This window comes from Hemitrygon akajei, chromosome 10 (genome assembly GCF_048418815.1).
Source record: "Hemitrygon akajei chromosome 10, sHemAka1.3, whole genome shotgun sequence".
NCBI lineage: Eukaryota > Metazoa > Chordata > Chondrichthyes > Myliobatiformes > Dasyatidae > Hemitrygon > Hemitrygon akajei.
This window is the reverse complement of record NC_133133.1, coordinates 55,626,897-55,687,844: the sequence shown is the minus strand read 5'-3', so window position 1 is coordinate 55,687,844 and position 60,948 is coordinate 55,626,897. Positions and strand designations below refer to the sequence as shown.

The 60,948-nt window shown below is 43.2% G+C and overlaps 1 long non-coding RNA gene across 1 annotated transcript; it reads left to right on the top strand.

The window, feature by feature from the left end:
• Positions 1-1,176: 1,176 nt before the first annotated feature.
• On the top strand, positions 1,177-56,781 carry LOC140734416 (uncharacterized). The gene is made up of 3 exons (XR_012100539.1): positions 1,177-1,320; positions 43,979-44,193; positions 51,723-56,781. It is a non-coding gene; the product is annotated as an uncharacterized lncRNA (long non-coding RNA).
• Positions 56,782-60,948: the final 4,167 nt, after the last annotated feature.

Genomic DNA, 60,948 nt, shown 5'->3' with positions numbered 1-60,948 from the left:
TTGGTAAGTGCATTTAACTGTCATGTGATGGAAAAGTATAGTGATTATACTCAGGTCTATACAGATGGTGCTAAGGAACCTGAGACAGGAGTGATAGGGTTTGGGGTGGCTATACCAGCAAAATCAATTGAAATCAGCAGAAGAACATCTGATAAGTTAGCGGTGTATACAGTGGAGATGATGGCAGTGTTGGTTGCGTTGCGTTGGGTGGAGAAAACTAAACTAGTCAAAGTGTTGATATGCTCAGATTCATCTTCAGTACTAGCAAGTTTAAGGTCTTCTCACTCAAACAGCCAGCAAGATGTACTTCATGAAGTCCTTCAGTCAGTCACAAGAGTTGCAAATCAGGGAGGTCAGGTTAAATTTCTATGGGTTCCAGCTCATGTAGGGGTGAAGGGCAATGAAAGGGTGGATGAGTTGGCAAAGAGGGCAATAAAGAAAGAAAATATAGAAATGCACATTAGTATCAGTAAAGCAGAGGTTAAGTGTGTAATCTGGGGAAAAATTAACCAAATGTGGCAAGAAAGATGGGACAGGGAGGGGAAAGGGAGGCATTTATATCAAATACAAAAAAGTGTTGCAGGTACTAGGGTAGGAAGTAGATACAGAAGAGAGGAAATTGTGTGGACTAGGTTAAGGCTGGGGCACTGTGCACTAAACCAAACATTGAAATTGATAGGGAAACACCAGACAGGATTGTGTGTGGAATGTCAGGAAGAGGAGTCAGTAGAACATGTAGTTCTGAGTTGCAGGAAGTATGGGATACAGAGAGAGATGATGAGAATTAATCTAAGGGAATTGGGGGTGCAGGAATTCACATTAAAAGGGCTGCTGGGCATGGGTGAGAGAACACAGGTCAGGGTATTTTTAGCTTTCTTAAGGGGTACAGGGGTTTTTTATAGGATATGATGGATAAACAGAAATAGGGTACTAGGATGGGGAGGATAAAGTGTAGGTTAGGGTATGTGTATGTGTGCGATTGGGTGAAGGGATTTAGAATGTGAGTCCATTGCATACTCCGGAGCAGAAGGAGGCGGTAATGGAACATTAAACTGGGTGCCAACCGCCGTAAAACAAGAGGGGGAGGGGGAGGGGGGAGGGGGAGGGGGAGGGGGAGGGGGAGGGGATACGTTGATTGTGACGTCATGACGCCAGCACGTGACGCGCGCGCGCCCGAGCGGTTGGAAGGCGGGTTTTTTCCCTCGCGGTTCGGTCAAATCTCAATTCAACGCTGCGGCGGAATGGAAAAGGGACTGTGAGGAGTGGAAAACAACTAGAAAATGTTAATAATAATAATAGAGAACTACGTTCGGCTCGAAGGTAGGCGATAAAGGAGTTTAAAATAATATTTGAACGAGGGAGTGAGGTTACCGGCACTGACCAACAATCTCAAGGAGGTAATAGAAGTATGGCAAAGGTTCTCCGTGAGGGAGCACTGTCGGTTGTTTGTGAAACCGTGGTGGGGAGAAAGAAAGGAAGGAAATCGGGTGTTTTACGTGGAGTATTGAAGGAAAGCAGAAAGGACAGGAATTAGTAATAAGGCAGCGAGTGCCTTCCTGGGATGACTCCGTGGCTGTGTGAAGCAATACAGGTAGCTCTTAAGTTATCCAAAAGAAGACAAGAAAATGGAGAAATGATTTAAAATCAAGATATAATTGAATCTTATGTAAATAACCTCTTATGGGGTGTCCAGGGAGGGGTGGCACCTCTGGTGAAGGGGCTTGTGTCCATTTTGGGGCAGCTCACTCACCTTTGGTCCCCACTGGACACTCAGCTCTCACCTGTGGCTCCAAGTAGCTGTTTGCATGTGACAGCGGCCACACCCCGGTACACCGCTTCGACAGGCGGACCAAACCAGGTGAGGGTAACCGGTGGCCTCATACCCCGGTGAGACAGGGACATTCCACTGTCCTAGCATGCGAAGTTATCCCCAGTGAACTGGATGGATGAGATCTACAGTTAGGAAAGCGATACTGCAATGCTCCATGGAGAGCGAAGGGCCTGACAAGGCATGGAAGATGTCATGGTTGTCCACTACAGCCAAGGAAGACCCCAGTTTGTGATGCTTGTTTGTGCCACTGGACCCGGACCCAGACCTCTGAGGACAAGAGTGGAACAGCTTTTCCACTTCAAAAAAATTCTCCCCTGGAGCTTTCCTATCATCATCAGACATGATGAAAAGCCACCATGGATATTGAAAAATAAACAGATGCTTCAAAAATGGTAGTGGAGTATGAGTAGGATTCGTAGCGCTTGATTTTGAGGATAAATCAGGTGAAACGAGATCTGTATAATTAGCTTTGCAGTGGGTGGAGGAAGTGAGACCAGTGAGAATTCTAAACCTGTCTGATTCAAGTATAACAATCAGGAGAATAAAAGATTTATGTTCAGAGGCAAGACCAGACATAATGTGTTCGACAATACAAACCTTTTTTAGACTTAAAATGATGGGAACTGAAAGGTGTCTTTGTAATTTCCTGAAGGCAGTGGGATGGTCAAGGAATGCAGTAAAGTGCAGATGGAAGGAGCTGATGATATCGAGATTGACTATTGGGCAGACAGGGTTAAATACATTATTTCTAATGAAGAAACATGATAGGAGGTTGTGGGTATTGTCAAAAAGAAATGATTGAGCATGAACTGGTGAGGTGAGATCAAATTGACAGAATGGCTGATTTTAAAGTTGTCACGTAATAAAATACAATTCAAATTTCACAATATAGTGCAGAAAGGATCACAGGTTTATGGCTTCAAATATATTTAAAGACTCAAAGCATGTTTAGTATCAATGAATGTATAAATTATACACCTTGAAATTTGTCTGCTTATAGGCAGCCACAACGCAAGAAACTGGAACAACCCAATTTTGAAAAAAGACCAAAAACCACTGCACAGAGAAAGAGAGGAAAAAAACCATTATGCAAACAACAGAAGCAAGCCAACAGCATTCTGAGCTAGTCCCAAATCCACTCCAGGAGCAGCCGGAGTAGGCCCAGGCCCCGGTCCCCAGTACATGACGCTGGCGTGGCAGAAACCTGCAGCAGCCAGATCAGTTCACAGCTTCGGTGCTGAAGGAATAAACATTTGTGGGAGGGCGAGCGAAATCAGTCTGACCCTCGCCTCTGTACCCAACATTTGGGCCAAAGTTTAAATTGTCCAAGCACTGAGTAATATGACATTCTAGGACTTGATCTCGGGGCCGTAGTATACTTGGGCTATCCAGCCCGAAGCCATTCCTGATCTGACCAAATTGGCTCGGTGATTCAACCTCACCCGGATTAGGTGAACCAGCAGCCAAACTTTTCGGCATTGATTCCTCTCCATTATCACTTAGTCCATCTATGGTGGCGATACAAACTCTGTCTGCATCACCTGCTTCTCGAACACATTGCATCTTGCAATGCCCCAGCATGGCTCATCCCGTGAACCAGCCTCGTCTCCGCCTGCCTCCTCACTCTGTGGCGATATGCTTCAGAAAAGATGTTATAAGTAATGTTTTTAGTCAGTTCTCTTGCCTTATGATTTACCAGTAAACCAGGGGTCACCAACCATTTTTGCACCATGGACTGGTTTAATATTGACAATATTCTTGTGGACCGCCCAAACGGGGGGGGGGGGGGGGGGGCGGGTGTTAATCACAACCGGAATACAGGTGATAAGTCACTTATAAGTGACTAATAAACTCAAAAAAAGTTTGGCTGGAGGGATGACTTTAAGTAGATCTCAGCGAGATAGCTACTCTGCTACTTATGAAACCCTGAGCCTGAACGAGGTCGTCTGCAAATATTTAGCACCGGATTCCCCGCGAACATTCGGTGTGCTAAACAGGTTTAGAGGCGGTGCCCATTTGTCTGTGATCCAGGACAGTAGTAATGGCACTTCTCGCCGGCTGCCCCAGGCCACCAGTGATCCCTGGTGCTAAGGCGACTGATGACCTTGCGTGCATTCAAGTTCAACAGTGGGTGTGACAGGGAATGAGGAAAGGTGCAGCTGACTCATATCTTTTCATATCACCAAATCATATCGTTTCCCCTTGGCCCGGTGGCACATGCTTTACGGCCTGGTGGTTGGGGACCACTGCAGTAAACTGTCACACATCTTCGGTAGCTCAGTCTTAAAGTGGAAATGTCTTTTGTTTAAAATATATGAGCTGTTCCTTAAGAATACAGGACATTTGTATAGAACTTGAAGCTATTACTGTATAATTCAGTTCAGACCTGAAATCCAGTGAGTGGCTGTTAGGTGGGCAAAAACGCCTTGTTATTGATAGAGATTAGTGCAGAAAGGCTCTTCTGGTTCAACCTGACAGAAAGGTGTAGTAACTAAAATAATCACACATTACAAAAGTGGTGTGCAGAACAGCATCTCTGAACGTAGAATACATTAATTGAAGTGGTTGGGATATCAGCAGAAGACCACGAACATGGACTGATTGCCCACTTTCGGGTACAGGAGGCCACTGGGCGTATTCTTTATAAAATATTTGATATAGCAATCTCTCAGTTTGTGTCACACACACAATTAATTTATACTACCATTTTTTTTTCCTTCATCCACTTCACAAGAATTGGAATTCCAACCTGTGTTTTGCAAGCTCAAGGGACTCCTTTTTCAAATGTCTTGATTTCACTACCCTATATTCGGGCACCGGTTTCCTAAGTGGAAAGCTTTGTCGCCTCTATGTCACTCCCTTCCACTTCTCTGCCGGACTCTTGGCTTTTCAAGTTCCTCCTGGCTGTACCCTTTTGTGACTTGACCTCCCCCTCCTTGGTTGCTTCCTATCCCTAGCTGACCTCACCGCCACCGATTCCATTCTCACATTCAGTTGCATCTTTCGCTCACCGACTTGCACATTGGTGTATCACCTGACCCACCTCCCAGTCTCTTCATCTCAGCCCTTGCTCTTCTCGGACCATTCCATTTTTTCTTCACGCTTTTCACACTGTCATTGCCAGGCTCAGGCCTTCCAACTGCCAGTTCAGGAGGTTTGATTCCCTGTTCCTTTCCTCTATCACCTGGCCTCATAATAGCCTCTAAAATCTGGCTCCCAGATTCCTTGCTCTTAGCACTGAGTAACTTGCCCTCAGATCCAGTCTACCTTCACCAGATGCAGGTTCCATACTTCCTGATCTGGTTCCCTCTCCCGGATCCGGGCTTGCAGCATTTTCATGTCCAGTAATCCAGTTCATGCTCTCCAATCTCCCAGCTTTGCACCCTCAGCTGTGGGCTCTGTTCCCCAATCTTCCAGCTGGGCCATGCCAGTTTTGGGCCTGGTTGCCCAGTATTGGGGCCCTTCCTGATGAACATCTGGTGGGCCCAACAACCAAAGATAATGGCAGCCCTGTCTGTTGACTGTCCAAGGATTACCAATGAGTAGACAAATCCATCGGTCAAGTGTGAGGCTGCTTGCCTGTTCCATGTGAATATGGTAGTGCTGTAAATGATATTCCAGAGACAAAGTAATAAGATATTGCTTCTTCTGGTAAAGGGAAGCAGAGATCTGAGGAAGGGGCTGTTTTAGGGACAGCTGTTTTGCGGTTGTCTGCAATGCTGCAGTTATCAGCATTGATCAGTTCTGTAGTACAATCAGATGGTCTCATGACTTCACAACCTGCTTTATTATGATCTTGCACGTGACTACAAGAAAATGTGTGGATACAGCTTGGCATGTCACAGAGGTCAACCTCGCATTTCTACTTCTACAGTTGTCACAGCCTCAGTGAAGTAGCCAGCAGAATCAAAGGCCTCCTCCCACACCCCACATTCTTCCTAATCCTCTTATGCATTATCGCTGTTTTGCAGTTTAGCCATAGCAGGAGGGTGGTTCTGTTGGGTTTCACTGACCTGTACTTTTAAAACGACATAAAGGCTGCAGTTTTCTGTAGTGGGGTCATCTCTCAGAAATAGCTAAACTGCAGAGAGGCGAGAACGTGTGAAATTTACTATCTACTTATACTATCGCTATCTACTACAACTTTCATTAAGTCTCCGATACAGTACTTGTATTTTGAAAGGAAGTTCAATTCACTTTTCTTGGCAACTACATGCTTTCTATTGCCACACAGAATTTGCATTTGTAATAGCCTTTTTAAAAAAAATGTGATGTGTATCTTAAGAACGGCCTAAAAAGCTAGTTTTTTTTACATGCATATTCAATACTAATACTTTTTTCATGTGAGATTTTGCCAGTGTGGGATTTTTTTTTACCCAAAAGCCCAAGGTGAAACTGTATTTGAAAAAGTCTAGGGCTATTTCTTGGAAAAAAATATTCTGTTGGAGAATATAATGGCTTGGGTAACTGGTGGAGCTGCTTGGATGGTATGAAGATGCAGGATTCATTGCTCAAAAAAAAAAAATTCTTTGCCTGATGCTTTTTGCTTGCACTGTGTCTTCCACAATCAGTATTTGGTTGCAAAATATTGAGATTTACATGACACCCTTGCATTTGTAATTATAGCTGTCAACTTCATCAAATCAAAAGAGTTTTTTGACAACTTTGAGGAAAAAGTAAGAAATTTTTGAACAGCAAATAATGATACAGGGATGTGATATTTATCCAAAGATAATTGTATTTGTTGTGTTGTTGTACTTTGGGATAGTATTCAAGCATTTCTATGTGATGAACAACTTGGATAGCAAATTATCACTGCATGCCTTGGCCCAGAGACCTACTGAAGATGCATATACCAAATTGGGTGGTGGAACCATTTAGAGTGAATGTGAAATAATGACACCAAACTGTAAGAACGTCTTATTGAGCTGCAGAGTGATTTAACAGCTCAAACAAAATTCAAATGCAGCAAGCAAAATTTCTGGATAACCATTGACATTCACAATAAGTTTCCTCAGCTCTAGGAGAAAACAAAATTGTTTTAATTGAATTTCCTATCTTTACAATTTTAATTGAATTTCCCAGTCCTGCCAAAGGGTTTCGGCCAGAAACGTGGACTACTCTTTATCTAGTTTGTGTTGCTCGGATTTCAAGCATCTACGGATTTTCTCGTTTGTGATTGGATTCTCACCTTTTGTCTAGTTGAATGTCATTTTAGTCAAGCTCTTCACCTGGTATCAAAACCCTGTAACCGTCTTGATGTTGTGAAAAGAGATTTTCAATTATCTTTAACCAAGTTGCAACCAGATATTCAAAAATTCACTAGTTTGCATCAGCACAAGGAGATCACTAAATATACAAAGTACCGGTAACAATATTAAGCACTTCTTTGTTGCTTGGAAAAATATTACATAGACAGTATTATAAATAAGGTATACTATTAGAGCTTTGAAATAGTTTTATTTTTCACATACAGCTGTAACATTATATTTAACAAACTGTTAAAAACAATTATTGATTGTAGATTACAATATTTGGTACGGTTGACAAAAAGCTTCAGCAACTAATGCAGATTGGGTAGGATGAGGGTCACAGACATAAGTTAAATTCACAAGTGGGCCTCAAGCCGAGAAAGGTTGACAACCACAGCCTTATGGTCTTATGTCAGGAAACGTGACTTGGAGGAGAAGTGATTCCCATGTCCCTGTTGCTTTTGACCTCCTACATGGCATGGAGGCCATGGTCGGAGATGACAATGGGCGATGTAGCACCCTTAGTCCCTGGCTTAACCCTCTCGCCCACTCCGCAAACGAGACCTGTCCAAGCGCTCTGTCTTATTTAAGCTGGAGTTTCTCTTCTTGAGTTTGGGGAGACCATAGATCCAGTTCCAGGTCTCATTGACATCACTGGCCTCCAGGTTCACTTTCTTCCTCAATTTAAAAGCAGTGGTGAAGCTGCATCAGTGGGCATCTCTATGGCATTCCACTGCAGGGGATCAGTTTGGGGAGAGAGTAAAACAGCAGAGGTCAGAACGAGATTCTGCTGCTGCTGGAAATCCAAAGTAACACAGAATTATTTATTGTTGCTTAAATGGAAGGATGCCACTCTGCCTACTCATAGGTTACATGATGTTAAGTCTTGCTTAAATTTAGAGAAGATTCGCTGTTCAATTTCTGAACCTGGACAAGATTTTTTAACATTGTGGGGACCTTTTTTGAATTACTTTCAAAATCTTTGATTTGCTATTAAGCACAGATGTTGGCTAATATGTTTTGCTATATGTTAAGGATGTTTTCTTTTTTAAAACCGGACAGCTGTTTTTTTGTTTCTGGTAGTGGGTTTAAATTTTTTGTATAGTAAAATTATTTCTTTTCAATTTTATGTTTAAATGTAATCTATAGGGATATGGGGTAATTACACCTCTTCTGTAATTTCAATATATTGTAATCGATATATATCTTACTATACTCTGTACTCTTTTATGTAAGAAATTAATAAAAATATTGAAAAAGAAAGAAATACAGTGCGTAACAGGTCCTTCCAGACCAATACGCCTCACTACCCAGCAGCCTGCCTACCTAATAATAGCCTAACCACGGGACAATTTACAATAATCAATTAACCAACTTACTGATACATCTTTGGACTGTGAGAGGAAACCCATGCAGTAACAGAGGGAAAATATAAACTCCTTACCAGAATTGAACTCAATACTCTGATGCCCCAAGCTGCAAAAGCGTTGTGCTAACTGATCTGCTGCCATAGAAACATAGAAAACATACAGCACAATACAGGCCCTTTGGCCCACAATTTTTTCTATTTTTTCTAAGCTCCATGTACCTATCCAGGAGTACAGATTTACTATTTAAAAGGTGGGTCTCATCACAGCTGCAAGAATTATATTGCAAAGCTGGAAAAAACCCAGATATCCCGCTGTGAGGAAATGGTTAAGATTTCATCATAGGAACACATGTTGGGAAGTATTAACAGTGAGGGAAAAGTGCAAGATGCGTGGGATCAATTTTGGTTGTATGTTAATTTAAACTTAAATTAGATATTTTTTCTGTTTCTTAGTTTTATATGTTTTCCTGTCGTGGGATGGCTGTGTAAATATGCTGTACCCTGTATCTGCTCCATGATATGCTGTGCTGTTCTGTAAAATAAGAAATAATAATAAAAATTTGAATTACGAAAGAAAGACCCTATCATACCTGCCTCCAACTCCATTACCAGCAGTTCATTGCACACACACTCAAAAAAAAATTAACCCTGACATTTCCTCTGTACCTACTATCAGGCACCTTAAAACTGTGCCCTCTCGTGTTGGCCATTTCAGCCCTGGGAGAAAGCCTCTGACTATCCATACGATCAATGCCTCTCATCATATTATACACCTCTATCAGGTCACCTCTCTCATCCTCCGCTGCTCCAAGGGGAAAAGGCTGAGTTCACTCAACCTATTCTCATGAGTCATGCTCCCCAATCTAGGAAATATCCTTGTAAATCTCTGCACCCTTTCTATAGTTTCCACATCATTCCTGTAGTGAGGTGACCAGAATTCAGCACCCTACTCCACGTGGGGTCTGAACAGGGTCCTTTATAGCTGTAACATTACCTCTTGGCTCTTAATCTCAATGTCACGGTTGATGAAGGCCAATGCACTGTATGCCTACTTAACCACAGAGTCAACCTGTGCAGCAGCTTTGAGTATCCGATGGAATCAGATCCTCTATATTGCCAAGAGTCTTATTACTACTATATTCCGCCATCATATTTCACCTACCAAAATGAACCACGTCACACTTATCTGGGTTGAACTCCATCTGCCACTTCTCAGACTAGTTTTGCATCCTATCGATGTTCTGCTATAACCTCTGTCAGCCCTCCACACTATCCATAACACCCCCAACCTTTGTGTCATCAGCAAATTTACTAACCCTTTGCTCCACTACCTCATCCAGGTCATTTATAAAAAATCATGACAAGAAGGGGTCTCAGAACAGATCCCTGAGGCACACCACTGGTCACCAACCTCCATGCAGAATATGACCCATCTACAACCACTCTTTGCCTCTGTGAGCAAGCCAATTCTAGATCCACAAAACAAGGTCCCCTTGGATCCCATGCCTCCTTTCTCAATAAGCCTTGCATGGGGTCCTTATCAAATGCCTTGCAGACATCCATTTACACTACATCTAGTGCTGTACCTTCATCAATGTGTTTAGTCACATCCTCAAAAATATTCAATCAGGCTTGTGAGGCACGACCTGCCTTTGATTCAGCATGCTGACTATTCCTAATCATTCTAACCTATTCCTATTCCTACCTGTACAAAAAGGACCGGTTGCACTTGAATCCCGAGGGGACCAATATCCTGGTGGGCAGGTTTGATAGAGCTGTTGGGGAGGGTTTAAACTAGTTTGGCAGGGGGGTGGGAATCAGAATGTGAGTGCAGGGATTAAGGTAGAAGGACAAGGGCATGATGCTAAGAGTTCGGAGTTGATGAGGAAGGACAGGCAAGGGACAGGACATAATTGTAGCCAGTTAAAGGGGTTGAAATGAGTCTATTTCAATGCTAGGAGTATTAGGAACAAGGAGGATGAACTTAGAGAATGGATTAGTACATGGAACTATGATGTTGTGGCCGTTACTGAAACTTGGTTGGAGGAAGGGCTGGATTGGATGATGCAGGTCCCGGGGTTCAGGTGTTTTAAAAGGTATAGGATGGAAGGTAGAAAAGGTGGGGGGAGTGACATTGCTGGTCAGGGATAGTATCACGGCTATAGAAAGGGAAGACGCTGCAGAAGGAGTGTCCACGGAGTCAGTCTGGGTGGAAGTCAGAAATAGGGAGGGATCAATCACTGTGCTGGGAGTAGCCTATAGGCCCTCGAGACACCAAGGACAGATAAGCAGGCAGATTTTAGAATGGAGCAGGAAATAGAGGGTAGTAGTTATGGGTGATTTCAACTTCCCTCATATTGACTGGCACCTCCTGAGTGTAAGGGGGATAGATGGGGCTGAATTTGTCAGGTGTGTTCACGAAGGATTCCTGACACAGTATGTGGACCGGCCAACCAGAGGAGAGGCTATACTGGATCTAGTTCTGGGTAATGAACCTGGTCAGGTGACAGACCTCTTAGTGGGGGAGCGTATTGATGAGAGTGACCACAACTCCCTTAGCTTCAGTATAGTTATGGAAAGGGATAAAATCAGATGAAATGGTAAAGTGCTTAACTGGGGAAGGGCTAACTTTGAAGGGATGAGGCAGGAACTAACGAGAGTAAATTGGAAACAGATGTTCAAAGGGGAAAGCACAGAAGTAATGTGGGAGAAGTTTAGGGACCACTTGAGCTGGGTTCAGGATAGGTTTGTCCCACTGAGGCAAGGAAAAAATGGTAGGAAAAGGGAACCGTGGCTGACGAAACATGTGAGGCAACTCGTCAAGAGGAAAAAGGAAGCATATGTTAGATATAAGAAGCAGGAAATAGGAGGGGCTTATGAGAAATATAGGGTAGCCAGGAAGGAGCTAAAGAAAGGACTTAGGAGAGCTCGAAGGGGGCATGAGAAGGCCTTGGCATGTAGGATTAAGGAGAACCCCAAGGTGTACTATGCGTATGTGAAGAATAGGAGGATGAGAACGAAGGTGGGACCGCTAAAGGATAAAGAGGGCAACATGTGCCTGGAGGCGGAGGAGGTTGGAGAGGTCCTAAATGAATACTTAGCATCAGTATTCACAAGTAAAAAGGATCTTGATCAGGATGAGGTCGAAGTAGAGCGGGCCTGTGTGCTGGACAATGTGGAGATTAAGGAAGAAGAAATGCTGGATCTTCTTAAAAACATTAAGATTGATAAATCCCCAGGGCCGGATATGATACACCCCAGGCTGTTGTGGGAATTGAGAGAAGAGATCGCAGGAGCATTAGCCATGATCTTTGAATCCTCTTTGGCTGCAGGGGGTGCTGGAGGACTGGCAAATGTAATTCCCTTGTTTAAAAAAGGTAATAGGGAGAAACCTGGGAACTATAGACCAGTGAGTCTTACGTCAGTGGTATGCAAACTACTGGAAAGGATTCTTAAGGATAGAATCTATGAGCATTTGGAGAAGTACAGTCTACTCATGGATAGTCAACATGGCTTTGTGAAGGGAAGATCGTGCCTCACAAGCCTGATTGAGTTTTTTGAAGAAGTAACAAAATAAATTGATGAGGGTAGGGCAGTGGATGTGGTCTACATGGACTTTAGCAAAGCATTTGACAAGGTCCCTCATGAGATACTCATCCAGAAAGTCATGAGGCATGGGATAAGTGGAACTCTGGTTGTTTGGATAAAAAATTGGCTTAAAGGAAGAAAGCAGAGGGTAGTTGTGGAAGGAAAGTATTCTGCCTGGAGGTCGGTAACTAGTGGGAGTGCCGCAGGGATCTGACCTAGGACCCCTGCTATTTGTGATTTTTATAAATGACCTGGATGTAGAGGCGGAATGATGGGTGAGTAAGTTTGCGGATGACACAGAGATTGAAGGAGTTGTGGATGAAGCTAGGTGGTCGAAGGTTACAAGAGGATGTAGACAGGCTGCAGAGTTGGGCAGAAAAATGGCAGATGGAGTTCAATCCAGACAAGTGTGAGGTGATGCATTTTGGAAGGACAAACCAGAAGACTGAGTACAAGATTAATGGTCAGTTACTTAAGAGTGTGGATGAACAAAGGGACCTTGGGGTTCAAATCCATACATCCCTCAAGGTTGCTGCACAGGTTGATAGGGTAGTTAAGAAGGCTTATGGGATGCTAGGCTTCATTAACAGGGGGACTGAGTTCAAGAGTAGAGAGGTTAAGTTGCAACTCTACAAATCTCTGGTGAGACAGCACTTAGAGTATTGTGTTCAATTCTGGTCACCTCATTATAGGAAGGATGTGGAAGCTATGGAGAGGGTGCAGAGGAGATTTACCAGGATGTTGCCTGGATTGAAGAACAAGTCATATGAAGCAAGGTTAGCAGAGCTGGGACTTTTCTCTTTGGAGCGTAGAAGAATGAGAGGAGACTTGATAGAGGTCTACAAGATTATGAGAGGCATAGATAGGGTGGATAGTCAGTACCTGTTCCCCAGGGCACCGATAGCAAACACCAGAGGGCATATGTACAAAATTAAGGGAGGGAAGTTTAGGGGAGATATCAGGGTAGGTTTTTTACACAGAGGGTTGTGAGTGCCTGGAATGACTTACCAGGGATGGTGGTGGAGGCTAAAACATTAGGGGTATTTAAGAGCCTCTTGGATAGGCACATAGATGAAAGAAAAATGGAGGGTTATGGGTTTAGTACCTTTTAAGGATTATATGGGTCAGCACAACATGGAGGGCTGAAGGGCCTGTACTGTGCTGTAGTGTTCTATGGTTCTATATTATGCCTCTCCAAATATTCATAAATCCTGCCTCTCAGGACCTTTTTCCATCAACTTAACAACCACTGAAGTAAGACTCATTGGTGTATAATTTCCTGGGCTACCTCTACTCCCTTTCTTGAATAAGGGAACAATATCCGCAACCCTCCAATCTTCTGGAACCTCTCCCATCCCCATTGATGATGCAAAGATCATTGCCAGAGGCTCAGCAGTCTCCTCCCTTGCCTCCCACAGTAGCCTGGGGTACATCTTATCCGGTCCCAGAGACTTATCCAACTTGATGCTTTCTAAAAGCTCCAGTACATCCTCTTTCTTAATGTCTATATGCTCAAGCTTTTCAATCCATTGTAAGTCATCCCTACAATTGCTAAGATCCTTTTCCATAGTGAATACAGAAGCAAAGTATTCATTAAGTATCTCTACTATCTCCTCCGGTTCCATACACATTTTTCCACTGTCACACTTGATTGATCCTATTCTCTCACATCTTATCCTCTTACTCTTCACATACTTGTAGAATGCCTTGGGGTTTTCCTTAATCCTGCTCGCCAAGGCCTTTTCATAGCCCCTTCTGGCTCTCCTAATTTCATTCTTAAATTCCTTCCTACTAGCCTTATAATCTTCTAGATCTCTATCATTACCAAGTTTTTTGAACTTTTCATAAGCTCTTCTTCTTGACTAGATTTACAACAGCCTTTGTACACCAGGGTTCCTGTACCCTACTGCCCTTCTCCTGCCTCATTGGAATGCCACACAAATAACCCCTGAATATTTGCCACATTTCTACCATAAATTTCCCTGAGACCATCTGTTCCCAATTTATGCTTCCAAGTTCCTGCCTGATAGCTTCATATTTCTCCTTACTCCAATTAAACGCTTTCCTAACTTATCTGTTCCAATACCTCTCCAATGCTATGTTGAAGGAGATAGAATTGTGATCACTATCTCCAAAATTCTCTCCCACTGAGAGATCTGACACCTGACCAGGTTCATTTTCCAATACCAGATTAAGTACAGCCTCTCCTCTTGTAGGCTTATCTACATATTGTGTCAGGAAACCTTCCTGAACACACCTAACAAACTCCACCCCACCTAAACCCCTTGCTCTAGTGAGATGCCAATCAATATTGGGGAAATTAAAATGTCCCACATGTCAACCTTGTTGTTATTACACCTTTTCAGAATCTGTCTCCCTATCTGCTCCTCGATGTCCCGGTTACTATTGGGTGGTATATAAAAAACACCCAGAAGAGTTATTGACCCCCTTCCTGTTTCTAACTTCTATCCACAGACACTCAGTAGACAATTCCTACTTCCACCTGCAGACTCAGTAGATAATACTGTGATGCTCTTAAGTGCTGGAGGAACTCAGCAGGTCAGGCAGCAGCTCTGGAGAAAAATAAAGTGTCAGTATTTTGGGATGAGACCCTTCATCAGGAAATAGCTAATACAGGGGAGCATTATTTTAAAATGATTGGGGAAAGGTGTTGCTGGGAGGGGTGCAGCGGATGGCAGAGATAAGTTCTTTACACAGTGAATGATCAATGGGTATATGGAAACATCCTGTCAGGTTTTGTGGAAAAAATGGGAGTTAAAGGCTTTTAAGAAACTCAGACAGGAACATGGATGATTAAAAAAATGGGAGTCTATGTGCGATGGAAGGGTCAGCACAACAAAGTGCCTGTACTGTGCTGTAATGTGTTATGTTCTATATTACAGAGCTCTTGAATGGAGCTTGTACCATAGAGATGAAGTCTTGATCACACAATCTAATTTTTCGTGACCCTGCACCTTATTTTCTATAGTCACTGCACTTTGTCTGTTAACATATTCTACATTCTGCTATTGCTTTTCCCTTTGTACTGCCTGGAAATAATTATGTTCTCAAATGATCAAGTTCAAGTTCTAATTTATTGTCATTCAACTGTACACACTTATACAGCTAAACAAAACAACATTCCTCTGGGACCAAAATGCAAAACACAGTACAAATTACAACAAGATATAAATAAGTGAAGAGAAAGTAAAAATATTGAAGCAGTGTTCCTGAGTTCAGAGATGTATAGAAATCAGATGGAGGGGGAAGAAACTGTTCCTAAAGTGTTAAATGTGTGTCTTCAGGCTCCTGCAGCTCCTTCATGATAATAGAAATGAGAAAAGGGCACACCCTGGGAGATGGGTTTGCTTAACCTTCCTTTTAAAGGCAGTGCATTTTGAAGATGTCCTCTGTGATGGGAAGGTTAGTATCCATGATGAAGCTGGCTCCGTTTACAACACTAAAGTATTTTCTGATTCTGTCTAGTGGCCCATCCATAATGAGGTGGTAATACAGCCAGTTAGAATGCTCTCCATAAGATGTAGGGGGAGAATTAGGCCATTTGCCCATTAAGTCTACTCCACATTCTATTTGGAATTTGGGAGGTTGGAAAAATCATTTAGAAGGCATGCAGGTAAGATGTGAAGGGGTTCTTATGGAGCACAAATTGTAGCACGGATCAATGGGTTGAATGGACTGCTTCAATGCTATAACTTCCATGACACGTTATTGAATGCACTGAGAAAATATTCAACCCTTTATCAGGACCCTTACCATTTAGAAGCAAATTATTTTACGTCCTCAAAGTCTTCTCCACAACGCTGCAGGTAGGTTCAATATCTTAGCTCTTCCGGCAAATCTGAGCGGTTAAGCTCTTCCATAGTGACCTGTCCTGTGCACACAATATAGATGCAATCATAAGGAAAACACACTTGTGTTTTATACTTAGGAGGTTTGGCTTGTCACCAAAAAGTCTTTTACAGATGTACTAATGAATATCTGGACTTGTGCCATCATGGATTGGTATAGCAATTTGAATGCACAAGAATGTAAGAAGCTGCAGAGTGTAAACTTCAGTCAAGGCACCACGAGTGCATTCTTCCCCACCATTGGTAGTATCTACAGGATGCACTCTCTCAAAAAGGCAAATTCCATCATTAAAGCACCCTGTGACGCCATGCAAGTACGAATATCACTGTACCTGACTGATCACATGACTTGTGCCGATGACAATAAAATTGATCTTGGCACTCAAAATGCTCTTACTTTCTCCTGAAAGACCAGAAGGCTCTGATCCAGATGTTGGCTCTGCTTCACTATTCGATCATGGCTGATTTATTATCTCTGTCAACCTCATTCTGCATTCTCCCTGTAACCTTTGATGCCCTTACTAATCAAGAACCTGTCAACCTCCACTTTGAAATATACGCAATGACCCTCTCAAATGCCTGTATGACCTTTATTAGATAAAGGCCCCCAAAACTCACAATACTCCAAGTTTAGTCTGACTAATGTCTTATGTAGAGTCACAGCAATTTAACAAAGTGTGGGGCTGGTGCACAGTCAGGCACTGGGAAACGCCGTACTCATTTCAAAAGATTATATGACAATTCTGGTGAATGCTGATGCCCTGGGACAGCCAGATCAAATACTCAAGCCAAGTTGTAAGTAAGTTGTTTAGCAAAACTGCTTTGTAATAATATGATATGAATGATACCAAGGTGAATAATTTTAAGATAATATGGGGTGGATTTCAGAGGTATTTTTTTTACACAGAGTTGTCAGTGCATGGAATGCATTGCCAGGAGTGTGGTAGAAGCAGATAAATTAGGGACATTTAAGAGATCTCTTCCGTCAATCACCAGCAAACTTCCTACTTCATTGCCTTCCCGCATCCATCCTCCTCACCTATTTTACCTATCACCTGTCAGCCTGTACTCCTCTCAGCCACTCCTCATCTTCTTATTCTGCCTTCCGACCCCTTTCTTTGCCATCCTGATGAAGGGACTTAGCCTGAAACTTTAACTGTTTATTCCTCTTCATCAACATCGCCTGACCTGCTGACTTCCTCCGGTATTTTGTGTGTTACTCTCCACAGATTCACCTCAACCTTTTGTTGGAGGAGCAACACCTCATATACCGTCTGGGTAGTCTCCAGCCCCTTGGTATGAACATCGAATTCTCCAACTTCCGGTAAATCCCTCCCTCTCCCTTGCCCCATCCCACTTTCACTCTCTCTTCTAACTGCCTATCACCTCTCTCATGATTCTGCTTTCTTCTACTACCCATAATGCTTTCCCCTTAGATTCCTTCTTCACCTCTCCTGCCTATCCCCTCCCTGCTTCCCCTCCCCCACCCCTTGATCTTTCCTCTGATTGGTTTTCCACCCTTCCCCCACCTTCATTATAGGGCCCCTGCCCCCTCCTTCTTCAGTCCTGATGAAGGGTCTCAGCCCGAAATGTTGACTGCTCATTTCAACGGATGCTGCCCGACCTGCTGAGTTCATCCAGCTTGTTTGTACATGTTGATTTGACCACAGCATCTGCAGTGTACTTTGTGTTTACTATGGGATTTCTCCTGGTGCTCTGGTTTCGAACCACATTTCAAATGTGTATGGGTTCCAGTTATTGAATGGTGGGCATATTATGTTGGTGCCAGAAGCCGCCCCCCCCCCCCCCCACCCCCCAGCACGTCCTCAGACTGTGTTGGATGTTGATACAAAACAATGCATTTCACTGAAGTTTCAGTGTAATTAAAGCTAATCTTTAAAAGGCTGGCCTAAATTACTTCTCAGAGAGAGGTAAAAAAAGAGAAGGAGGGTGAGAGAGAGATAGAAGGAGGGCAAGAGACAGAGAAGACGAATTCAGCAATATCCAGGACCAGGCAAGTCAGCGTCAGTATTGGAGTCTGAGTCCTTTCTCCTTCTTAGTACTGCCTGAATCTTACAGAACTGGAAATACACTCAGTGGCCACTTTATTAGGGCCATCTGTACAACTAGTCATTAATGCAAATATCTAATCAGCCAATCATGTGACAGCAACTGAATGAATAAAAGCATGCAGATGTGGTCAAGAGGTTCAGTTGTTCAGAGCAAACATCAGAATGGGGAAGAAATGTCACCTCAGTGACTTTGACTGTGGAATGATTATTGGTGCCAGATGATGTGGTTTGTGTATCTCAAAAACTGCCAATTTCTTGGGATTTTCATGTACAACAGTCCCTAGAGATTATAGAACTCTGCGATAAACAACAAAAAAATCCAGTGCGTAGCAGCTGTGTGGGAAAAAATGCTTTTTTAATGAAAGTAGTCAGAGGAGAATGGCCAGAATTGTTCAGGCTGATAGGAAAGCGCCAGTAACTCAAAACCTGTTGCAACAGTGGTGGGCACAATACGTCAAACCGTGAAGTGGATGGGCCACAGGAGCAGAAGGCCACAAACATACACTCAGTGGCCACTTTATTAGGTACAGAAGGACACAGTGTATTTTTTGTAAGAAAAAAGCTTTGGTACAGCAATTGTGCCTATGCATTTAATCTCTCAAACCCTGTCTCACACACACATAGGCAGATCTATTTATACTCCCTTTTCTACTTAATAAAAATTGGGATTCCAGCCTTCTGTGCTTTTTTATGAGATTAAAGGACTCCTCTTTCTAATTTCATGATTTCCCTGTCCTATCTTTGGCAACCAATTTCCTAACTTTGGAAACCCTTCTGTTGCCTCTGCATTACCTGTCCACTTCTCTGGCCATCTCTGCTGACTTTTCGACCTCCTAGTGGCTGTCCTCTTTGGCATCCTGACCTTCCCCTCCTCGGCTGCTTCCTTGCCCCAGATGACATCTCCACCACGGAACTCCTTCACTCACTTCCTGGCCTCTCACACACCGATTACATTCTCCCATTCAGCCATGACTTTCTCGCGCCCATCTTCACATTTCCACTGTCACCTGGCCCATCCCCCGGCCTCCCTTCATTGTTCATCTCCTGCTTATCTATGACCATACCTTTCATCTCACTTCTGCTTTTCACACTTTCATCTCCAGGATCCCAGTTCTCTTCCACTGGGTTCATCTTTGGGCACTCTACTTCCAGACAGAAATGCCCAACAGCCAGCTCGATACTCACTCTTCCAACTGCTAGTTTCTGAGGCTTGACTCCCTCACTTTTCCTCCATATGCAGGTTCCATATTCCCAGCCTCTAAATTCTTGCTTCCACTGCAGATCCAGATTCCCTGACACCAGCTCTGAGTAACTTGCCCTCAGATCCAGTCTACCCTCAAAAAGATGCAGGTTCCCTTCTTCCTAATCTGATTCCCAATCCCCTGGATTCAGGCTTCCAGCCTCCAGATCTACTCCAGATAAGACGTGAAAGAATAGGACCTATCAAGTGTGACAGTGGGGAAGTGTGTATGGAACCGGAGGAAATAGCAGAGGTACTTAATGAATATTTTACTTCAGTATTCACTATGGAAAAGGATCTTGGTGATTGTTGTGATGACTTGCAGCAGACTGAAAAGCTTGAGCATGTAGATATTAAGAAAGAGGATGTGCTGGAGTTTTTGGAAAGCATCAAGTTGGATAAGTCACCGGAACTGGATGAGATGTACCCCAGGCTACTATGGGAGGTGAGGGAGGAGATTGCTGAGCCTCTGGCAATGATCTTTGCATCATCAATGGGGACAGGAGAGGTTCCAGAGGATTGGAGGGTTGCAGATGTTGTTCCTTTATTCAAGAAAGGGAGTAGAGATAGCCCAGGAAATTATAGACCAGTGAGTCTTAATTCAATGATTGGTAAGTTGATGGAGAAGATCCTGAGAGGCAGGATTTATGAACATTTGGAGAGGTATAATATGATAAGGAGTAGTCAGCATGGCTTTTTCAAGGGCAAGTCATGCCTTACGAGCCTGATTGATTTTTTTTCAGGATGTGACTAAACACATTGATGAAAGAAGAGCAGTAGATATAGTGTATATGGATTTCAGCAAGGCATTTGATAAGGTACCCCATGCAAGGCTTATTAAGAAAGTAAGGAGGCGTGGGATCCAAGGGGACATTGCTTTGTGGATCCAGAACTGGCTTGCCAACAGAAGGCAAAGAGTGGTTGTAGATGGGTCATATTCTGCATGAAGGTGGGTGACCAGTGGAGTGCCTCAGGGATCTGTTCTGAGACCCTTACTCTTCGTGATTTTTATAAATGACCTGAATGAGGAAGTGGAGGGATGGGTTAGTAAATTTGCTGATGACGCAAAGGTTGGAGGTGTTGTGGATAGTGTGGAGGGCTGTCAGAGGTTACAGCGGGACATTATGAGGATGCAAAACTGGGCTGAAAAGTGGCAGATGGAGTTCAACCCACATAAGTGTGAAGTGGTTCACTTTGGTAGGTCAAATACGATGGCAGAATATATCATTAATGGTAAGACTCTTGGCAGTGTGGAGGATCAGAGGGATCTTGGGGTCCGAGTCCATAGGACGCTCAAAGCAGCTGTGCAGGTTGACTCTGTGGTTAAGAAGGCATATGATGTATTGGCCTCATCAATTGTGGAATTGAACTTAGGAACCAAGAGGTAGTGTTACAGCTATATAGGACTCTGGTCAGACCCCACTTGGAGTACTATGCTCAGTTCTGGTTGATTTACAAGGATGTTGCCTGGATTGGGGAGCATGCCTTATGAGAATAGGTTGAATGATCTCAGCCTTTTCTCCTTGGAGCGACGGAGGATGTGAGGTGACTTGATAGAGGTGTATAAGATGATGAGAGTCATTAATCGTGTGGATAGTCAGAGGCTTTTTCCGAGGGCTGAAATGGTTGCCACAAGAGGACACATGTTTAAGGTGCTGGGGAGTAGGTACAGAGGAGATGTCAGGTTAAGTTTTTTATTCAGAGAGTGGTGAATGCATGGAATGGGCTGCCAGCAATGGTGGTGGAGGCGGATACGATAGGGTCTTTTAAGAGACTTTTGGATAGGTACATGGAGCTTAGAAAAATAGAGGGCTATGGGTAACCCTAGTAATTTCTAAGGTAGGGACATGTTCGGCACAACTTTGTGGGCCGAAGGGCCTGTATTGTGCTGTAGGATTTCTATGTTTTTACTGTCTCAATTCTCACGTCCGGTCATCCAGTGCATGCTTTACATTCTCCCAGCTTTGCTCCTTCAGCTTTTGGCTCCACTTTCCACTTCTGGTTTCGGCCGTCTCAACCTGGGGGTCCTTCTGGTGAACTTACGGTGGGCCCACTAACCAAATATGACGACAACCCTGCCCATTGAAAGTCTGAGGACCACCAGCATGATAACTATGTGGAGTTCCATCAGTCAGATGCTGAGCTGACTCCTGTCCTAAGAGAACACAGTTTCAATAGGTACATTTAATGCCAGAGAAATGTATACAATATGCATCCTGAAATTCTTTTTCTTCAAAAACATCCACAAAAACAGAGTGCCACAAAGAATGAATGACAGTTAAATGTTAGAACTGCAAAGCCTCCCCCCAACTCCCCCCTCCCATGCATAAGCAGCAGCAAAGCAACGACCCCCCCCCCCACCAGAAAACAAGTATCTACTCCCCCCACCGAGCACTCAAGCATGCAGAAAAACATCAATAAAGATACAAGATTGCAGTACACCAAAGACTACTCATTCACCAGGTATTCGACATACCACAGGCTCTCTCTTTCATAAGGGAAAAAGAGTGAAAGGGGAGATGAAACAAAGCAACTCACTGATTTACAGTGTTAAAAGTCCTTTGCCTCACTTTTTCTGAGCTCTGTGCCCAAAGAACTCGGGTGTCTGGGCACACAGCCAGCAGCCAGCTCTCTGCTTATGATCTTTCATCTCCCATGATGCATCAGGTGGCAGCACTGGCCTTGAATCCACCCACCTCCAGAGTCACGTAAAGCTGGCACCCTGATAGTGTAGTAATCTTCCAGGCCGCATCCTTGGCATATTGAAAAGTGGCTGGTCATGAGGCCCTGAGAGCGGGTCCCATTTCCACAAATAACCGAAGTCAGCGTGTAACTCAAGGTCTTCAAGAGAACCTTCAAAAGGAAAAACAAGAGACTTCAAAGATAGAAATAAGGCTATTTCTGAAGATGCAGGCAAAGGAGTCGTCGTAAGGCACCATTGTCCTCCTAAGCTCCAAACTGCAAACGATATTCCAGAGACAAAGTGATATGAAACTGACTCATGACTGCACTATCTAACTCATCATGATCTTGCACATGAGGACAAGAAAATGAAGAGTGTTGTGCAAACAGTTCAGCACATCATGGAAACCAGCCTCCCCTGGTACAATCAGATGGACTCATGATTTTACAATCTAACTCATTACCATCTTGCACATAACCGCAAGAAAATGCAGAGTATTCTGGATACAGCTTAACACATCACAGAAATCAACCTCCCTTCCCTGGACTCTGTCTACAATTGTCACTGCATCAGTAGAGCAGTTTCATTTCATCCACTATCAAGGTCTGTTCGCAGCATATAACTCTGAGATTCGTCTTCCCCAGATAGCAAGAAGAAAATAAAGTCGTGCAACAGCAACAAGAGCAACAACTCCCCCCGACACGGAGAAAAACAGTGTGAGTTGCAAGAACGTCAAACACCAACATCACCCACACAAAAAAATGTATGAATCGCACCAAATTAAATTGCAACCAGAAAGAACAGGTAAAGAGCGCAGAATCAAAAAGACGTAATTCCAAAAAGAAAGGAGTCCAGTCCAGTTCATAAATCACAGAACTTCGGTAACATCCTCCAACAGCCCTGAGAGTGGAGACCATTTGAACGCAGTGTCGGAGCAGCGAGAGAGATAGGCTATCACACACACACACACACACATCTTATCGGGTAGTAGCTGCTGACAGGTGGCCACACACACATACCTTTTCTGGCAGAGACCCATCACAGCATGGCGAGGGGCAAGTAGTCAGTGCTGAACACTCACATTCCTTCTGCATTCGCTTCAATGTTTTAAATTTCCTCAGTGCTTTAATTGGTGATTATTGGATGCTTTAATCAGCAAAATTGAGTTGATCATGGGTTCGGGCCCCATCTCTAAGCTTTGCATTGAGGCCTGTGCTTGTCTCCTGGAATTTTCTTGGAGACAGCGGAGCACTAGATCACTCAGTTGATCTCCAAACTGTAATTCGTAAGCTCTAACAGTTCCAGAAACACATTTGAGATAAGACATACAAGAAGTGGAATAAATAGTTTTGTGAACTATCTGGAAGATAGCACCTGAGGAGCTATTGTTCGCTAGCATTATCTTGTTCTTACGCCAGCATAATCAAAGACCCTTCCCATCGCCAGGTATAGATGGCATATCTGTGGAACTTTACCTAGCACTTTAGGATATTCTTGGACCAGTGTCGTTAGAAACATTAAATTATGCTATTGGAAATGGTGCTTTCCATAGAGATCTAAACACAGCCCTGATCACAGTTATATCTAAGCCCAGTAAGGACTCCTTGGAGTGTGCCAATCAGCGTCCATTCTCCTTGATAAATGCCGACCTCAAGATATTTTCCAAAGTCTTAGCCAGTAGACTCGAGACAGTAGTTGGGAAAATAATTAGCCCAGATCAAACGGGTTTTATCAGGGGATGTCTCGCATCTAATAATATTCGCCAGCTTTTACACATACTGAGTGCAACACATAAAATCCCGCCTTCCTGCGGCCTGCTATTTCTAGATGCTGAAAAAGCGTTTGATTGCCTTGAATGGCCATATCTTTGGAGAGTTCTAAAAGAAATTAAGTTCAGCGATAAATTTATCAATATGATTCAAACACTGTATGCTAATCCTTCAGCCTGGGTATGTGTGGGAGGAGGTTTCTCAAAGTAATTTGACATAGGATGGGGCACACGACAAGGGGACCCTTTGTCCCCTTTAATTTTTACTGTATCTATTGAACCGCTTGCACAGTTAATTAGAAACTCTCCTCAGATCGCCCCTATTACAATAGGTACAACATCACATTTGATACCATATATGTCAAACTCAAGGCCCACGGGCCAAATCCAGCCCGCGGTGGAATTATCTTTGGCCTGCGAGATAATATCTAATTACTATTAAAGCTGGCCCCAGTAATCGAAGCGCCTATGGCGTATGATATGGCTAATGCTGAGTTTATTCAGGTACCAGGTTTTCAGGGTTTTTAGTGTTTATTCAACAGTCTTGCTCGGCAGTCTTCTTCATAAGAAACGGAATTTGTAAAGTGAAACACTTTGTAGTTATAGCAGAGACTGAGACACATGAGAGCAGGCTGAAAAAACGGAGGCAACGAAAGCTGCGTTCGCACGCATCCGACTGATCCGGCCCGCATGAAGCTGCATTTTGCTCAATCCGGCCCGTGACCTAAAATGAGTTTGACACCCCTGCTTTACACAGATGACATATTAGTTTATATGGCAAATGTTCAACAAACTGTCCCGTATGTTTTAAGAACATTGGAACAATTTGGATTTCTTTCAGGATACAAAGTTAATCTGTCAAAATCAGCACTGAAGCTGATTAATACAGATAAAAGTCAGGTGTCTCTCCCTCCCCAGATTAATGTTACAAATGAGGTCCTTTACTTGGATATTAAAGTTAATAATACTTCCCTATCGTCTGTGGCTAAAACAAATTACTCCTTAATTTTGAAAGAAATAGAAGATATTAATAGATGGAGACACCTGCCAGCATCAGTCCCAGCCTGTGTACCGGTCATTGAAATGAACATCTTACCCCGCATTCCTCTTATCAGCTCAATGATCCCACTTGCGCCTCGAGTAGGATATTGGCAAAAACTGGACTCCTTACTATGATGCTATGTTTGAAATGGTAAATGACCCAATATAGAGTGGTCAGCTCTACAATTCAAAAAGTCAGATGGGGGATTAGCATGTCCAAATTTTAAACTGTATCACTGGGCATTCATATTAAAAAGTCTTAGCTATTGGATGGAGGAGGATAAAGTTTCATCATGGAAAAGTATAGAACAAGAGCTAATAGCACCAATAAGGTTGAAGGACTTTCTCGTTACAGGTATGTCTACCAAAAAATGTGATTTGTATTACGGTCCAATTTTAACCCATATGCTACAAGTGTTTAGAGCAGCAGAAAAATTCCCAAAATTTAAAAGCAAATCATCTCCGTTATGGAACAATAATCAATTTCTATCTGGGGGATACCATTCACTAACAGAACTTGGGATGATAAAGGTATTACTACTCTTCAAGATATTAATGGGGCAAGTATTATCCTTAGCTTTCAAGAACTGGTATCTCAATATATTGTTGATAAACACTCTTTTTTCTTCTACTTTAGAGTAAGATCAGCTTGTAAAGCCTACGGGGTTCCCTGGGGGTCAGATTTAAAGGACCATCACATTTTAAGTTGGAATCAGAGTGCTCCAAGACAGACAGTGCCATATATCTATGATAAATTAAACTCACAGAAATATATGCTCACATCAGGAATGAAAGCCCGGGATAGGGACATATCTGAATTGGGACAAGACTTAGACTGGGATGCGATTTGGGATAATGCTGCCGGTGCTTCAAAAAACCCAAATCATCGGTATATACACTTGAAATTTTGTCATTGAGCATATCTAACACCGAGAATTAGACATCAAATGGGACTGGTCCCTGACCCATATTGCTCATTTTGCCTCCAAGAAACCATTGGCTCTTTTATACATGTTGTATGGGAACATCCAGGGGATTTTGGTTTGTGGGGGAAGGTTATCAGTATTCTTACAGAACTAACGGGGGTACAATTACCAATGGACCCCGCTGTACATCTTCTAAATGATGACTCCCACCTTTCCCTTACGGAAAAAACATGCAAAGTCTGGCTGGCAGGTCTAACAGCAGCTAAGAAGATTGTAGTCCAGCGTTGGAAACCTCCTCATGATATTCCAAGTACTCACTGGCTTCGGAGCTTTTTGGGCATTTCTTACCTGGAACTATCATCAGCAAGAGTAAATGATGCATGACCAAAGACAATCTTAATGTGGGCAAATTTGATATCTAACGTAAAAGATCTTCTGGTAAAATAGGAATGCTCTGTCTGTGTATGCACTACTATTCAGTTGGTTGGTGGAGGGAAGAGGGATGGGGGGAGAGAGAGGGGGGAGCGGTGGAGAGGGGGGTGGGGATGAGGGTTGGGGAATGGTTGGGTTAAACAGTCAAAATGTAATTGGCAACTGGTTGTATTGAATGTAGTTTGTTGGTGTTGCAATAATAGTGATAAAAAAGACCCTTCCCACATTCTTTCTTAACCCCTCTCATATCTGGCTCAAGGAGAGCTTCTACCCAGTCTTTCCTTGATAATAGGACAGATACAGTTGAGACAATTAAGAAACTTTTCAAAGTTCAAAATAGGTTTATTATCTGGTGACACACGTTTGTACATATACAGTGTGTCACCAGATGCAACTCTAAGATTAATTTTGTTGAGGGCACACTCAATAAATCCAATAAACGTAATTGAATCAATGACAGACTGCCCCAACAGGACAGTCAGCCAGAGTGGAAAAGGCAATAAAGCGCAAAAACAGACAGCAAGGAAAAACCTAATAATTATAATAAATAAATAAACAATACGTTTCAGGGACATGTGATAAAGTGACCTTGAAAGTGAGGCCATAGGTTGTGGGAATAGTTCAATGATGAGGCAAGTGAAGTTGAATGGCTATCCCCGCTAGTTCAAGAGCCTGATGATTGAGGGGTATTAATTGTTCCTGAACCTGGTGGTGTGAGCTGTGAAGCTCCTGTACCTTCTTCCTGATGGCAGTGGCAAGAAGAGAGCATGACCTGGGTGGTCTTAGGTAGGCACATGGATGAGAGGAAAATTGAGGGTTATGTAGGAGGGAAGGGTTAGATAGATCTTAGAGTAGGTTATAGGGTTGGCATAATATCATGGTCTGAATGGCCTGTACAGCACTATGATGTTCATTGTTCTATTGAAACGTCTTCTAGTATGATAAGATGGACTCTTAGCCTCACAATCTACCTTGTTATGATATTGCACCTACTCTTTTTCCTGCACTGCGCTTTCTCTGTTATTGTTACACTTTATTCTGCATACTATTATTGTTTTACCTTGTACCTCAATACATTGTGTAATAATGAATTAATCTGTATGAACATCATGCAAGACAAGCTTTTCACTATATCTCAGCACATGGGACAATAATAAACCAACATCAGTTCCAATAACAAATACTGAAAGTAAAGAAAGAAGACCGAGGCTTGGTCACATGTGCTCACTGGGGGGAGGAGAGACATCTATTTTAATTTCAACATGATTATTTTGTGGCCAATGCTTCCTGTGAGCACCCCCTGTCTCTCCCCTGACGCAATGCCAAAACTGGAGAACCTTGTATTACTGGAGACACAAGAGACAGGAGATTGGTGTTATAGTGTCATACAGGAGACAAACAGGCCCTTCTGCTCAATTGGTCCATGCCAAACAAGATGTCCATCTAAGGTATTCCTAGATGCCTGCATTTGTCCCATGTCCGTCTAAACCTTTCCCATCCATGTTCTTGTCCAAATGTCTTTCAAATATGGTGGTACCCATCTCTAGCACTTCCTCTGACATCTCATTCAATATAAGCACCTTCCTCCCATGTGAAAAGCTGAACTCATGGCTTTATAATCCTCTGTAAGGTCACCTCCCTCAGCTTCCTATACTCCAAGTGAAAAATCTGTCCTAGCCTATCCATCCTTTCCTGTAATCCAATCATCCAGTCCCAGTCCTTGTAACATCCTTGTAACTTGAGTTTAATGACCTCTTCCTATAACAGGATGACCAGAACTGTGCACAGTACTCCAAATGCGGTTTCATCAATATTTTTACAAGGTTTTATTTATTTATTTAGTGATACAGTGCAGTAATAGTCTGCCTAATCACACCCAAGTGACCAATTATCTTACTAATCCTTAGGTCTTTTAGAATCTGGAAGGAAACTTCTGCAGTCACAATGGGAAACACAACTTCCTGAGAGATAGTGGCGGAATTGAACCTGCTTTGTTGGCACTGTAATACTGTTATGCTAATTGCTAGGCTACAATGTTGTAACATGGCATCCTGACTCCTGCCTTCAATATCCTGTCTGATGAAGGCCAGCATGCCAAATGCCTTCTTCACCACCTGATCTAACCCATGTTGCCACTTCAAGGAACTATGTACCTGCATCCCTTAATCTCTCTTTCTACAACACTCTCCACTGTCCTATCATTTAGTGTAGAAGTCCTGCCCTAGCTCGTCTTACCAAAATGCATCAATAAATTAAACTTTACATGCCACTCCTTGGCATGGAAAGTCCATTTGATCCAGATCCCATTGTCATCTTAGATAAACTTCTTCACTGTCCACCATATCCACAATTTTAGTATCAACTGCAAACTTGCTAACTATGCCATCTACATTCTCCTCCAAACTGATGAATGAAAGTGCACAGCACTCACGCCCGTGGTACACCATTTGTCACGTCACTCATCTGAAGAACAACTGTCTGCCTCCCCTTGTCTCCAACCTCCAAGCCAATTTTGCGCACTAATTGACTAGAACATTGAACGGAACAGCACAATACGGGCCTTCCAACTCATGATGTTGTGCTAACCTTTTCACCTACTCAAAGATCCATCTAATCCTTTCCAAATTTTAAATGTCCCTCATGTGTCTGCTTTTACTACCACCCCTGGCAGGGAGTTCCATGTATTCATCACATGCTGTGTAAAACATCCTACCTTGGACTGCATTTTAAAAGTACTTCCCCTTGTATTAGCCATTGCTAACTCAGAAAAAAGGCATTGGCTGTCCACTCTATGCCTGTTACCATCTTCTACATCTCTATCAAGTCTCCTTTCATTCTGTTTTGCTCAAAGACAAATGCCCTAGCCCACTCAATTTTTCCTCATAAAATATGCTCTTTAATCCAGGCATCATCAAGGTAAACCTTCTCTGCACACTCTCTAGAACTTCCACATCTATCATAGTCCCGTCTGGCTATCCCCCATCTTCCTCCTACCTCCTCGATGGTGCCTTAATTCCCGTCATCTGATCCCCATTTGCTGCTAGTTTAATCAATTACAACACACCTGGTTCCCATTAGGGAATATAGGATAAGAACTCTGTCAGCACAGTCATGGGTTGCCAGTTTGTTGGTCGATTCTAGTGTGTATAAACCACGTTTCCTGATCCCTTAGGACTGTTAGTTCTAAGCTCCGTTCTATTCCCTGGATTTTCTGTGTAAACCTTGTCTCCGAGTCAGGATTCCCCTGGTTACCTGTTCCATGTTCGCGACTGTGCTAGCGCCTCTTGACCCTGCCTCTGTGCCTGTGTCCTGCACTTGGGTTTGTCCCCTGTCACTCCCTTGCAACAACGTCCCCTTCTAATGAGGTGACTAGATCTGAACAGAATACTCTTAGGTGGTGACTATCAGAGTTTTGTAGAGTTGCAACGTTACCTCATGGCTCTTGAACTCAATCCATTGACTAAATGAACTCTAGAGCAAAAAACACGAAGCTGCTGGAGGAACTCAATGGTATCTGGCGAGCGCTGTGGAACTGAGAACCAAGAGGTGCAGGTCAATAGTTCCTTGAATGGAAACACAGGTAGATATTTGGCATGCTGGCCTTCATTGATCAAAATATTGAGTACAGGAGTTGAGATGTCATATTACAGCTGTAGAAGATGTTGGTAGGACCACATTTGGAGCACTGCGTATGGCTCTGGGCATTGCACTATAGGGAGGATGCACTTGAAAAAGTGCACTGTCTTGGACTGCTAGTTGTTGACACAATTTACACATTTCACTGCATGTTTCCATGTTTTGATGTAAATGTGACAAATAAAGCTAATCTTTTCTATAGATAATTGGGGTCTTTTTCCCCACAGTGGAAATATCAAATATCAGAGGGCATGGCTTTAAGGTGAGGTGTCTTAACAGAGATGTGCAAAGGAAGTTTTTTGTTACACAAGAAATGGTAGGTTCAGGAACATGCTGTTGCCAGCGGAGGTGCTGGAAGCCAACTTGATGGGAACATTTCACAGGTACTAGACAGACAGAAGTACAGGTAGGGAACAGAATACAGGCAGGTCTATTCCCTGCCTGTTATTTAGGTTGGCGTCATGGTCAGCACAGATGTGATGGGACAAAGGGCCTGTTCTTATGCATCATCTGTCTCTGCAGCCAACTCACATGTACCATGGAAAGCATTACCAACTAGTATGGAGGTGCCAGGATGGGATAAAGCTGCAGAAGGTTGTAAACTCCATAAGGCACTAGCCTCCTCACCATCAGTGGCATCTTCGAAAGGTGGCATCGGTCATTAAGGACCTCCATCACTCAGGACATACCTTCATCTCATTGCTACAATCAGGGAAGAGGTACAGGACCCTAAAGATCCACCTTCAATTGTTTACGAACAGCTTTTCCTCCTCCTCCATCAGATATAAGAATGCTCCATGAATACTGCCTCACTATTTTGCTCTCTTTTAGCCCTATTCATTTTTTTCTTTTCACGACATATGTCAGTGATAATAAGCTTGACTCTTATTCTGTTTTTGAGTGTATTTCATTCATGGGACTTGTCTGGTTCCCATTTCCTACACTGTCAGTGTGCGGCATGTGAAATAGCGTCATGTGGTGTGATGTTGCATGACATTGTGGACTGAAGGGCCTGGTCCTGTGCTTTGACATTCCCTTGTGACATGGAACAAAATCACATGACATACAACAGAGGTGTGTTGTTACAAGACATTTAGGCTTGTTGGGTATGTGAACTGTAAATAAAAACACTAGAGACTGCAGCTAAGTTAACGGGGTATTTACTTACGGAACCCGAACTGAACACATACATACAGATCAATACGCACCTAATAGCGCATGCTGAATAACGTGTTACTATGACATAACATAGTCCCATATTATACAGTAGGCTATATGGTACAAGGCTCATGGGAGTATCCACTCCACACAGCTGAGGCTACCATACCACAGAGTACAGGAGGGAATGAAGTAGAGGTGAGACAACAACTGTTTATTCCCCTCCATAGATTGAATGCAGAGCAACACACAAGATGTTGGAGAAACTCAGCAGGTCAGGAAACATCAATGAAGTCTAGATTTTCAGGTCGAGGTTCTCCATTGATGTTGCCTGACCCACTAAATTCCTCCAGCTTTTTATATGTAGTGTTGCTCAAGATTTCCAGCATCTGCAGAACCTCTTGTGTTTGTTATTTTAACCTAACATGGGCCTGAGAGAGACAGACACAGTCTAATTTCCCCAGTCTTTCAACATGTTTCTTTCTCCACAAAATGCCGGAGGAAATCAGCGGGCTAGGCAGCACCAATGGAAGAAGTAAACAGTCGACTTTTTCGGGCCAATACCCTTCATCAGGTTTACTGTTTACTTTTTGCATAGATGCTGCCTGGCCTATGACCAGCAATTTGTGTGCATTACTTTGAGTTCCAGCATCTGCAGATTTTCTCTTGGATGTTGCTTTCTAACTGGTAAATCGTTGGTGGGACTGCCAGCTGATTGAGTCCGTTTCAACTGGAAGTTCTCTCCATTCATGTTTCTGACATTTATTGGGAAAAATAGGAGACAAACCCATTCCACACCTATTGCACTTTCTCTGTATCCATATTCTATATTTTGTTATTGCTTTTCTTTTTGTACTACCTCAATATGATAATGTTTTCAAATGATCAAGTTCAAGTATTAGTTTATTGTCACTCATTTGTATACATGTATTTGGCTAAATGAAACAATGTTCCCCTAGGACCAAGGAGCAAACCACAGTACCAACTACAGTAAGAAATAAATAAATAGTGCAAAACAGAACAAAAATATTCAAATAATTTTCATAGGTTTTCTAATTTGATGACAGGAGGTGGGGGTGGAAGCAGTTCCTAAAAAGTTTGCTGTGTGTCTTCAGGCTCCTGCGTTTCCTTCCTAATGGTAGTAATGAGAAGAGGTCATGTCCTGGGTGATGGTGGCCCTTAATACTCAATGCCACCTTTTTGTGGCATAACATTTTGAAAATGTCCTTGATGTTTGAGAGGCGATTGTCAATGATGGAGCTGGCTGAATTTTAAAGTTTCTGCAGTTTTTTTCAATCTTCTTCAGTGTCCATAGCAAGATGGTGATGCAACCAGTTAGAATGTTCTCCATAATACCATAAGAAATAGAAGGAGAATTAGGCCATTTGCACATTAAATCTGCTCCACATTTAAAATGTTAAAGAATTGGGAGGCTGGAGAAATCAATTAGAAGGCATGCAGGTAAGATGTGAAGGGGTTCTTATGGAGCACAAATTGTAGCACGGATCAATGGGCTGAATGGATGGCTTCAATGCTATAACTTCCATGACACGTTATTGAACGCACTGAGAAAATATTCAACCCTTTATCAGGACCCTCACCATTTAGAAATAAATAATTTAATTTTCTCAAGCCTTCACACCACTGCAGATAGTTTAAGTATCTCATCCCTTCCAGCAAATCTGAGCTGTTAATTTCTTCCAAAGTGACCTATCCTGAGCCCAGCATATAGATACAATCATAAGGAAAGCAGACCAGTGAATTTTCTTTCTTAGGAGTTTCGGGAGGTTTGGCTTGTTAACAAATGGTCTTCTACAGATGTACTGCTGAAAATGTCCTGACTCGTGCCATCTTGGTCTGGTATGGTAATCTGAATGCGCAGGAATGTAAGAAGTTGCACAGAGTAGTGGACTCTGCTGAAGACACCATAAGCATATCCCTCCCTGCCATCGGTAGTATCTACAGGAGGCGCTGCCTCAGGAAGGCAAATTCCATCAACCCCATCATCTTCTTACTGCTCCCATTGTGCAGGAGGTACAAAGGCTTGAAGTTCCACACCACCAAGTTCACAAACAGCTACTTCCCTTCCACCATTCGGTTTTTGAACAAATCGGCACAAACCTATGGTATACGTAACAATACAATGGCCACTTTGGTAACTTTGCACAAAAAATTACTTTATTTTGTTCAAAATGTTCTTTCTTGTAAGAATTGTGCATAAATTCTGTTTGATTTATGCTCTTCTGAATGTTAGTTATCTGATGTGATATGGCCATGAAGCTGCTGCAAGTTTTCCATTGCATCTGCACATCACATGACTTTGACTTTGACATAAGGCAGCACTCAAAATTCCCTCACTTTCTCTTGAAAGAGCATAAGGCCCTCAGACATAGGAGCAGAATTTGGCCATTCAACCCATCTGCTCTGCTCCACCATTCAACCACAGCTGATTTATTTTCCCATTCTCCTATATTCTACCAGTAACCATCGACACCCTGACTAATCAAGAACCTAGCAACCTGCGCTTTAAATATAACCAATGACTTGGTCTCCACAGTTGTCTGTGGCAATGAATGTCACAGATTCAGCACTCTCTGGCTAAAGAAATTCTTCCTCATCACTGTTCTTGTCGTGTATGTGTTTGTTTACACAACAATGTTATTAATAAAAATGCTGGAGATGGGAGCTAAGTTTCTTGGTTCTTTACTGGCAGAATCCGAACTCGGCACATACATACAGATCAATAAGCGCCTAATAGCACATGCTCAATACGCGCCTAATAGTGCATGCAACAATGTGTTACTAAAGCATAAAGTAGTCCCTTATTTTAATGTAGCCTATACGGTACAGTTCTAAATGGCTGTATTCTCTGGTCCTAGACTCCCCAATATAGGAAACATACTCTCCATATCCACTCTCTTTACCCTTTCAATATTCAAAATGTTTCAATGAGATCCTCACTCATTTTCCTGCACTCCAGTGAATACAGGCCCAGAGCCATGAAAAACTCCTCATATGTTAAATGTTTCATTCCTGACATCATTCTTGTGCTCCTCTGGACCTTCTGCAAAGCCAGCAACTCCTTTATAAGTGAAGGGCCCCAAAGCTTCTCACAATACTCCAAGTGTGGTCTGACCAATGCCTTAAGTAGTCTCAGAACAAGAGGAACAGATACTCAGCAGATTAATAAGGGAGAGGATTGGTGCACAGATCAGGCATTTAGAAATACTCTATTCATCTCAAAGGATTATATGACAATTCTGGTGAACGCTGATGCTCTGGGGCAAACAGATCAAGGTCTCAAGACAAATTGGAGATACCATGTTTATCAAAGCTGTTTTGTTATAATAAAAGATTGACTTGCAATTTTGGAACACCATTGAGTCACATGCATAGTTCTGTTTTGACTATTTTCACATCATTTCCTCTCCCACATTCTGGTTAAGGTGCTGACTCCATTGTCTCATCATAGGAAGGATGTGGAGGCTATAGAGAGAATGCAGAGGAGAATTACAAGGATACTGCCTGGGCTGGAGTGCATATCATATGAGGACAAGTTGAGCAAGCTGAGGTTTTCTCTTGGGGGCAATGTAGGATGAGAAGAGACTTGATAAAGGTGTACAAGAAGATGAGGCATAGATTGAATGGATAGCCAGAGACTTTTCTCAGAGCAAAGATGGCTAATACAAGGGTGCATAATTCTAAGGTGATTGGAGTAAAGCATAGGGTGGATGTCCGAGGTAGGGTTTTTAACAAGGAATGGTGACTGCATGGAATGCGATGCCTGGAGTGGTAGAGGTAAATATTAATGGTCTTGGTTTATTCCTCTGCCTGACCTGCTGAAATCCTCCAGTATTTTGTGTCAGATTCACTTAACTTCCCCCCGGTTCTGCCTAGCAGTCACCCACTAAGGGCAATTTACAGTGGCCAATTAACCTATAGGTCTTTAAAGTCACCAATATAATCAGGGAATCCTCCCACCCTGGTTATTCAATCTTCTCCCCTTGCCTGTCAGGCAGAAGATATACGTAACAGCTCAAGAATACAAGTTCAGACCCAAGGAGGGCTTCTGTCCCACTGTTACAAGACTCCAGAAAAGACCTCACATGCAATAAAGACATACTTTTGATTTCACAATCCATATGACTTAATTTGATGCAAAACAATGGATTTCACACTATGTCTCAATGTATGTGTGACAGATACACCCAGATACCATTTTATTGTGTACCTCCAGTGGCCGCTGAGTATATGTTTGTTGTCTTCTGCTACTGCAGCACTTCAAGATTCAACATGTGGTGCTTTCAGAGATTGTCTTCTGCACACCAGCATTATAACGTGTGGTTATTTGAGTTACTGCCACCTTCTTGTCGGCTTGAACCATTCTGTCCAATCACTTCTGACCTCTGCCATGAAGAAGGCGTTTTCTCTTACTGGATACTTGGTGCCCACATATCTGGGTTCCACACACAACCTGATGCAGCCACACACGAAGCTGGTCATCAAGGTGAGGGTGACATTTTTGCCCCCATTGTCCACGGACTTGTGCATGGTGGTCCGTCTGACCCGCTCCATCTTGGATCCCCAGACGAATCTGAAGACGGCTCGGGTGATTTCAGAGCTGCAGGAGTGGGGTACAGGCTACACCTGCACCAAGTACAGCAGCCCTGAGAGCACCTCACACCTGATGACCAGGTTCTTGCCATTTATCAGAAGGGAGCGCCCTCCCCGCAGTCCCAGTTTCTGTTTCACCTTGGCAGTCCACTCTTGCCAGTTCTTGTTGCATGCCTCGGCCCCTCCGAACCAGATCCCCAACACCTTCACCTGATCAGACCTGATGGTGAAGGGGACACTGGATAGGTCGGGCTAGTTCCCGAGTACCACTATTTGCCCAGGTTCTACCTGTCACCCTGGCTATGAAGGATAGGTCTGGCCCCACTCCTGCGCAATGCCCCAGTCAGCCGGTCATGGCCTCCATACCTGTCCTTCGTAGAAAAGTTCTTCCAGGTCAACGCCTTTGACCACAGGGCCATCAGGCAGAGGTCGGCATATAATATCCTGCAGACACTGCAGGAGAAGGACGTGATGGACACAGTGGGGTGGTTCTCTGAGCAGACCGTCCAGTTCATCTGGCAAAATGCCTCATCGCCAGACCTCACCAATAGGCACCAAGACCTCGCTTGGCTGGTGGTGAGAGGGGCCCTCCCAGTCAGATCCCTCCTGTAGGCCCAGGACGTTGTCTCCACACCCCTCTGCCCACGGGAGGACTGCAGTGAGGAGGAGTCAGTGACCCACCCCTTTGTACACTGTGAGTTCATGGAGAAGGTGTGGAGGAGGATGGAAGGGCTAGTGACATGCTTCATCCCCAGCAGAGGACTCTCTGATCTACGGACTGTTCCCGGGGACACACACAGAGACCAACGTCCGGTGCTGCTGGCAGATCACCAACTCGGTGAAAGATGCTCTTTGGTTGGCCCGAAACTTGATGGTCTACCAGCACATGGAAATGTCCGTGGGAGATTTCTGCCGACTAGCACATTCTCGGCTGCAGGAGTACCGTGCTGAGGGACGCACTGAAACTTGGTGCAGCCACTGCAAGGGCACGGTAGGGAAGGACCCAGTTTAGAGTTCTTGTCCCGCAGGAGTGGGAGGGGTCGGGTGGTGGGGAGTTTACCCCTCAACAATGGTGTTTAAAGATGAACCAACATAGTGCCACACGAGTGGCTGAAAGTGTGGAAATGTACAGAATGTAGAGGAAGTGCCTGTGAAGGATTGGAAGTCATTGAATGGTTCATTGTAAATGATTTTATTTTTGAATAAAGTATATCCTGTTTTAAAAATAAATTTCTCTCACTGGATATTTTTTGTTACTCATATCATTCTCTGTGAACTCTGGAAACTGTTGAGCATGAAAATCCAGGAGATTGGCAGTTTCCATGATGCACAACCCACATCAGTTAATGATCATTAACTAATCAATTAATGAGCAGGTTTAAGTAAGGAGTACCTAATAAAGTGGCCACTGAGTGTACATTCTGTATTCTGTCATTGTTTTTCTCTTGGACTACTCCAATGTACTTATGTTTTTAAATAACCCATACGGCTGTCAAATTCAAAGTCATACGTATTGTCATATATGAAGTACAAGTGTATGCAGGAGCAGTGAAAAACTTACAGTACATGTTAAATTTCTGCTTTAAGATCGCACTACTGAAGTTGGGCAATAGCTTACTGGTAATTCAAAAGGCAAGAAATATGACTAAATACTTTATTAATAAGACTTTTTTTCTGGTAAATTGTGGTAAACTATCAACACAAACAATGAAGAGACAAGCAAAGGTAAAGCTGACTCAAGGGACGAGCCATGTGTGTGCGATGCAAAGTTAGAGCGTGCCATGGTCAAGGAGAAGTGAGGTCGAGTTGGTGATGGAGTTAGAGTGAGTGAATTGGAGAGGAGTTGAAGCAGAGGAGCACATCGAGAGTGAGATGGGATCGATCTAAGCGCCAAGCCAATTTGGAACCATCGGGAATAGCCTTGGGCTGGTCGGTGAGGTCTAGTCCCAAAGCATTTCACTGCAGCTGAGCCCAGGTCCTAGAGAATGGCAAATCCAATGTTTGGGTGATTTAAAGGCCAGGCCAGATAGACTGAAAAGGCAGGGTGTTGAGACAGAAGGCAAGGATTGGGCCAATTCCACCCACTCTTTGGCAGTGTTCACTCCTCTCTCTGCAGAACTGAGGCTAGAAGACTGCTCCAGCAGCTACACACTTCATATCTGCAAGCTTCACGCCATTTGCCTCGCTGTGTGATGAAATGATACTAAGACTATGAGCCTACTGTTTCTTGCTTTTATTGTTTGTGATTTCTGTTCTTCTCCCCTCTCTTTCTCTGCTGTTTTTTGTTTTAAATGGGTTCTTTCAGGTTTCTTGCTTTGTGACTTCCTGTAAGCAGATGAATCTCAAGATTGTATAATTTATACATTCTTTGTTAATAAATCTACTTTGAATCCTTTGAAACATAGCATCAGATAAGCAGCATTCACAAGAAAATGAAATTATAATTGATGTATTCAAGAACATAATTAGAACAAAAATAATCTCCATTTTAATGCCAATAGATCAATGCAAAACAAAGTTTTTCACTGTGTCTTGTCATGTGTGACAATAATAAACCAATAAGTGGGAGGAAACGAAGGCTCCCAGGATAAACATACATGATGACAATAAACATGCAAACTCCACACAGATAGCATCAAAGGTCAGGGGCATCATGGTCATGTAGTGGTTAGTGCAGAGATACTACAGCTCAGGGCATTGGTGATTGGAGTTCAATTCTGATGCCATCCAAAAGGAGTTTGTATGTTCCTCCCATGTGCACATGGGTATCCTCCAGATATTCTGGTTTCCACCCACAGTCCTATGATTTACCAGTTAGGTTAATTGGCCATTGTAAATTGACCTGTGATTAAATACATGGGTTGTTTGGCAGCATGGCTCATTGCCCAGAAGGGCCTGTTCCATGTTGAAGCTCTAAATAAAATATAGATAGAATGCAGGTCAGTGGTGCCTTGAGGCAACATCTCCACTGGTTTCAGCATGGTACCTGGAATCAAGGACACTATTGGTGCTGTGGGCAAACATTTTTGTGAATTGTCATTACACAGGTTCTCTCGCCTACCATCTCTTCAAGACTTGCAACCCTCACAGATTTGGTTTCTGGTTGACTTTCTGACCTTCTGCATGGCTTTGATATCTTCATCTTCAATGAAACCTTGTGAGGAAATCTAATAGGATGCATCAGTTAGAAAGATGGGGGAATAAAGTCAAGAGTGGGGGAGGGGTTGTTGTGAAATGGAAGAGGAAGGTGTCAGGACACTGGAGCAGGGATCCAATCGCAGACCCAGTACTGTGCACGCAGTGATATTAATTGAGTAACAAATCCCAAGGTGCAAACAAAGTCAGTGTCAAAGTTCAGGCAGAGTTCAAAACATCCAGAGAAATCTAAAAACCAGAATCGAGAAGCAGGCAGTCTATATTCAGACAGACAGATAGACAGACTTTATTGATCCCGAGGGAAATTGGGTTTTGTTACAGTCACACCAACCAAGAATAGTGTAGAAATATAGCAATATAAAACCATAAATAATTAAATAATGAGTTAATCATGCCAAGTGGAAATAAGTCCAGGACCAGCCTATTGGCTCAGGGTGTCTGACACTCCGAGGGAGGAGTTGTAAAGTTTGATGGCCACAGGCAGGAATGACTTCCTATGACACTCAGTGTTGCATCTCAGTGGAATGAGTCTCTGGCTGAATGTACTCCTGTGCCTAACCAGTACATTATGGAGTGGATGGGAGACATTGTCCGAGATGGCATGCAACTTGGACAGCAGCCTCTTTTCAGACACCACCATCAGAGAGTCCAGTTCCATCCCCACAATATCATTGGCCTTACGAATGAGTTTGTTGATTCTGTTGGTGTCTGCTACCCTCAGCCTGCTGCCCCAGCACACAACAGCAAACATGATAGCACTGGCCACCACAGCCTCGTAGAACATCCTCAGCATCGTCTGGCAGATGTTAAAGGACCTCAGTCTCCTCAGGAAGTAGAGACAGCTCTGACCCTTCTTGTAGACAGCCTCAGAGTTCTCAGACAAACAGAGTACAGATACAAATGCTGGAAAGACTCAGGAAAATTTAATGGTACAATCTGGCAACAAACAGATGAAAGCACAGGACTGAAATACACTGAGCAATAAACAGAGAGGCAGATGATAGGTGGAGCACAATGAGACACAGGTGGCAGCAATACAGGTAATAATGAGAAACGGATGAGAGACAGAGTACTCAGTAATACAGGGGCCGGAGTAGAGGAGGAGCGGGGACTGGAACACATGGCAATACAAAACCACAGGCTGACAGCTGGGGGAAACACACAAAAACAGAGTTCAACTGGAGGTACTGACAGACGAGGGGGCGAGCACGTGGAGAGTGAGTGACTGGTGAGGTAGCAGTTAGCGATTGGGAAATGGAAGGCAGGGGAGAGCAGTGGAGGTCAGGGCAAGGGTGCTAATGGGCAGAGGAGGGCAAGTAATTGGAATGAGAGAGAGATAGAACACTAGGGCATCATATTGGTCCTTCAGTCCTTAATCTTGTGCTAATTATTTAATCTGTTTTAAGATCAATCTATCTCATCCCTCCTGTATAGCACTCCATTTTTCTATCAGCCACATTCCTACATAGGAGTTTCTTTAATGTACTTCATGTACCTGACCTCTACCACCAGTCTGAGTATTCCACGCACCCATCACCCTCGGTGTAAAAATCTTTCTCATTTCTTATACCCTCCCCCCCCCCATACCTTCCTTCTCACACCTTATAACTACCGTTCAAAAAGGGTAAGACAAGGGTACATGAACTAATCCTCATAATGGGATCAGAAGTGGAAAGAGTGAGCAATTTCAAGTTCCTGGGTATCATTATCTCTCAGAATCTAACCTGATCCTAACATATTGATGCAGCTATAAAGAAAGCAAAACAGTAGCTATATTTTATTAGGAGTTTGAGGAAATTTGGTTTGTCACTTAAAACACTTGAAAACCTCTACGGATGTACCGTGGAGGGCATTCTGACTGGCTGCATCACTGTCTGGTATTGGGACTGGGGGCGGGGGGTGCTACTTCACAGGATTGACGTAACCCGCAGAGAGTTGTAAAATTGGTCAGCTCCATCATGGATACTAGCCTCCATAGCATCCAAGGAGTGGTATCTCAGAAAGGCGGTGTCCATTATTAAGGACCCCATCACCCAGGACATGCCTTGTTCTCATTACTACCATCAGGAAGCAGGTACAGAACTTGTTAAAACATAAATTGTGGTTGTTGATTAAAATATTTGATACAATTGACCAAAATAAAAGCTTAAGCAACTAACACAGATTGGGGAGTGTGAGGTCACAGACATGAATGAAATTCACAAGTAGAGAAAGGTTGACAACTACAGCCTTATGGACATGTCAGGAAGCATGACTTGGAGGGGAGGTGATTCCCAAGTGCCTGTTACCTTTGACCTCCTACATGAGATGGGGGTGGACTTCGGGGCCTCTGTCAGAAATGACAATGGATGATATGGCATCCTTGGTCTCTGACTCAACTCTCCGTATGCTCCACAGATGATACTGGTCCAGCCACTATCTCTTGGTCATGCTGGGGTCTCTCTTGAGTTTGGTGAGACCGTAGACCCAGTGCCAAACCACCTTAGCATCAGTGGCCTCCAGGTCCGGGATCTTCCTCCACTAAAAGCTATGGTGAAGCAGTGGTCGGTGGGCGTCTCCATGTCATTCTGCTGCACACCCTCCAACTGGTAACCTGCCTCAATGCTTGGATGTCGTAAATCAAGACTGCAGGGGGCTGTGGCTGGTGGGAGGGAGTAAGAGAGCAGAGATCAGAACAAGAGATTCAGATTCATAAACTCAAGACATTCTGCTGCTCCTGGAAATCCAGAGGAAAATACTTTTTATTTTATAAATACAGCGTGGAACATGTCAACAAGGCACACTGCCCAGCAACCCACCTATTTAACACTAGCCTAATCACAGGGCAATTTACAATAATCAATGAACCTATTCACCAGTATGTCTTTGGACTGTGGGAGGTGGGAGGGAATCGGAGCACCCAGAGGAAACCCAAGCAGTAACAGAGAGAATGTACAGTCTGCTGACCAGTGGTGCTAGAACTGAAGTCCATACTCTGATGTCCCAAGCTGCAATAGCATCATGTTAACCACTTCGCTACCATGGCATCCTATAACGCTGGAGGGACTCAGCAGGTGAGGCGGCATTTATGGAGAGGAATAAAGAGTCAACATTTTAAGCCAAGACTCTTCATGGTGATGAGTTCTGAAATCTCAACTCTTTATTCTCTCCATACAGTGCTGCCTGACCTGCAGATTCAGACTTATGCATCAGATGTACATCAAAACATACAGTTTAATCAAAGACCTCATTCATTCCAAACATGCACTCTTCTCCTCTTTCCCATCAAGATTTAAAAAAAACCTGAAACGTCGACTATCTTTTCCATAGATGCTGCCTGGCCTGCTGAGTTCCTCCAGCATCTGAGCATCTGCTGAGTTCCTCCTGCTTTAATGAAAGACCTCACCAACCTAGGGCAATCTCTTTGAAAGTATGAACCACCAGTCTCAAGGACAGCTTCTCTCCCACTGTTGTAATACAACTGAACAAATCCCTCGTCCAATAGGATGGACACAACCTCACAGTCTACCTCGTCATGGCCTTGCAACTTACTGTCTGTCTGCACTGTGCTTTTAACAGTTAACACATTATTCTACATTCTGTTATTGCTTCTGCTCTGTGCTACCTCAACATACTGAATGTGATGAAATTATCTACATGGATGCAATGTAAAACAAAGATTTATCTGTTCATCTTGGCACATGTGACAATTAACAATAAACCAATTACAGTTACTGATCTGTCTCTAGGTCTTGTCATTATGCAGAGACACGGTGAAACAACTTGTGTGGTCTTTGGATTGCCAGAGCCATTGTGCCCACATAGAACTAGACAGAAAGTCAGGACTTTGAGCTCCCAGTCCTGGGAATTTCAGTTGTGCTAAAGGCTGCATTCTCTCACGTGATGGGGAGCGGAGGGATGGATGATGGATGGGAATGGAGAAAAAGACCAGATGACTGGGCCAGCAACTACTGTGATACAGTGCAGGTTAAAGGACAGTCCTTCCCTTTGTTACTGGCTAGGGCATTGCAAATGCATAGCATTCAGTGCAATCGCTTTGCAGTGGCAATGATTGCACTCGGGTGCTTGATTCCCAAGGATTTTGTATGACTGTGTGGGTTTCTTCCAAGTGCTCTATGTCGGAAATTGATACACAGCATTGCACTTCCATGAATGCTTCAATGTACATGTGATAAATAAATTTAATAAGACTGTAAGATATAGCAGCAGATTTTGCATTTGTCCCATTGAATCTGCTTTGCCATTTCATCATGGCTGATCCATTTCCCTCTTAGCCCCAATCTCCTGCCTTCTCATCATATCCCTTCATGCCCTGACTAATGAAGAGTATATCACCCTAAATATACGTAAAGTCTTGGCCTCCACAGGCACCTGTGGCAATAAATTCCACAGATTCACCACTCTAATTTTTAAAAGGATGGCCTGGATTATTTAAGACCATGAGATATAGGTGCAAAATTAAGTGATTATGCCTGTCAACTCTGCTTCGCCATTTTATCATGGCTGATCTATTTTCCTCTCAGCCACAATGCCCTGCCTTCTCCCTGTATCCTAGTATTGAACAGCTTATCAAATGAAGAGGATTTGATTGCTCTGGGCCTGTATTCTCTAGATTGCATAAGAATGAAAGGAGATCTAATTGAAACCTATCGAATGTTGAAAGGCCTTGATAGAGTGGATTTGGAGAGGACGCAGAGAGAATTTTAAAAGCTTCCTCAATCCTCTAACTTCTGGCTAACTTTTGCTCTATTATATGCCGTCTTTTTGGCTTTTGTGTTGGCTTTGAACTTTCTTGTTAGCCATGGTTGTGTCATCTTACTATTAAAATACATTTTCCTCTTTGGGATGTATATCCTGTGCCTGCTGGTCTGCTGTCATTCCTGCTTGTGTTCTTTCCAATCAATTTTGGCTAACTCTTCTCTCATGCCTCTGTAATACTGATACATCTGACACTTTCTCTGGGAGGTAAAGAGAGACAAAGAGGGCGAGAAAGTGAGATGGCAAAAAAGAAGGATGAATTCAGCATCACTCAGGAACAGGCAAGTCAGTGTCAGTATCAAGTGAGAGTCCTTTCTCGTTACTAATACTTTCCTAATCTCACAGAAGTGAAAAGGACACGCGAAAGAAAACCCAATGACCACTTTACTAGTCACGCCTGTACATGTGCTCGTTATTACAAATATCAGCCAATCATACGATGGCAATGCAATTCAGAAAATCATGCAGACATGATAGAGGTTTAGTTGTTGATGTCGTGTATTTAATATTTCAGTAATATTTGGGCAATATTATAAATATATTGTTAGATTAAGTATTATTGTTGGTTTAAATAATTCACTGCAGGTTATGTGAGGTTACGTGCTTTGTGACGTCATGACGCCAGCACGCGACGCGCGCGCGCGCGCCTGGGCGGTTGGAAGGCGGTTTTTTCCCTCGCGGTTCGGTCAAATCCCAATGGCGACCGGGTCGACGCTGCGGCGGAATGGAAAAGGGACTGTGAGGAGTGGAAAACAACTAGAAAATGTTAATAGCGATAGAGAACTACGTTCGACTCGAAGGTAGGCGATAAAGGAGTTTAAAATAATTAAATTTATCCGAGGGAGTGAGGTGAATGCATTGAGTTTAGTGAGAAATATTGTTCAAACGTGATAGCGGGAACATCAATTAAAGAAAACTTGTAAATGAACTAAAAAAAAATATTGAAGGCGTTTTGTCATTTAAGATAGATTGAAAGCAGTGAGGAATGGAGATACGCGATGTTAATATTTCAGGGTTCATTTTTACCACAAAACGTAATACCTGTAATTGAACTTATGAGCTTTAGTTTCAGAGCCCTTGTTCCACCACCATTGAGGTGTTATAAATGTCAGAAATATAGGCGTGTGGGGGGTGTAAAGGAAGGCAGAGATATGGTAGATGTGGAGGAGAACATTTATATGAGCAGTGTAGACAAGGTGAACCGGTAACATGTCTTTGTGGTGGGACTCAAACGGTGTCCGATGGGCAGGGCCAGATTAACCTGGTAGTAGGCCGGCTGGTGGTGGCGTGGCATCAGCGCCGGACTTCGGAGCGAAGGCTCCCAAGTTCGAATCCAGCCAGCTCTGAACACCTGGGCTCCGTCAGGTTTCAGATGCCCTAGATTTCAGATGTTTCTTCGGTAGTTTAACGGGGGCACGACTGCGCAAGCGCGTGTAAGTCAGACCGTGAGGCAGCGGGAGTATTTAAAGAGAACAGTAGACGGAGCGGGTGACATTGTAGCGGGCGACGGAGTAGAGGGAGACAGAGTAGGAAGGCTTTGTCTCCAGAGGCTTCAGCGAGCAGAGGCTGAGGACGAGCTTCACTCCAAGTGAGGTAAGGCCAGGTAAGTTCCTTTAAAAGGAGAAAGTTTCAAAAGTTGAGGCAAGTATTGGGTAGGTCATCGCAGCTGAGATTGGCCCTGTGGTTTGTTCATCCTGCAGCATGTGGGAAATCAGGGATACTTCCAGTGTCCCTGACGACTATGTGTGCAGGAAGTGTGTCCAGCTGCAGCTTCTGGAAGACCGCATTGAGCGTCTGGAACTGCGATTGGATTCATACTGGAGCATCCGCGATGCTGAGAAAGTCGTGAATAGCACGTTCAGTGAGTTGGCCACACCGCAAGTAAAGGCTACACAGGCAGAAAGAGAAGGGGTGGCCACTAGACAGTGTAGCAGTAGGCAGGTAGTGCAGGAGTCCCCTGAGGTCATCTCCCTCCTACACAGATATACTGTTTTGGATACTGTTGGGGGAGATGTCTCATCAGGGGAAGGCAGCAGCAGCCGAGTTCATGGCACCATGGGTGGCTCTGCGGCACAGGAGGGAAGGAAAAGGACCGGGAGAGCTATAGTGATAGGGGATTCGATTGTAAGGGGAATAGATAGGCGTTTCTGCGGCCGCAAACGAGACTCCAGGATGGTATGCTGCCTCCCTGGTGCAAGGGTCAAGGACGTCTCTGAGCGGCTGCAGGACATTCTGGAATGGGAAGGTGAACAGCCAGTGGTCATGGTGCACATAGGTACCAACAATATAGGTAAAAAACGGGATGAGGTCCTACAAGGTGAATTTACGGAGTTGGGAGATAAACTAAAAAGTAGGACCACAAAGGTAATAATCTCTGGATTACTACCAGTGCCACATGCTAGTCAGAGTAGAAATAGGATATTCCAGGTGAATACGTGGCTTGAAAAATGGTGCAAGGGGGAGGGATTCAAATTTCTGGGGCATTGGAACTAGTTCTGGGGGAGGTGGGACTGGTACAAACAGGACGGTCTGCATCTGGGCTGGACTGGAACCAATGTCCTAGGGGGAGCGTTTGCTACTGCTGTTCAGGAGGATTTAAACCTATGCGGCAGGGGGATGGGAACAAGTGCAGGGAGACGGGTGTAAAATGAGGGTAGAAGCAAAAAGTAGTAAGGTGAAAAGTAAAAGTGGCAGGCAGATCCAGGGCAAAAAGCAAAAAGGGCCACTTTTCAACATAATTGTATAAAGGCTAAGAGTGTTGTAAAAACAAGCCTGAAGGCTTTGTGTGTCAATGCGAGGGGCATTCGTAACAAGGTGGATGAATTGAATGTGCAGATAGTTACTAATGAATATGATATAGTTGGGATCACAGACATGGCTCCAGGGTGACCAAGGATGGGAGCTCAACATCCAGGGATATTCAATATTCAGGAGGGATAGACAGGAAAGAAAAGGAGGTGGGGTAGCATTGCTGGTTAGAGAGGAGATTAATGCAATAGAAAGGTAGGACATTAGCCTGGAGGATGTGGAATTGATATAGGTAGAGCTGCATAACACTAAGGGGCAGAAAACGCTGGTGGGAGTTGTGTACAGGCCACCTAACAGTAGTAGTGAGGTTGGGGATGGCATTAAACAGGAAATTAGAAATGTGTGCAATAAAGGAACAGTACCGTAGTTATAATGGGTGACTTCAATTTACATATAGATTGGGTGAACCAAATTGGTAAGGGTGCTGAGGAAGAGGATTTCTTGGAATGTATGCGGGATGGTTTTCTGAACCAACATGTCGAGGAACCAACTAGAGAGCAGGCCATTCTAGATTGGGTATTGAACAATGAGGAAGGGTTAGTTAGCAATCTTGTCGTGCGAGGCCCCTTGGGTAAGAGTGACCATAATATGGTGGAATTCTTCATTAAAATGGAGAGTGACATAGTTAATTCAGAAACAAAGGTTCTGAACTTAAAGAAGGGTAACTTTGAAGGTATGAGACGTGAATTAGCTAAGATAGACTGGCAAATGATACTTAAAGGGTTGACGGTGGATATGCAATGGCAAGCATTTAAAGATCGCATGGATGAACTACAACAATTGTTCATCCCAGTTTGGCAAAAGAATAAACCAGGGAAGGTAGTGCACCCGTGGCTGACAAAGGAAATTAAGGATAGTATCGAGTCCAAAGAAGAAATGTATAAATTAGCAAAAAAAAAGCGGCACACCTGAGCACTGGGAGAAATTTAGAGACCAGCAGAGGAGGACAAAGGGCTTAATTAGGAAAGGGAAAAAAAGATTATGAGAGAAAGCTGGCAGGGAACATAAAAACTGACTGTAAAAGCTTTTATAGATATGTGAAAAGAAAAAGATTGGCCAAGACAAATGTAGGTCCCTTACAGTCAGAAACGGGTGAATTGATCATAGGGAACAAGGACATGGCAGACCAGTTGAATAACTACTTTGGTTCTGTCTTCACTAAGGAGGACGTAAATAATCTTCCGGAAATAGTAGGGGACCTAGGGTCTAGTGAGATGGTGGAACTGAGGGAAATACATGTTAGTAGGGAAGTGGTGTTAGGTAAATTGAAGGGATTAAAGGCAGATAAATCCCCAGGGCCAGATGGTCTGCATCCCAGAGTGCTTAAGGAAGTAGCCCAAGAAATAGTGGATGCATTAGTGATAATTTTTCAAAACTCCTTAGATTCTGGATCAGTTCCTGAGGATTGGAGGATAGCTAATGTAATCCCACTTTTTAAAAAAGGAGGGAGAGAAAAACCGGGGAATTATAGACCGGTTAGTCTGACATCGGTGGTGGGAAAAATGCTAGAGTCGGTTATCAAAGATGTGATAACAGCACATTTGGAAAGAGGTGAAATCATCGGACAAAGTCAGCATGGATTTGTGAAAGGAAAATCATGTCTGACGAATCTTATAGAATTTTTTGAAGATGTAACTAGTAGAGTGGATAGGGGAGAGCCAGTGGATGTGGTATATTTAGATTTTCAAAAGGCTTTTGACAAGGTCCTGCACAGGAGATTAGTGTGCAAACTTAAAGCACACAGTATTGGGGGTATGGTATTGATGTAGATAGAGAATTGGTTGGCAGACAGGAAGCAAAGAGTGGGAGTAAACGGGACCTTTTCAGAATGGCAGGCAGTGACTAGTGGGGTACCGCAAGGCTCAGTGCTGGGATCCCAGTTGTTTACAATATATATTAATGATTTAGACGAGGGAATTAAATGCAGCATCTCCAAGTTTGCGGATGACTCGAAGCTGGGCGGCGGTGTTAGCTGTGAGGAGGATGCTAAGAGGATGCAGGGTGACTTGGATAGGTTAGGTGAGTGGGCAAATTCATGGCAGATGCAATTTAATGTGGATAAATGTGAGGTTATCCACTTTGGTTGCAAGAACAGGAAAACAGATTATTATCTGAACGGTGGCCGATAAGGAAAAGGGGAGGTGCAACGAGACCTGGGTGTCATTGTACACCAGTCATTGAAGGTGGGCATGCAGGTACAGCAGGCGGTGAAAAAGGCAAATGGTATGTTGGCATTCATAGCAAAAGAATTTGAGTACAGGAACAGGGAGGTTCTACTGCAGTTGTACAAGGCCTTGGTGAGACTGCACCTAGAGTATTGTATGCAGTTTTGGTCCCCTAATCTGAGGAAAGACATTCTTGCCATAGAGGGAGTACAGAGAAGATTCAACAGATTGATTCCTGGGATGGCAGGATTTTCATATGAAGAAAGACTGGATCGACTAGGCTTATACTCACTGGAATTTAGAAGATTGAGGGGGGATCTTATTGAAACGTATAAAATTCTAAAGGGATTGGACAGGCTAGATGCAGGAAGATTGTTTCCGATGTTGGGGAAGTCCAGAATGAGGGGTCACAGTTTAAGGATAAAGGGGAAGCCTTTTAGGACTGAGATGAGGAAAAACTTCTTCACACAGAGAGTGGTGAATCTGTGGAATTCTCTGCCACAGGAAAGAGTTGAGGCCGGTTCATTGGCTATATTTAAGAGGAAGTTAGATATGGCCCTTGTGGCTAAAGGGATCAGTGGGTATGGAGAGAAAGCAGGTACAGGGTTCTGAGTTGGATGATCAGCCATGATCATACTGAATGGTGGTGCAGGCTTGAAGGGCCGAATGGCCTACTCCTGACCCTATTTTCTGTTTCTATGTTTAGACACACCGTATGCTGAGCAATCACCAAAAAGATCGGCCCGACGACTCCACCAGGAGTTAAGAGCAGTTTGATTCTGAGAACAAACTGAAACTGACAGCTCTATCTAGCACGAAGAAATCCCAGCAACACACACAAAATTCTAGTGGAACGCAGCATCTATAGGAAGAAGTACAGTTGGCGTTTTGGGCCAAGACCCTTCCTAACTGAAAGAAAAGATAGAGATTTGAGGGGGTTGCCTTTAGCATCATTATAATCTAATGGGAATATCTAACTAATTCCAGTCACAGTTTGTCATGTTTACATGATACCACATGAAAGAAGGAAGCCAGCCATGTGTTTGGAAGAGAAATCAGCAGCCAGCGTTGTCCTGTTTTGTTGCTCCAAGTTATCATTAGTAACACACAAAATGCCTGAGGAACTTAGCTGGTCAGGCAGCATCAATAGAAAGGAATGAAAGTAGACATTTCAAAGAAGAGATAGTAAGAGATTTGAAAGTGTGAGGGGAGGGGGAAATGCGAAATGATAGGAGAAGACCGGAGGGGGTGGGGTGAAGCTGAGAGCTGGAAAGGTGATTGGCAAAAGGGATACAGAGCTGGAGAAGGGAAAGGATCATGGGACAGGAGGCCTAGGGAGAAAGAAAGGGGGAGGGAAGCACCAGGGGAAGATGGAGAACAGGCAGAATGATTGTGAGAGGGGCAGAAAGAGAAAAGAAAAGGGGGGAAATAGATAAATAAGGGATGAGGTAAGAAGGGGAGAGGGGCATTAACGGAAGTAGAGAAATCAATGTACATGCCATCAGGTTGGAGGCTATCCAGACTGTATATAAGGTGTTGTTCCTCCAACCTGAGTGTGGCTTCATCTTGACAGTAGAGGAGGCCATGGATAGACATAATCAGAATGGAAATGGGACGTGGAATTAAAATGTGTGGCCACTGGGAGATCCTGCTTTCTCTGGCGGACCGAGCGTAGGTGTTCAGCAAAATGGTCACTTCATGCATAAAGGTTAAACTGGGGCAATAAGGACACCACCAGTGGTGGCAATGCAAGGGGAGTTGGGAGAGACACCTCTGGAACTAAGAAGAACACAGCTTGTGTTAACATATTGTGTGAACCTGTAAGGGCGTGCAGAAAATCATCCACCTAAACAGCTTTTGGATCCATGGTGGGGAAAAAGAAAAAGGAAATCACAAATTTTACGTGGAGTATTGAAGGAAAGCAGAAAGGACAGGAATTAGTAATAAGGCAGTGAGTTCTACAGTGTCTTTTCCTGGGGTGACTCCATGGCTGTGTGAAGCACCAGAGGTAGCTATTATAAGACAGGAAAATGGAGAACTGATTTCAAATCAAGATATAGTTGAATATTGTGTTATTGTGATTACTTTTTTGTGGGGTGTATGTCTGTCTAGGGAGGCGTTGAACCTTTGAAGGGGCTTGTCGTGTCCATTTTGGGGCAGCTCACTCACCTTTGCTCCCTACTGGATACTCAGCTCTCGCCTGTGGCGCCAAGTAGCTGTTTGCATGTGACAGCGGCTACACCCCGGTACACCGCTTCGACAGGCGGACTAGACCAGTTGAGGGTAACCGGAGTCCTCATACCCCGGTGAGATGGGGACATTTCTGTTCTAGAATGCGAAGTCAGCTCCGGTGGACTGGATGGATGAGATCTACTGTGTGATCCAGCAGCTAGGAAATTGATACTGTAATGCTCCATGGAGAGCGAAGGGCCTGACAAGGCATGGAAGTGATGGTAATCTACTGCATCCCAGTTTGTAGTGCCTGTTCATACCACTGGACCTGGACCTCTGAGGTCAAGGAAGTGTAGATGCACCATTGCAATGGTTTTTCTGCTTTAAAAAACTCTCCCATAGAGGTTTACTGTCATCGTTGGACACAATGGACAGCCATCACAGATATTTACAAATATACACAGATGCTTCAAAAATGGAAATGGTGGAGTATGAGTAGGATTCGTGTTGCCTGATTTTAACATTAGAAACTGGATGAGGATAAATGTTGATTTCTCAGTGTATACACGTGAAATGACAACTTTAGCAGTGGGTGGAGGAAATGAGATTGATGAGAGTTGTAAATATTATCTGATTCAAGCAGAAGAATCAGTCCAAATGATTTACTGTCAGAGGCACAACTGGACTTTATGTATTTATTTAAACTTAAAATGATGGGAATCTACATGTTTTATGTGGATTTTATTTTGGAGGGAATGACCAAGTGGATAAGTTGACAAAGGAGGCAATTCGATGAGCAGAATTGGCATTCAAATAAATTATAGTGAAGGAGAAATGAAAAACATTAGAAGTGGAGAAAACAATGGGATGAAAAGAGAACTGGAAGACATCTTTATAATACCCAAAAAGAAGTGCATTATTTTTAATGAAGTAACACAGTAATGGGAGGTGTGGATATTGTAATCAACAGAAAATAGTTGAGCATGTAATGGTGAGTTGTCCCAAGATTTAGTTGACAGACTACGGCTGCTTTTAAAGTTATCACGGAAGAAAATACAATTTAAAATTAAGAATATTGTGCAGAAAGGATCACAGCTTTACTGTTTAAAATATTTTCAAAGATTTAAAGCAGTTTTATTATTAAAGATTATAAATTATACAATTTGAAATCTGTCTTCTTACAGGCAGCCGCAAAGCAAGAAACCCGAATAACCCAATTAAAAATAGACCAAAAACCACTGCTCAGAGAAAGAGAAGACGAAAATACACATCGTGTGAACAGAAGCAAGCCAACAGAACCCTGAACTAGACTGAGTCCCATATCCGCTCCCAGAGCAGCTGTAAGTAGGCCCAAGCCTCAGTCTCCAGTACATCATGCAACGGGGTTGGAAACACACAGCAGTTGGATCAGTTCACAGCCTTGGCGCTGTGGAAGAAGGAGTAAATATTTGCAGAACGAACAAAATCAGCCCGACCTTCGCCTCCCTACCCGACACTTAGGCTTCCAAGTCTATCTGAGCAGAAGTTTAAGTTGTCCAAGCACCGGGTAGTGCCATGTTCTAGGGCCTAGATCCTGGTGCCCTAATACGCTTGAGCAGCCCAGCCTGAAGCCATTCTTGATCTCACCAAATCAGCTTGGTGCTTGGAGTGATCCAGCCTCGCACCTGGGTTAGGTGGATGGACAGTGAAACTCTTCTGCATCAACTCCTTTTCAAGTTGCTCACTCCTTCTCCAACAGTGACATGAACTCAGTCAACAACCCTAGCTCGGACATGTTGCATCTTGCAATGCCACAGCACGGTTCATTCCCTAAACCAGCCTTGCTTCTGCCTGTCTCCTCACTGGCTGTGGCAGTAGGTTACAACAATTTTCTTCAGAAAAGATGTTAGAGTAATGTTTTTAATTTGCAGATCTTGCCTTATGATCTACCAGTATGCTGTCATATGTCTTCGGTAGCATACATTCATTGAGCACTTTGTTAGCAATTGTGCCTATACCTATAATCTCAAACTCCCTCATGCACCATACAGATCTATTTATACTACCATTTTCACCTTCATCTGCTTCATAAAAATTGGGATTCTGGCCTTCTGTGTTCTTAGTGAGATCAAAGGACTCCTTTTTCCAATTTCCCGTTTTCACTGCCCTATGTTCAGGCAGTGTCAATATTGTTCGATGTGCATGTTCGCCCAAGCGTGTAATGCGCAAGGCACATGAAGAAGAAGATACTCGGGCACCATTTTCCTAATTCAGGAAACCCTTGTATTACCTCTGCATCACACTTGTCCACTTCTCTGCCTGCCTCTGCTTCCTTTTTGAGTTCCTTGTGGCTATCCCCTTTTGTGTTCTTTCCTATCCTTTGTTGCTTCCACCCCTGCCCCATGACCTCTCCACCATGAACTTTCTTTGCTTAATCCCGAGCATCTCACCAACCAATTCCATTCTCCTATTCAGCAGTGCCTTAGTCTGCAAGCCCTTTCTGGTGAACTTCAGGTAGGCCCACCAGCTGAAGATGATGGTAGCCTACCAGTCAACAGTCTGAGGGCCACCAGTGCAGTGAGTCGGCGGGGTTCCATTGGTCCAATGTGAGGCTGCCTGCCTGTTCTGAGAGAACAGGGCCACAGCTGTAAATGATACTCCAGAGACAAGGTAATACGATATTGCCCTCTGGCAGAGAAGGGCTCAGATCTGGGGAATGAGCTGTTTCTGGGTCAGCTTCTAGATAGATAGATAGATAGATAGATAGATACTTTATTCATCCCCATGGGGAAATTCAACTATCTTGCAGATGTCAGACCCTTGAACAGTTCCGCAGTATAATTAGATGGTCTCATTACTTCAGAACTTGCCTCATTATGATCTTGCACGTGACTACAAGAAAATGTAGAGTGTTAATGAGGACAGCTTACAACATCACAGAAAATCAGCTTCCCTCTCATGGAGTCTGTCTACAATTGTCACAGCCTCAGTTTAGCAGCCATCATAATCAAATCCCCCCCCCACCCCCCGTGACCTCTCCACCACAAACTTTCTTTGCTTAATCCCTAGCATCTCACCAACCAATTCCATTCTCCTATTCAGCAGTGCCTTTCTCTCATCTATCGGTATGTTCCTCTTCATTCAGCTTTTACTCATCTCTAGCACTATCTCCCGTGCTTCCAGTTTTCATCCATTGGGTTTAGGTTTGGTCCAGCCTCTGGAAGGAAATGTCAGACAGCCATCTCAAGGCTGGGTCATCCAAATGCCAGATCAAGGTTTTACTTCCCTGTTCCTTTATCACCTGGTTCCATATTCCCAACTTATGAAATTTGGCTCCCAGGCTCCAGATCCAGATTCCTTGCCGTAGCATTGAGCAACTTCCCTCAGATCCAGTGTAGCTTCATCAGGTGCAGGTTCCCTACTTCCTGATCTGATTCCCTTTGCCCTGGGTCCAATCTGTAGATTCACCACCCTCATTCTCCACCATGTAGTCCAAAGCATGCAGTCCAGATTCCTTGCCCGTAGCATTGAGCAACTTCCCTCAGATCCATTGTAGCTTCATCAGGTGCAGGTTCCCTACTTCCTGATCTGATTCTCTTTGCCTTGGGTCCAATCTGTAGATTCACCACCGTCATTCTCTCCATCATGTAGTCCAAAGCATGCCATCCAGATTCCTTGCCCCTAGCGTTGAGCAACTTCCCTCAGATCCAGTGTAGCTTCATCAGGTGCAGGTTCCCTACTTCCTGATCTGATTCTCTTTGCCCTGGGTCCAATCTGTAGATTCACCACCCTCATTCTCTCCATCATGTCCAAAGCATGCCATCCAGATTCCTTGCCCCTAGCGTTGAGCAACTTCCCTCAGATCCAGTGTAGCTTCATCGGGTGCAGGTTCCCTACTTCCTGATCTGATTCTCTTTGCCCTGGGTCCAATCTGTAGATTCACCACCGTCATTCTCTCCATCATGTAGTCCAAAGCATGCCATCCAGATTCCTTGCCCGTAGCATTGAGCAACTTCCCTCAGATCCAGTGTAGCTTCATCAGGTGTAGGTTCCCTACTTCCTGATCTGATTCTCTTTGCCCTGGGTCCAATCTGTAGATTCACCACCCTCATTCTCCACCATGTAGTCCAAAGCATGCAGTCCCGATTCCTTGCCCGTAGCATTGAGCAACTTCCCTCAGATCCATTGTAGCTTCATCAGGTGCAGGTTCCCTACTTCCTGATCTGATTCTCTTTGCCCTGGGTCCAATCTGTAGATTCATCACCCTCATTCTCCACCATGTAGTCCAAAGCATGCAGTCCAGATTCCTTGCCTGTAGCATTGAGCAACTTCCCTCAGATCCAGTGTAGCTTCATCAGGTGCAGGTTCCCTACTTCCTGATCTGATTCTCTTTGCCCTGGGTCCAATCTGTAGATTCACCACCCTCATTCTCTCCATCATGTATTCCAAAGCATGCCATCCAGATTCCTTGCCCGTAGCATTGAGCAACTTCCCTCAGATCCAGTGTAGCTTCATCAGGTGCAGGTTCCCCTACTTCCTGATCTGATTCTCTTTGCCCTGGGTCCAATCTGTAGATTCACCACCCTCATTCTCCACCATGTAGTCCAAAGCATGCAGTCCCGATTCCTTGCCCGTAGCATTGAGCAACTTCCCTCAGATCCATTGTAGCTTCATCAGGTGCAGGTTCCCTACTTCCTGATCTGATTCTCTTTGCCCTGGGTCCAATCTGTAGATTCACCACCCTCATTCTCCACCATGTAGTCCAAAGCATGCAGTCCAGATTCCTTGCCCGTAGCATTGAGCAACTTCCCTCAGATCCATTGTAGCTTCATCAGGTGCAGGTTCCCTACTTCCTGATCTGATTCTCTTTGCCTTGGGTCCAATCTGTAGATTCACCACCCTCATTCTCCACCATGTAGTCCAAAGCATGCAGTCCAGATTCCTTGCCCGTAGCATTGAGCAATTTCCCTCAGATCCAGTGTAGCTTCATCAGGTGCAGGTTCCCTACTTCCTGATCTGATTCTCTTTGCCCTGGGTCCAATCTGTAGATTCACCACCCTCATTCTCCACCATGTAGTCCAAAGCATGCCATCTAGATTCCTTGCCCGTAGCATTGAGCAACTTCCCTCAGATCCAGTGTAGCTTCATCAGGTGCAGGTTCCCTACTTCCTGATCTGATTCCCTTTGCCCTGGGTCCAATCTGTAGATTCACCACCGTCATTCTCCATCATGTAGTCCAAAGCATGCCATCCAGTCACCCAGCTTTGCTCACTCAGTTTGGGCTGTGATCTGCAATCTTCTAGCTGGGCCATACCAATTTTGGGCTTGGTCGCCTTAGTCAGCGAGCCCTTTCTGGTGAACTTCAGGTAGGCCCACCAACTGAAGCTGATGGTAGCCTACCAGTCAACAGTCTGAGGGCCACCAGTGTAGTGAGTAGGCGGGGTTCCATTGGTCCAATGTGAAGCTGCCTGCCTGTTCTGAGAGAACATGGCCACAGCTGTAAATGATACTCCAGAGACAAGGTAATACGATATTGCCCTCTGGCAGAGAAGGGCTCAGATCTGAGGAGTGGGCTGTTTCTGGGTCAGCTTCTATCTTGCAGATGTCAGACCCTTGAACAGTTCCGCAGTATAATTAGATGGTCTCGACTTCAGAACTTGCCTCATTATGATCTTGCACATGACTACAAGAAAATGTAGAGTGTTATGAGGACAGCTTACAACATCACAGGGAATCAGCCTCCCTCTCATGGAGTCTGCCTACAATTGTCACAGCCTCAGTTTAGCAGCCATCATAATCAAATGCACCCCCCATCCCACCACCCCCCGTCCTCCACTTTTTTCCTGGTCCTCTCCCCCATCGGGTACAATATAGCAAAACCCGAAAGCATTACCACCAGGCTCAAGTACAGTTTACCCCATCTTTCTTTGGCAATAGGACAGATACACGAGGGAGAATTAAATTCTTCGAAGTAAATTTATAATCAAAGTATATATACTGTATGTCACCATAAGGAACCCTGATTAATTTTCTTGTTGGCCTACTCAATAAATCCAATAACCATTATTGAATCAATGAAGGACTGCACCAACAGGGTGGACAGGGAACTGCAAAATACAATAGGGAAGAAAAAGGAGAAATAATTACAAGTATATAATGCTGAGAATATAAGATGTAGTGTCCTTGAAAATGCATTTATAGTGATGTACTGCACTGTACTGCTGAAGAACAATAAATTGCATAAAGTAGGTCAGTGAAAATTAACCTTATTCTGAGTATATTTCATCTGTTTTTTATGCTTCCATCTTCCTATGCAGTTGCTGTGTTGACATGTAAAGGGGTGTCGTGATGTTGCATGACATTGGGGTCCAAAGGGTCTCTTCCTGTGCAGTTCTGTTCTTTAACGTTCCTCTGTGATGTATGACGGGTGGTTTGCTCCATGATAATTGGCCGCATGGGAGGTAACACTCAACACTGTTGAGGTTGCCTAACTATTGAGTACAAGAGGGGGTGAAGTAGGGGTGAGACATGAGTGATGAGGGTTTTGGTCCAAAAACCAACTGTTTATACCCCTCTATAGTGAATACAGAGAAATGCATAAAGTATTGGAGGAACTCAGCAGGTCAGAAAGCAGCTATAGAGTCTGGGTGTTTTGGACATATACTCTCCATAAATGCTGCATGGTCCTCTGAATTCTTCCAGCATTTTGTATGTTGTTTTGCTCAAGATTTTCAGCATCTGTAGAATTTCTTATGTTTATTATTTTAACCTGACTCAACCCTGAGAGGGACAGATACAATGCATTCCCCCAATCTTTCAACATGCTGATTTTTAACTGGTAGATGGTTGGTGGGATTGACAGCTGATTGGTTTTGTTTCAACTAAGTTCCATCCATTCATTTTTCTGACAATAATTTGGAAAAGGTAAGAGATAAACCCAGTCCACACCCCCTGGGGCCATGAAGTTTGTATGGGCCATGATAACTTTTATATTTCTAAAATATATCAAAAAATATGAATGAATACATGTGATTTAATTGGAATCCTGAATGAAATGAATGGAAAAAATATGCTGATTCCAACTCAAAAGCTGTCAGAACTTGCCAGGTTTTCCATATCAAAACCCTCATCAGAAAGGGGTTACTGTTGAAAGCCGAGCATAGCCTGTGTTATAGTAATCTAATTAGAACCATTGAGCATCAGGTACAAACGGAAGATTGGGCAGGGTTGTTTGCGGCAATGCCAGTCAATAGGTAGGAGAAGGCTAGTTCTATTGTCTGGCACTGATAGCTGTGTATTACAATACTTATAAAACATATCATGAAGGTGCAGTTACTGCAGTGGGGTCATCTGACAAACAGCAAAACTGCAGAGACGAGAACATGTGAAGTCTACCATTGCATCACTGTCCACAACAACTTCCATAGTTAGGAAAATCAATTCAGTTTTCTTGTCAAGTACATGTTCTTTATCGTCCCATAGAATTTGCATATGTAATAGTATTTGGAATCAGATTTGTGACGTATCTACAAACTGACTAAAAAGCCAGTTTTATTTTTACCTGTGTATTCAATACTGATATTTTTTACGTGAAATTTTAACAGGAAATGGTTTTTGCCCAAAAGCCTAAGACATAACAAAGGCAAAACTATGTTTGAAGAAGTGAAAAGCTATTTCTTGGAAAACAGTATTTCACCGGAGAATATAATGGCTTGTGCACAACTGCCTGGACTGAAAATAGATTGAGCGAACAAATGTTTTTCTGTTTGGAGTGAAGGAGGATGAGAGGTTATTTAATAAATTTGTAGAAGTAGGTAGGCTTAGCTATAAAGTTTATAGCCAGAGACCTTTTGGCAGGGTGGAAATGACTACTATGACAGGAGGCATTACTTCAAAATGATTGGAAGAAGATGCAGGGGGGAATGTTAAGAGGTGCATTCTTACACAGTGAGTGATGGATGTGTGCATGGAACACTCTGGTTTGGTGGAAAAGGCAGGTACATTAGAGGCATTTAAGAAACATAGACACATGGATGAGGGATTATATTGATCTTAGAATTGGTTAAAAAATCAGCACAACGAAGTGCCTATACTGTTCTGTAATGTTCTATACTATATATAGGACTCTTGAATGGAGCTTGTATCACAGAGATGAAGTCTTGATCACACAATCTAACTTGTTGTGACCCTGCACCTTATTTTCTACCGTCACTATACTTTGTTAACATATTCTACATTGCTTTCCCTTTGTACTACCCTGATATAAGTATGTTTTCAAATGATCAAGTTCAAGTTCTAATTGTCATTCAACTATACACATGTGTAGAGCTAACCAATTCAACATTCCCCTGAGACCAAGGTGCAAACCACAGTTCAAATTACAAGATAAAAATAAGTAAACAAAGTAAAAAATATTGAAGCAGTGTTCTTGAGTTCTTGAAATGTTTAGAAATGAGATGGTGAAGCTATTCCTAAAAAGTTGAGTGTGTGTCTTCAGCCTCCTGCACCTCCTTCCTGATGGTAGGAATGAGAAAAGGGCATGTCTTGGGTGATGGGGGTCCTTAATAATGGATGCCATCCTTTTGCGGCATTGCGTTTTGAAGATGGCCTCTATACTGGGGAGGTTGGTGTCCATGATGAAAATGGCTCCATTTACAACAGAGAACTGATTTCTGATTTTGTGCAGTGGCCCTACCTAATGAGGTGGTGATGCAACCAGTTAGAATACCCTCCATAATACCGTAAGACATAGGAGGAGAATTAGGCCATTTGCCATTGAGGTTGCTCCACAAGATCATAACGTATAGGAAAAGAATTAAGCAATTTGGCCCATCGACTCTACTCCACCATTTCATCATAGAACTGTTTGAGCAAAGGAAGGGTACTTTCATTAACTTGAGCAAAAACTTTACTTCTGGATGACGAGAACTGACTTGCAGATTGGAAGTACAGAGGTGGAGGATCTCTATTTTAAAACATTTGATTACAAAGAGTATAGTCTCTATAATATTGAAAATGATATTAATCAGGACAATCATTTTTACCACAGCATGTATCGACAGCACAATTACTACACTGAAGAGCAGTTCAAAAGAAATGTGAATATGGATGGAACTATATCAATAATACATTTTAATAGTAGAAGCCTCTGTATGTATCTTTTAAAAATCCAGGATTGTTTGAATCAATATCATAAGAAGTTTAATAGCTGTTTCTGAGACCTGGCTAAAGGAGCAAATTGCCATGGTTGAGATTGAAGGGTATGATTTATTTTTCATTAATAGGCTTACTAAAAGGGGAGGGGGTTGCACTATATATCAAATCATCTTACAAAAGTGAAAATGTTGAAAAAGTGTCTTTTGTTTTAGACAAGATTATGGAATGTGTAACTGTAGAAATTAAAGTTGAGAGATCAAGAAATATAATTATAAGCTGTATATATAGAACCCCAGGATCCAACATAGATACATTTAAAGATAAGTTGGCTGGGTTATATGATAACATTAACAATAAGAAGGAGGTTTTGTCTGTGGGGATTTTAATATTGACTTGTTAAATCCTCATGGACATACACAAATAACAAATTTTATCAATACAATGTTTTGCATGAGTTATATCCTTCAATCACACAACCAAGCAGGATAACTGTAAATAATGCTACACTCATCGATAACATAATTACTGATGGGAAAATAACAGGAGGTTTACTCATAAATGATATTAGCGATCACCTGTCTGTTTTTGTAGCTTTTGAGAGCTGCATCATGATTAATAATGAAATTAAAACTAGTAGGTTAATTCAACCTATAACAGAAGGTACCATTAAATTTCTTATGGAGGACTTAATTAAACAAGATTGGAATACAGTTTATGTAGATGAAGCCTATGAAGCATTTGTTTCTGTAATAACTAATTTGTGTGATAAACACTGCCCTCTAGTTAAAAAAGTTGACAAAGAGAAGTATATTGATAAGCCTTGGTTAACAAAGGGAATACAAAATGCTTTTTAAAAGAAAAATGTATTATATAAGAAATTCTTAAAACAGAAAAAAGGAAGCTGAAATCAAATAAGATATATAAAAATATTAAGTATGAGATCTAGTAAAAGGAGTTATTATAGTAAATTATTGGAGAATAATAGAAATAATATTAAAATACCTAGTGAGTTTTAAATGAAATTATTAAAAAGGATAAAAGAAAAATAATTTACCTGTATTACTTTAATTCAAACAATGATATGGTAATAAAGGATACTAATTTGGTTGCAGATAGGTTTAATGCTTTCTTTGTTAATGTGGGAACCAAATTAGCTAAATCAATTACTGAACCCAGCAATAAAGATGGAGTAAATAGTAATATTATCAATATAAACACTTACACTATGTTTATTAGAGCAACTGATGAAAAAGAAATAATTGATATTAAATCAAA